Genomic DNA, 70,529 nt, shown 5'->3' with positions numbered 1-70,529 from the left:
TACCCACGAGGGTACAAATCAAGTCAAGGAGTCCAAAGTGAACATTCTAGTTCACAAATATGAGTTGTTTAAGATGGAACCCAATGAAACCATCACATGCATGTTTACACGCTTTACGGATATAATTAATGGTTTAAAAAGCTTGGGTAAATCCTACACTAACCCGGAACTTGTGAGTAAAATTCTCAGGTCTTTGCCAAAAGCATGGGAAGCAAAGGTCACGGCGATCGTAGAAGCCAAAGACCTCAACACCTTGGGGCTAGAGCAACTCTTGGGCTCATTGATGACGCATGAGCTCACGATGAAGCAACATGAAGAAGAGTTGCCGAAGAAAAAGACAATCGCACTCAAGGCTACCTCAAGTGTGTGTGAAGAAGAGAGCAGTGGGAGTGAAGAAGAAAGCCAAGATGAGGACTTGGGGTTGATAGTTAGGAAGTTTAAGAAATTCATGAGAAGGAAGAAACCCTTCCCAAGAAAGAAATTTGGAGGTAGAAATGATTGGGAAAAAGAAAAGGAAAAAGAAAGAGATCCAATCATATGCTATGATTGCAAGAGACCGGGACACATTCGTTCCGAATGCCCTCAACAAAACAAGTATTTTGGAAAGAAGAAGAAGAAGGCATTGAAGGCAACATGGGATGATAGTGACACATCATCCTCCGAGGAAGAGAAGGAAGAGACCGCCAATTTATGCTTCATGGCGTTCGAGGACGACGAGGTATGTCAAAACCCAACCATAAATTTTACTTTAGAAGAATTGTATGAAGCTTTTCAAGAACTTATGGGTGATTGTAGTATGTTAGGAGCAAAAAATAAAGAATTAAAAGCCTCCAATCAAAAACTAAAGGAAGACATTGAAAACCTATTAATTGAAAAGGAGAGCGTTAAAAATATTAATACTACTAACCTAGAAATTAAGAATTCAAAACTTAGTATTGAAAATGAAAAGGGAAAAACAGTAATTAAGGAATTAAATCTAAAATTAAAATCCCTATTCGATATTAATACCTCACTTGTACAAAATGTTGAATCTCTTAAAAAAGATAAGGAAGAACTAGTCAAAGAAAATTTGAATCTTAAGAATGAGGTACATAAGTACAAACCAATTGTTGAAAAATTCACACAAAGTTCTGAAAAATTAAATCTCATTCTTTCAAATCAAAGAGCCGTTTTAATAAAGCCGGATTAGGTTATAAAACTAATAAACAACAAAAGTATCTAAAGAATTTCTTTGTAAAAGCGAAAGATGTAAAAACTGAAAAATCTACATGCTTTCATTGTGGAAAGACTGGACATAAAGTCTACTCTTGTATTCAAAGAAAAATCCAAACTAACAAGAGTACATTTGTGAAAGCCAAAAACATAACTAAAGTATGGGTGCCTAAGGGAACCAACCACACTAACCACGAAGGACCCAAGAAAACTTGGGTACCTAAGAGCTTCACATGATCATTTTGCAGGTATGCCTTGCAGCCGAAAATAAAAAGAGAATGTGGTATCTTGATAGCGGTTGCTCAAGGCATATGACCGGTGACAAGAGTCTCTTCGTCACCTTGGAATCAAAAGAAGGAGGAGTAGTCACATTTGGAGACAATGCTAAAGGCCGAATCATTGGTGTCGGTAAAATCTCCATATCATCCTCCTCATTTATTGATAATGTATTGTTAGTTAATGGACTGAAACATAATTTATTAAGTATAAGTCAATTTTGTGACAAGGGCTTTAAAGTATCATTTGAATCGTCACTATGCATAATTAGTAGTCCAATTGATAATGAGATCATACTCACAGGACATAGGCATGGAAATGTTTACATGGTAGATCTTGATGATCTCACCATGAAGGATGGCCAATGTCTTGTAGCCATGAATCCTAAAGTCAATGAGACTAGTTGGTTATGGCATCGTAGGTTAGGGCATGCTAGCATGGATTTAATTTCTAAATTGATTACAAAGGATCTAGTCAAAGGACTACCGAAAATAGACTTTAAAAAGAATAAAATTTGTGCGGCATGTCAATTAGGAAAACAAACAAGAAGTTCTTTTAAGTCTAAGAACATAGTCTCAACGTCAAAACCCTTAGAACTAATTCACATGGATTTGTTTTGGACCCACTAGAACTGCTAGTCTAGGGGGTAAGAAATTTGGTCTGGTCATTGTTGATGATTTTTCACGTTTTACATGGGTTTCATTCCTTGCACACAAAGATGAGTCCTTTCCCGCTTTTATCAAGTTTCATAATAAAGTTTCAAATGAACTCAATCTTAAGCTAAAAGCAATTAGGAGTGATCATGTACCGAGTTTGAAAATCAACACTTTGAAAAGTTTTGTGACGAAAATGGTATCAATCACAATTTCTCGGCACCTAGGACACCCCAACAAAATGGGGGTGGTAGAAAGGAAGAATCGCACCACTCGCAGATATGGCTCGTACCATGTTGTGCGAATCGGATCTACCAAAGTATTTTTGGGCTGAAGCAATAAGTACCTCATGTTATATCTTAAATCGTGCTTTAGTTAGATCTATCTTAAAGAAAACACCATATGAATTGATAAAAGGCAAAAAACCAAATATAAGTTATTTTCATGTTTTTGGTTGTCGATGTTTTATTTTGAACAATGGAAAGGACAATCTCAGTAAATTTAGTGCCAAATCAGATGAGGGGATCTTCTTAGGTTATTCCTCATCTAGTAGAGCATACAGGGTCTTCAACAAGAGAACTCTCGTTGTTGAAGAATCCATTCATGTTGTTTTTGATGAAACTAATGGAGATTCTTCTAGAAAAGAAGAAGATGTTGATGCAGGTATACTTGAAGACCGAATCAAGGAATTCTCCATACAAGACAAACAACATGAGGATGAGGTTAAGGAAGATACAAATCAGCAAGATGAAGAAGATCAACCTCCATCAAAACAATCAAGATCTTCCTAAAGAATGGAGGTATGCACATGGTCATCCAAAGGATCTAATCCTTGGTGATCCTTCACAAGGTATAAGAACTAGATCTTCTCTAAGAAACACTAGTAATTATCTTGCTTTCGTTTCACAAATAGAGCCTAAATCACTAGAAGAAGCTGAAAAAGATGATAATTGGATGAACGCTATGCAAGAGGAATTAAACCAATTTGAAAGAAATGAAGTTTGGACTCTAATGAAAAGACCCCCAAATGTTTCAATTATAGGCACCAAGTGGGTGTATAGAAATAAACTAGATGAAGATGGAATAGTAATAAGAAACAAAGCTAGGCTAGTGGCCAAAGGATATAATCAGGAGGAAGGAATAGATTTTGATGAAACTTTTGCTCCTGTTGCTAGATTAGAAGCTATTAGATTACTTTTGGCATATGCATGCTTCATGGACTTTAAACTCTATCAAATGGATGTAAAAAGTGCATTTCTAAATGGTTATATAATGGAGGAAGTTATGTAGGACAACCTCCAGGTTTTGAAAATCACTTACATCCAGATTATGTGTATAAATTGCATAAAGCATTGTATGGACTTAAGCAAGCTCCTAGGGCATGGTATGAAAGATTAAGTAATTTCCTAATTGAAAACAAATTTAAGAGAGGAAATGTAGACAAAACCCTCATTTATTAAAAGAAAAGGAAATGACTTATTGCTTGTACAAATTTATGTGGATGATATAATTTTTGGTGCTACTAATGATAGTCTTTGTCAAGAGTTTGCCAAGCTTATGCAGGGAGAATTTGAAAATGAGCATGATAGGTGAGCTCAACTTCTTCCTTGGGCTGCAAATTAAAACAATCAGAGGAAGGCATATTCATCAGTCAGTCCAAGTATATCAAAGAAATGTTGGAGAAATTCAAGATGAAGGATGCAAAAGAAAATCAGCCACACCCATGGGCTCAAGTTGCAAGCTTGATAAGGATGAAAAGGTAAAAGTATAGACTGCAAATTGTACAGAGGTATGATAGGCTCTTTACTTTACCTTACTGCTAGTAGACCAGATATATTATTCAGTGTTTGTATGTGTGCTAGATACCAAGCATGTCCTAAGGAATCACACTTGCAAGCTGTTAAAAGAATATTTAGATATCTAGTAGGGACATCTAATGTAGGCTTATGGTACTCTAAACAGTCTGACATAAACTTAATTGCTTATTCCGATGCTGATTTTGCCGGGTGCAAACTCGACAGAAAAAGCACAAGTGGGACATGTCAATTCTTGGGTGCCAATTTGGTTTCTTGGTTTAGCAAGAAACAAAATTCAGTTGCCTTGTCCACAGCTGAAGCTGAGTACATTGCAGCTGGAAGCTGTTGTGCCCAAGTTCTTTGGATTAAGCAACAGCTTGAAGACTTCGGTATTAAAATGGACAATATACCAATTAAGTGTGACAATACAAGTGCAATCAACTTAACAAAAAATCCTGTTCAACACTCTAAGTCAAAGCATATAGAGATTAGGCATCATTTTATTAGGGGATCATGTGATGAAAAATGATGTGATGATTGAATATGTATGTACTGAAAATCAATTAGCTGATATCTTTACAAAGCCCCTTTGTAAAGATAGATTCAATTTCTTAAGGAATGCGTTGAGCTTGTATGATCCTAGCAAATGAAGTGAACTTGTATTGCTTTAACTTTGCTACTCGAACTAGTAACCCACCTCAAGGCAAACATATGTGAAAACATGAATTCATCTAAACTAAATGACGAACTGTTTGACTTTCCGGAGGATGGTTATCCTCCCTTGGACTCTTTATAGAGATATTTCAGAGCCTATAACATGGGTATTCGAAATTTGGTCAAACATTCCTCATTTCAATCTTAATAATCTAAAAGTCATTATCAAATCATTATAGGATGTATTATTAAGGGGGAGGATCACAAACAAATTCACTCTGTGTCTATCAAAAGAAATCACGATTGATTAGGGTGATTAAACAAAAATCTGGAACTGCAGTCTGAAATTTTTTGTGCCGGAGACGTCTCTGGCAAGTCGCAGAGACGTCCCCCAGGGGGAGACGTCTCGCCTTAGTGGCGGAGACGTCTCGGGGACCGAATGAGGGCTTTTTAAATAGGTCGAAATCGCTCGAGCCGACTCGAGCTTTCTCCCTCATTCCCGACCAAAACGGAAAGCCCTAGCCTCCACTTGCTCTCCACTTCAAAACCTAGCTTCCATTTGCCCTAAATCGCAAACCCTAGCATCCATGGCACCAAAGAAAGCTAGGACAACCCGTGGGAGGCGACCTAGAGTAGCGGGCGACGGCGAGGAACGGCGGGAAGAACCCTCCGCGCCTTCTCCTCCGGTTGCTCCGCCGACCACGACGATTTCCTGTGCAAATCGCACAGTCACGACTGGCAGGCACATCGATTTTTCCTTTCTAGATCATGAGGGGTTCTCTATTGGAGAGAGACTCCGAGCCCAAGGGTGGGAGCACCTTTGCACCCTCAAAATCTCGACCTACCCCGGCCTTGTTAGAGAAATGTTTAGTGATATGGCCTTAGGGGACTTAGGGTACACTGCATATGTCCGAGGGACATTGGTAGAAATTAATGAGGATGTCCTATCCACTGTCCTACAAAATTCCTAAGGACGGTGAGGCACCGACCTCACATCCCCAAAGGGAAATAACCCTAAACTTGATTCTAGAAAGAGAGGACTGCGGCCCTCTTGATGTTGTCTACTCCCAGGACCTAAATGCAGAAATGAGACTTCTTTTAAGCATTGTCAATCGGGTCCTATTCTCCAAAACCGGTCGCTTCGATTTTGTTTCGGAGCGTGATTTAGTCATAATGCACCATATCCTACTAGGGATCCCCCTAAACCTCCCTAGACTCATGCTAAATTACATTGCCCAATGTCATAGGTATTCTAGGTTTAGTATACCCTATGGCATGATCTTTACCTTAATATTTAAACACTTCAAGGTTCCCATTCCACCAAATGAACCTGCAAAGGCCCTAAGAAACACCGATTATTACAATGAGGGCTCAATGAGAAGAATGGAATTTCACAAGATAGATGGGTCGTGGGTCAAGGTTCCAAAAAGAAAAGCACAAACCATAGAGCCTGAAATCCCACATCATGAGCCTGACCATCACTCTCCTCCACCTAGCCACATGGACATCCCTGATATTCCCTCCAGCTCAGCTGGACCTTCCACATCCATGCCACAACCTCCTCCAGTCAGTGGGACCTCCTTCCTATCAGAGGAGCAGATGCACACTTTAGCATCTGTTATTTGTCAGCAGATGAGGGAGGAGATGAGATCCATGATGACTGCAGAGCTGGGCCCCCATCAGACAAGAGCTGAAGGAAATTAGAGCTCAAATTGAAGCCACAGAGCCAGCAAATAGTTGGGGTAGGTGCCACCCAAACATTCAGATCGATAGAGCTCAAAGACAGCTTGAAGGCCATTTCCGAGAGTCTCAAAGAGTTGACAAAGCCAGATGGCAATGTGGGCACCCTAGTTGCCCAACTTAGAGGCAGAATTGAGATGGCAACCTTAGAGTTTGAAGCACTTGTGGCAGGTTTCCACAAGTCACAGGGAGATCACTTTAAGACTCTCATGGATTCTATCAATGGCTTCAATAGATGCAGCCTGTAAGGCTTATGCACAAAGTACAATGCCCATGAGCAACGACGCCGATGATGGATATCCTATAGGATCTTCTTTTTGTAAATCCTAGGCCATTGTGAAACACTTTTGTACTAGAAATCAATACTTGTTATGACTCTTCCTTTTGTACTTGAAATCAATACTCTTATGTACTAACTTCAAAGACTTACAATGACATATGAATGAATACAATTTCTTTTTAAAATCTTGTGTACATTGGCCAATTCTGTGTATGTGTTTGATTGTGTGATACAAAGAAACAGGGGGAGCACATCTTGTGATAACTATGTTAAACTAAACGATGAGTATGAAATGAATTCCACAAACAAAGGGGGAGTAATATGAATGACTGAACTCATTGGACAGGGGGAGCACACCTTGAGTATCATTTGTCCCCTTCATTGTTGATGACAAAAAAGGGGGGAGTAGAATATTGTAAGGGGGAATAGAATATTGAAATATGAATATTGAAAGATATGGATATTGAAAGGGGGGTATAGAATGAATATTGAATATGGTTATTGAAGAATATTAATTTTAAGATAATTGCCCTTCTAGAAAAGAAAGGGGGAGTCAAAAAGAATCTAGTTTTTAAATTATCTTCAGCATCAATATATCATTCTAACTTGATTCAAATTCAGTTCATATGATAAAATCATTTAAGAACTATAAAGATCAATCCTATGCACAAGGAAATTTAAGTGATGCACATCGTATCTAGTTCAAATCAAAACATTATACTTGTATATCTGATCAATACTGTGTATATGTTTAAATTTCAAATTTTGCATATACTCAGTGTTTTGTCATCATCAAAAAGGGGGAGATTGTTGACCCCCTAATGGATTTTGATGAATACAAAACACTAGAGTAAAATTCCATTATATCTTAACAATTCGATTGAGGAATTCATGTGTTTTACTTAGAAAATTGTTAAGAAAATGTCTAGGCAAGTTTCCACAATTTTTATGAATTTATTGAAGAATATTTTGAGCTAAAGAAAAAGTTCAGGGACAGCCGAGACGTCTCCTGATAGTTTCAGAGACGTCTCTGGCACAAACAGAAAGAACTGGCACACTTGGAGTCGTCCCCGGCACCTGCCGAGTCGTCCCCGCGTTAGCGGAGTCGACTCTCTCAGAAGCGGAGTCGACTCTCTCAGTGGCGGCAGAAAGACGTTTCTCAAGGGATATGCGCGAGACGTCCCGCTGTACGCGGAGTCGTCCCCGCAAGCAAAAAGGAGACTCCCCCCGAGACGTCCCCAAGATGGCGGAGACGGCTCTCTCAGGGTTTTCCAGAGAATGGTTTTTTGCGGTGATAAGGAAGCGGAGTCGACTCTGAGATAGCGGAGTCGTCCCCCCAAAGAAGCGGAGTCGTCCCCACTCAAAAGCACAGACAAGGCGAGACGTCCCCGTAAAGTGCCGAGTCGACCCCAGATAAAGTAAAAAAGTAAAATCCTGTAGGTGAGACGTCTCTCGCTGTAGCGGAGACGTCCCCGGAGCGCCTGGGACGTGACTGACAGCTTTTCAGGTTTGATTTTGAATTTCAAATCCTTCTCTTTTTGTCTCTAACGGCTATATTTGCTTTTTGGGCTATAAAAGGGACCTCTTAAGTGGTTCTCAACAACTCTTCACCAACCCAAAGCAAAATCATTCAAGAGAGAAGTTTGAAAGAAAAGCTCAAGGGAGTGAGTGCATCCAAGGAAGGAAATCAAGTACTTTCAAGTCTCCCAAGTGATTTCAAGCTCAACCCACTCTCGGCGCGCTCGGGAATCAAAGCTCACACTCAACCCTACGCGGTCTACCTTGGAAGAATCAACATCTCCCACGCTTCCAACGGCAAAAAGATTCTTCCGGGTTTCATTGTTCATAAGTGCTATATTTGCTTTCTAGAGCTTTTATATTCTTTTGTACACTCTTTTATCGTGGTGCTTGTTCAAGTCAAGGGACTTGGAACAAGGGAAAGGCGTCCCAAGCCTAAGAGAAATTGGGGGGTTTAGGGTTTGTTGTGAGCCCGGTGTAAAACAACGAGTTGGGTAGTGAACTCGCAAAACTACCGTACTGTAATCTTGGATTATAGTGGAAATACCCAAAGGCGCTTTGGGGAGTGGATGTAGGAGCAGTGAAGGCTCCGAACCACTATAAAACCGTGTGCTTGTGGTTGTCTTCTCTTATCCCTTTATCCTTGCTTTAGTTTATATATTTGTGTGTTTTAATCTTAAATTAGTCAAAAAGTTTTTTAAAACACCCAATTCACCCCCCTCTTGGGTGACCATCTTTGGGCAACAAGGTTGCCTCGGGTCTCGAGGGCGAGATCAAGAAGGCGGAGGAGCGGGCCGAGAAGCAGTCCCGGAAGGCTGCCGACTACCGGGAGAGGTGGGAGAAGGCCCAGCGGTCAGCCGACAATGCCCGCAACCGAACCCGGTCGCTTGAAGCCAAGCTGGGCGAATTGGAGTCGGCCTTGGAGAAGTTCCGTGCGAGCGACCAGGAGCTTCATTCGCGCCTGGAGGAGGCTGAGGCTGCTCGCATTGCTGCCGAGGCGAAGCACAAGGAGGCTCAGGCTGATCTGCTGAGGGTCTCCTCCGAGGCGGATGACCGGATTGTGGCGAAGGTCTTGGAGGCGAAGGCTCAGATTATGGAGCGGGCAGAGGCGACGCTGGCCGAGAAGAGTGTGGAGATCGGGCGTCAGGCGGTACAGGCTTATCGTCAGTCCGCCGAGTTCACCCGTGATATGTCGGAGGCGGTACAGGCCTATCGTCAGTCCGACGAGTTCGTCCGTGACATGTCGGACGCGGGGTCCGACTCCTTTGTCTTAGGCTTCGAGGAAGGCCTGGCAAGGGTGTCGGCTAAGTACCCCGAAATTGACCTGAGTGGATCTCCCTTCTCGACTCCCCTCCGGCGCCATTGCCTGCGGCTTCTCCAACCGTCTCCCTACCCCCTACGGACGTGCCCGACGTTCTCGACCCGGGGGTTCCTCCAAGCTGACCTTCTGTATTTTTGTTCTTTTCTTTGTGTGTTGGCGTTTTGCCAAGTTGTATGGGTCTCGGCCCTGAAACAATGAAAGTTAATGCAAATAGAGTTTCTTCATTTCACTTTCGTCCTTCTTCTTTTTAACTCTTGGTAGCGTCCCGCTAACTCCCGACTCTTGAAATTCTTCTGGCGCTAGGCCCAGGTATCCGAGGGTTAGGCCTCAGAAAATTCTTCCGGCGCTAAGCCAGGCATCCGAGGGTTAGGCCTCAGGAAATTCTTCCGGCGCTAAGCCAGGCATCTGAGGGTTAGGCCTCAGGAAATTCTTCCGGCGCGAAGCCAGGCATCCGAGGGTTAGGCCTCAGGAAATTCTTCCGGCGCCAAGCCAGGCATCCGAGGGTTAGGCCTCAGGAAATTCTTCCGGCGCCAAGCCAGGCATCCGAGGGTTAGGCCTCAGGAAATTCTTCCGGCGCTAAGCCAGGCATCCGAGGGTCAGGCCCCAGGAAATTCTTCCGGCGCTAAGCCAGGCATCCGGGATCACGTCTCCCCTCCTTGAAGTTCGGCCTCCCGATTTGAGCTCCGCACCAGGTGCTTGATCCGGGACCGCGCCTCCATATGCTCTTCCCCCTTGTATTCCTTCTCTCTCCTAACACTGGGGAGGACCGGAATATCCCTTGGAGGTGGCGTTCCCCTGGAGGCAGCGGGAGCTTCGTCTGCGGCGGCTCCTCGTCTTTTTCGTGAGGCGTGGATGGCGCCTCTGGATAGGAGCAATGTAGACTTCTCCTTCGTCTACTTCTTCTTCATCCGCGCCGGCTCTTCGTCTTCTTCGTGAGACGCCGATGGCGCCTCCGGTTGGAAGCATCCACTTCCGGCGGGATTGCAGCCGCTTCGGATGGAGGTTTCGGGATCCCAGATCTTCAGCTCCTCGGAGTCTCCGCCTCTTCTTTACTTTCTTTACACCCTAATTCCCCTCTGGGAATTCCTTGTAATCACACGAGCACGCCGTTGTAACCAGAAATTATTGAAATGCAAAGTATTATACATTTTTGAACTGTCTTTCTGGCATCGTCGTTCTACTGGTAATACATCCGCAGGTTAGCGGAATTCCAGCTCCTTGGAATTTCTCGACCATCTAGGGCCTCCAACTGGTAGGAGCCAGGTCGGTTTACCCAGCGAACCTTAATACGGGCCTTCCCAATTTGGCGCTAGCTTCCCACCTTCCGCAGGTTGAGATGCTTTAGCTCGCCTTAGCACCAGATCTCCGATTCTGAAAAGCTTCGGTCGGACCTTGGAGTTGTAATATCGGGCCACCTCCGCTGATAACATCGCCATCCGAACCTGCGCCATTTTCCTCGCTTCTTCCAAGAGATCCAGGTTCCCTCGGAGTTGCTCCGAATTGGCCTCGGGTCGGTGCGCGGCCACCCAAGGTGAGGGGAGTCCGAGCTCCACGGGGACAACGGCTTCCGTGTCATAGATTAGGCTGAAAGGCGTCTCCCGGTAGGGGTCCGATGCCGTGGTCCGATACGCCCAAAGGACATTCTCGAGTTCTTCGACCCAAGCTTGCCCCGTCCGACCGATTCGCGCTTTGATTTCTTGGAGGATTGTCCGATTTGTGACCTCGGCCTCGCCGTTGGTTTGGGGATGCGACACAGATGTGAACCGATGCTCGATCCCGAACTCCTCGCAGAAGTCACGGAAATGCTTGTTGTCGAACTGTCGGCCATTATCCGAGATGAGGACCCGAGGTACCCCAAATCGGACAATGATGTTCTTCTTCACGAACTTCCGAACTTGCACCTCCGTGATAGTGGCCAGCGGCTCTGCCTCCACCCACTTGGTGAAGTAGTCGATTGCAACAATCAAAAATTTCCGCTGAGCTGAAGCGACGGGGAATGGTCCGAGGATATCCATTCCCCACTGGGCGAAGGGCCAGGGTGCAGTGATTGGTGCCAAGGGGACAGAAGGGACTCTCTGGACGTTGGCGTGGCGCTGGCAGGCGTCGCATTTCCGTACATGATCCTTTGAGTCCTCCAACAAGGTAGGCCAATAATAGCCTTGCCTCATGATCTTGTGCGCCAAGGACCTAGCCCCCAAGTGTGATCCGCAAACGCCATCGTGGACTTCGCCGAGGACGTAGGCCGCTTCCGAGGGGCGGAGGCACTTTAAGAGGGGGGCGGTGAACGAGGTCCGATACAGCCTCCCTTCATTGAGTACGTAGTGGGCGGACTTCATAACAAGTCGCCGAGCTTGATCTTCGTCTTCAGGGAGGATCCCTTCGGCGAGGTAGGCGACAAGCGGGTCCATCCAAGACGGCTCCGGATCAATCGCCATCACCGCTCCAGCCTCGCCGATGCTCGGGGCATCCAGGGTCTCCAGGTAGATCGCCCTCGACAAGTTGTGCGCGTCTGCGCTCACTAAGCGGGACAACCTGTCGGCCCTGGCATTTTTCACTTCTTGGGACCTGCTGGATGTCGACACTGCCGAGGTCGGGAATGAGTGCTTGCACCTTCCGGACGTAATTCTGCATGGTCGGGTTCCGGGCTTCGAACTCCCCACGGACCTGCCCGACCACCAGCTGGGAGTCGGTGAAGACCTTCAGGCGCCGGATGCCGAGCTCCTTGGTGAGTTTGAGTCCCGTGACTAGGGCCTCATACTCCGCCTCGTTGTTGGTCACTGGAAATCCGAACCTCAAGGCATACTCGGCTATCACTCCATCAGGGCTGGTGAGGACCAGCCCGGCCCCTCCACCTTCGGGGTTCGACGACCCATCGATGTGAAGCGTCCAAATCGGGAGGTCGAGGCTGGGTATTTCCGGCGACCTAGGTTCCGCCTCCTGCACCGTGCACTCAGCGAGGAAATCCGCGAGCGCCTGGGCCTTGATGGCGGGTCGGGGCTGGTAGCGGATGTCGAACTCACCAAGTTCTACTGCCCACTTCACCAGCCGTCCCGCATTCTCAGGATTGCTGAGGATCTGCCGCAGCGGTTGATCGGTCAAGAGGGTGACAGAATGGGCCTAGAAATAGGGGCGAAGCCTCCTGGTCGCGGTCAGCAGCGCGAAGGCGATCTTTTCAGCCTTCGTATACCGCGTCTCGGCATCCCGTAGGACCCGGCTGATGTAGTACACAGGCTTCTGGAGCTTTGCCTCTTCCCGAACCAGTACCGCACTGACTGCGGTTGGGGAGACCGCCAGATAGAGGTAGAGCATCTCCCCTTCTCGCGGCTTGGACAGCAGGGGAGGAGACGCCAAGTATTCCTTGAGCTGGTCGAATGCTGCTTGACATTCGGCCGTCCAGAGGAAGTCTTTCGGGCGTTTCAACACCTTGAAGAAAGGTTGGCAGCGTTCGGCCGATTTTGCCACAAATCGTCCGAGCGCGGCGACCCTCCCAGCGAGCTCCTGAACCTCCTTCACTTTGGTCGGAGGGGACATATCTTGGATGGCCTTGATTTTGTCCGGGTTGGCTTCGATCCCCCGCTGGTTGACAATGAAACCGAGGAACCTCCCGGCCGAAGCGCCAAAGGCGCACTTCGCTGGGTTCAGCTTCATGCAAAACTTCCGCAAGGTGGCGAAAGTCTCCTCCAGATCCGCGATGTGCTGGTCTGCATGGCGGCTCTTCACCAGCATATCGTCCACGTACACCTCCATGTTCCGGCTGATTTGCTCTTTGAAGATTTTGTTGACGAGGCGCTGGTAAGTGGCGCCAGCATTCTTCAGACCGAAGGGCATTACCTTGTAACAGTACAGCCCCCGGTCTGTTATAAAGGCAGTTTTCTCCTCGTCCTGTGGAGCCATCATTATCTGGTTGTAGCCGGAGAAGGTGTCCATGAAAGACAGCAGCTGATATCCGGAAGTCGCGTCGACCAGTTGGTCTATCCGCGGAAGCGGAAAGCTATCCTTGGGGCATGCCTTGTTCAGGTCGGTGTAGTCGACGCACATCCTCCACTTTCCGCTCGCCTTCCGGACAAGTACGACATTTGCCAGCCATTCGGGGTAGCTGACCTCCCTTATGAATCCTGCCTCCAAGAGCTTGTCTACCTCCTGGTCGACCACTCGGATCTGATCCGGGGCACAGTGTCTCTTCTTCTGCTTTACTGGTCGGTGGGTTGGGTCGACGTTGAGGGCGTGAGAAATGACCTCCGGGTCGATCCCAGGTACATCGGCCGCCGACTAGGCAAATACATCGGTGTTGGCTCGGAGGAATTCCACCAACCGAGCCCAAGCTCCCGGGTCGAGATTGGTGCCGACCCGGACCGTCCGGTCCGGGCGACCTTCCTCGAGGGGAACTTCGATCACACCTTCGGCCGGCTCCCCGTGCCGCAAGGCCACCTCGTCTCTGGCGTCGAGGGACTCGACGCTTAAGGCTTCTACGGGCTTCTTCCCTTTGAGAGTTGCTAGGAAATATTGCCTTGCGGTCGGTTGGTCACCTCGGACCTCTCCAATCCCGGCCGCCGTGGGGAACCGCATGAGCAAGTGGTACGTTGAGATCACCGCGCGAAGGGCGTTCAGTCCGGGTCGTCCGAGGATAGCGTTGTAGGCCGAGGGAACACGGACGACCAAGAACCCGAGCCGCACCGTGGCTTCTGCGGGTGCAACGCCCGCAGTCACAGGCAGCTCAACGACACCTTCGGCCGAGACAGCGTCTCCAGTGAATCCTATGAGGGGGGTGGATGTTTTGTGCAACAATTGTCTGGACAAGCTCATCTTTTGGAAGGCCTCGTAAAACAAAATATCAGCTGAGCTTCCACTATCCACAAGAACACGCCTTACATCATAGTTTGCCATAGTGAGGGAGATCACCATGGCGTCGTCGTGGGGGGTCTGAACCTCCTTTACATCTTCATCACAAAAAGTGATTACATTACCGACCCTCTGCCTCTTTGCGACGGCTGCCCCTGATGCTTCAGTCGAGCCCCCTGCGTTCCTCTCGGGCCGGGGGCAGCCCCCAGTGATAGTATGGATCACGCCCGCGACGGGTCGATTCTGCTCCCGAGGCTCCGGAGGGGCCGGGTCGGCCGGACGCGAGTCTGCGGGGGGACGTCGGTCGTTCACATATCGACCGAGACGCCCTCGGCGGATGAGAGCCTCGATCTCGTCCCGAAGCTGGAAGCAGTCTTCGGTGTCGTGGCCGTGATCCCGGTGGTACTCACAGTACGCCCGAGAGGGCCTCCTCCCAGGAATCTTCTTCATCTGTCTCGGGACCGGGAGGTCCTCCCGCCCCTTGATTTCCATGAGGATCTGGGTCCGGGGAGTCAGGAGAGGAGTGTACCGGTTGAAACGTCGGGGCGGAGAACGAGGGCGTAGGGCGCCGTGGTTCCTCGCCGGCGACAGGCTTCTGCGCCGACGTTGAGGCGTCGGGCTCCTCCTCTGGCGTGCCTCTTTTCGCCTTTTCTTCCCGAGCTTTGGAGGGATCTCGGCGGCCTCCTTGCTCCGGTGGGCGGCCGCCTCTTCGGCGTCCGCATACTGGTTCGCCCGGGACAACAGCTCCGGGAAGCTCCGCGGCAGGCGTTTGTCCAGGGAGAAGGTGAGTCTGCCCTTTCGGAAGCCACGCTTCAGGGCTGAAAGAGCCACCTCCTGGCTCAGGTTCTGGACTTCCAGCGTAGCCTTGTTGAAGCGGGTAAGATAATCCCGCAAGCTTTCTCCCTCGTTTTGCCGGATATCGAAGAGGGAGTCGGAGACCAGTCGCCGTCGGCTACTGACGGCGAAATGGGTGATGAAGAGGCGAGTAAACTGGTCGAAGGACTGGATTGAGTTAGCCTCCAAGCCGGCGAACCACGCCCTTGCCGGGCCACGGAGGGTCGCCGGGAAGGCCTTGCAGAGGAGAGGATCTGATGCTCCGTGGAGGAGCATAAGAGTCCTGAAACTCTCGACGTGATCTCGCGGGTCCGCCGCCCCGTCATAGGGCTCGATCGCCGGCATTTTAAACCCCGGCGGATTCGGGGTCCGCAGGATCCTCGAGGCAAGCGCCGGCTGGGAGGAGATCTCCAAGTCGGCGAAGGGATCTTTGGAGTGGCCCTTCAGGACCTGGAGTTGTCGGTGGAGATCGTCCACCCGCCGGTCCAGGGAGCGCGACCGATGAGTGGGAGACAAGGAGCACCGAGAGGGGGACCGACTGGAGCGCGGGTTCCTTGAGGACTGGGGGGTCTGGGAACGCGCCCGGGCCCGCCTCTCGTACCCCGCGCAGCTCCGATGGGAAGGTCCCGGCAGAATGGACCGTGCTCGAGAATCTTCTTCGCGCCGGCGCTCCTCCCCATGGGAGAGGAAGGAGCGCGGGTTGAGGAGGACAGGTGAGCGCTCAGGGAGCAGCGGCTCCTGGGCCCGCTGCGGCGCCCGAGACATCACACCCTGCAGGTTCTGCACTGCCTCCGCGAGGGTGCGAACCTGCTGGGCTAACTGGTCGAACTGAGCGGCTTCGACCATCTGAATGGGGGGTGGAACGGTGGAGTGTTGCTGAGAATGTGTTGGAGACGCAGCGGCCTCCCGGCCGGAGGCGCGAGAGGCCCCGCGACCGGAGGCATTGGAAGCTCCATGACCACCTCGCCGTGCCATTACGATCGCTCTGAGATTCGGGCCCTTCCTCTAGCGCCAACTGTTGCTAGTGGTCCTAACCGAGAACGATTGGCACAGCGGTGTGAACGGGGTTCCGTCTGAGTCGCCTTGGTTGGTATTGATTACGCTCCACTTTCCACCAGAAAACCTGCAAGCAAGCCTCGCACCACCACTGGGGTAGTGGGGGCCCTCCGACGATCAAGTCAGAGGAGATTGGAGGAGAAGGAGAGATAATTGTAGCCAGTAGGAGAATGCACTGGAAGTTCTTGCTTACCTCCCCCCTTCTCCCCCCGCAGCATATATACCAGGCTGGGGGGTCCTTCTGGGGGGTTGGTCATCGTGTGGCACGATGGAGTTGCCACTGACATGGCCGTTACAGGGCGTCGTGGGGCAGCGCTGGGTACGGCCGTGACAGGGCGTAGTGGAGCTCCGCTTTGTACGGCTGTTACAGGAGATCGTGGAGCAGCGCCGGATACGACCGTTGCAGGGAGTAGTGGAGCAGAGGGTCGTGGCGTGCTTCAGGGAAACAGCCTGTCGTTGTCGAGAGATTGCCGACTCGGGGTCGGATTGCTGGATCAAGGGGCAGCCGACTCGGGATCGGGCTGCGAAGCCGAAGATATCCGACTCGGGGTCGGGTTACTGGATCAAGGGGCAGCCGACTCGGGGTCGGGCTGCGAAGCCGAAGATATCCGACTCGGGGTCGGGTTACTGGATCAAGAGGCGGCTGTAGTCTTCTTGGGCGCGCGTGTCGGTCACGTGGGGCATGGTGGCTGAGTTCCCCCGTAACACGACCAACTGGCGAAAATATCATCTTCCTTGTGCTACCGGATGGGAAAATTCATATGAAGCTCGGATTCAACAGTTCAAAGAGAGCATCTCACCTAATGTTATAATTAGCGAGACAGTAGAGTTAGATTGATTGTTTATATATGTACAATTTTTGAAAGTTGTAAATTTTTTTGGGCTCTTAGAGTCATGTACTGTGAAACTCCATCATCAATATAAATCAAAAAATATCTGTCTTCGCATTGTTAGATTGATTGTTATGTGCACTGTTATATTTGTGTAAAATAGAACGGGCCAGGCTTTACAAAGATTACACGTAAATGTACCAAAAATATATATTTTTCATTAATATCAACAGTTTCAAATTACACAAAAAAAAAGTCGAAGCTACACAATCAAAATAAAGGCTCCATCATCAATCCCTATGACGCCGTCGTCGACGCGTGTACTGCTGTACGTCCGAATGAGAGGGTGCTGGATCCGAATGAGAGGGTGCTGTACTCGGGCCAGGCTCATCACCCAGAAGTAACTGATGCATTTGACAAATAGCATGAAATAGGTGCCCGGCACCTAGTGACGTAGCCTCTGAGGGACCCATCCGTACAATGTCGGTACTGATACCGAGTGCATCTGCAATACGCCGCCGGTGCATGTCAGCATCATCATGACCTCCCCTAGCTCCAGAATGAGTACTCGAGCGCAGATGAGGAGGCTGAACTGCAACGTGCGTGATACGGAGATACCACTCCATGTATCCCGGTACGCTGTCTGATGGCCGGGTAACTGGGTGGCTCCTGCTCGCCTGGCTCAGCACGTGGTCCTCCCACCGCTCCCAAAGCTGATCCATATAGGAGTAATGTATCCGGTACGAGCCTGCTGTGGAACCTCTGTTGGCTCGCGTAGGGGCTAGTGGCGCTCGAGGGATGGTCTGAATACGACCAAACTGTCTAAGAACCCTTTCTGGATGATAGGGTTCTACGATATCAAGGCACTTGATGGAGCCACTAAAAAATGCGATATCAACATATGGGCGATCTCCCCGAAGCCGATGATGGGGATCCCAAGATCAAGAATGACATCGATGAAGGTAACAAGATCATCATATTTGGATGCACCATGTTAATGCTATATGATAATGATTCTAAATTATCCCTACTTCTCAAATTACTATCTAATCTAGTAATGAAAAACTTGTCCTTGATGTTGGGTATCCAATTCACCCTAAGGACGTGATCTAGGCTAAAATTTGGGAAAAAAAATAATCCTTAGTCTAGCAACAGAAAAAAAAAAAAAAAAAATTGGATTCGGCCCCATGGGGACCAAGATACATTGGGTCGGCCCCATGGGGCCGAACCAATGTATTTTGGTCGGCCCCATGGGGCCGAACCAATGTATTTTGGTCGGCCCCATGGGGCCGACCCAATTGCAGCGGGTCGGCCCCATGGGGCCGAACCGAAGGCACTGGTTCAAAGAACCAGTGCCGAACGATTTGGGGAGGCGGGGGGGGGGAGCTACCTCGAGGTGGTCGTGGAGGCGCCGGCGAGGTGCTCGTTGCTCGGGAGATGGCCGGGGAGGTGGTTCCGGGAGAAGCCGGCGAGGTGGTCGGAGATCGGGAGAATGCCGGCGACGAGAGGAAGAAGGGAGAACGGGGGGGTTTTGGGCGTTGGCGAGGTGCTTTGGGCGGAACAGTTCAAAGGAAGACGGAGGGGGTTTGGCCGCCGGCGAGGTGCTTGAGGTGAGGTTTTTTGGGCGGAAGGGAGAAGCCGGCGGGTGTTTTGGAGGGGAAGAGCGGGGTGGGGGGGGTTTGGGGGGTGTAGAGAGCAATTTAGGTGAGGGGGTGGGGAGGGTGGGGGGTAATTTAGGAATTTTTAATTTTTTAGGGGTGTCCTTAGCAAATGGGGGGGTGTAGAGAGTATTTAATTTTTTTTTAATTTTTGGGGGGTGTCCTGAGCAATAGGGGGGGTGTATATAGAACCATCCTTATTTTCTTGATCCCAAAGTTTCGATGTGGTATGGCCTCTCTCCGGGGCTAACAGGTCGTAACGAAGCATTCTCTCGCAGAGCGGTCGAACCAGAGAGCGGAGGAGGAGTGGGAAAAAATGTCCTCCAAGACTATCGAACACGACGTCGCAGCCAATCGTGACATCCTGCGCTTCGGATTGAACGGCATCAAGGGCGACATCGTCGGATATCACCCACTCGAATCCCTTCGCGAATCCGTAAACCTCTCCCTCTCCAATCTTTTCGATCCATTTTCTACCTCCATGGCTCGACTTCTCCCCGATACACTCTCTGCTCCCAGTTTTATGTCCAAAGGTTATAGTTCTGAATACTTGAAGTTTGAAATCGAACCCTAATCTTCGTCCTATTTGTTTTTTTTTAAAAAAAAAATTGTTGTTCAGGCGACTAGATTTTGGGGGGAGAAGAAGCGGACTGGATTAGCTCTAACATACGGATCTGCTTTTAATTTGAGAAAGGATCTTGATGCGCAAATCCTTTCGAGGTATGGAAACCCTCATCATGGTGATTCTTGTTCTCAGTTCCTATATAAGATGGAAGTTTTCTATTTTTGGCGAATCCTAAACCCATTATTTAATTGTTAGTAGCGGCCGCGGTTCATGTCTTTCTGTCTCAATTGAGACATTGTTTTGGGATTTAGTTATTTGAAAACTATTATCATGTGGACTGAAACATCTCGGCCAGCGCATGGCTGGAATGTTTTCTGAATGGATTGTAAACTGTTAATTAAGTGTGATAATTAGTGGTTATAAATAAGTTGCTATTGATGATTGAAACTTGGTCAACAAATGCTTGGGGCTTGGATTATCATAAGATCTATGATCTCTGGTGTCTTTTTCTCTTTTTTTTTTGGGTGCAACAACGGCTCATACATAACGGGTGTGGATGCGGCCAATAAAGTTAGAAAACAAAAGACTATATTAGAGGCTCTGGCATTGGCCCACTGTCCATCCAAACAAACCCACCAGAGTGATGGGCTGCAAAGGAGGCAATTCAGTCTGTGGCTCCGTTTGCCTCCCTGTAGACGTGTGAAGCCTGGTAAGAGTGGCACTCCCCTAGCAATCGGCGAGTCTCATGGATCAGTGGTCGGTCCTCGGATTTGCATCCCCGACCTCGGATCCACTCAACTACCGTGACCGAATCTCTCGCAAGAATGATACGGTCCGCACCCAGCGCCCGCCTCGCATAGCTACCCTTCCAGGCTGCTCTAAGCTCAGCACATGCCATTGACGAGTTAAAAGTCCGCCGACCCTCCGCCGCAACCGGTCTAGCGTCGTGGTCTCGGATGGTGAAACCCGCACCGCCGCATCTTCCGTCATTAGCCACACTGCCATCGAAGTTCACCTTCAGAAAACTAGGGATGGGAGCTCTCAGGAGACAAAGACAGTCTTGGATGCTATAGAAGCAGAATAGGGGCCCCAGATGTTCTTAACCAGCCCCGTAGGCGATACCTCTGCCGTGTCGGGGATCTTCGCAGCATGCAAAAGCGCTTTAGCCGCTGTCACCCTCGAATGAGGGCTGCCATCCTCGAAAACTCGTGCATTCCTATCTAGCCAGCACTTGTAGGCTAAATAGGCAGCTCGAGTCCCCCTCTCCTCTGACTCAGCGCCCCTTACCAAGGCCTTCAGAAACCGCAAAAGAACCTCAGTGGACGACCACCTCTGCCACTGGTCTGTCTGTGTCGAAGCAAAGTGCCACACCTGAGTGGCCCATGGGCAACCGATGAGGGTATGGTAAATGGACTCCTCAACCTCCGGGCATGACACAGACTGTCGGAAGCCTCACACCCCGCCTCTCCAGCACGGCTCTAGTGGGTAGGCACCCTCAGGCCACCTTCCAAAGAAACAAAGCAACCTGTGGGTGAATGCGCATCCTTCAGATCCATCTACTCATCGAGTCGTAGGTCCGGGGACTAGCCCCAAGAGATCACAGGCCCTCACCACTGGCGATCCGGTCATACTCCACACCCTCCTATCTGCTGTCGCCCTCTTCGTGATTGGCAAGGCAAGAACCTGCTCAGCCAGTAGCTCCCCGAACACGCGCCTAACGAGGCCCTCATCCCACCTCCGCTCCCCTCTGACAAATAGCTCGCATACTCTGCGACCCTCCATTCACCCGTGGTCAATCATAGTGGGCCAGCTCTGTAGTGAAGCCTCAAAAAGCCATCTGTCCTCTAGGATTCTGACTGTCCGGCCATCCCCAATCTCCCACTTGATCTTCGGTAGCATCCTCGGTGTGCGCACACATACCTCCCTCCAAATGAAAAATGCTCCTCGTCCAGCGTGCATAGCGAGTTGGGATTGTGGGTCCTCGTACTTCGCTCTGAGCAAAGCGCCCCATAGATTTCTCCGGCTCCAGGAGAAATCTAGCAGCTAATCTGGTCATGAATATCTCTCTGCACTCAATCAATGAGTGTACTCCCAATCTGCCCCGACTGGTCGGCTGACAAATGGTTTTTTATGCCACCAGATGAACACCCCCTGTGTCCCCCCGCCGCCCTCAGATGAAACTCCTAAACAGTCTCTCCAGACCTCAAAGTGTTGCAAGAGGAACCAGGGTGTTAGATAGCAAATGAATGGGAATCGAGCTCAAGACTGACAGTACTAATGTGACTTTGCCCATCATCGATAATGCACCCGCCTACCAGCTCTCCAGTCTGCATCTGATGCTCTGCTCCATGCTCGTGCACTCCCCCCTATGCAGGCGCCGTCTCGTGATTGGGACCCCAAGGTACCTGAGGGTCCCCTCCTGCTCGCCGATTCTCAATATGCTCATGACAGACACCTTCACTCTCGGATCGACCTTCGGGCTGAAATAGATGGCTGCCCTAATGCTTCATAGTGCGCCCCCCAAAATTTTACTAATGGCCAGAGCAAAATGTCTCGTCACACGGGCCAGTAACAAACAATCATCTGCAAATAATAGATGGGATATCGGGGTCGTCCTCGACACCGGGCTATAGGCCTCCAATCCCTGTGCCATCGTGGTCTGCCGTAGAGAGCGGGATAGAGTGTCTGCACATATGATAAACAAAAGAGGTGAGAGTGGGCAGCCCTGTCGTAATCCCACCGATGACTCGAAGAAACGTGACGGAGAGCTATTGATCAATAATGCAAAAGATGGTGTCATGATGCATCCCGGAATCCACCCGATCCACTGTGGATGAAAGCCAAACCCCTCCAGGCACCGCACCACGAAGTCCCACCGCATCCTATCGTAAGCTCTTTCCATATCAAGTTTGACCTCCATTAGGCTCCTGCGCCTAGGCGCCATCTGGAGGTCAGTCATGAACTCGTGGGCAATGAGGACATTATCAAAGATGGAACGACCCCGATAAACGTCCCATGCTTAGGACTGATGAGTCTGGGTAGAATGCCTCTCATCCTTTGGACTAAGACCTTCGCCACAACTTTGTACATGGAAGTGCACAAGCTGATCGGCCTGTAGTGCCCTGGCTCCACTGGATCCTGTCTCTTTGGAATCAGAGTGATGAAAGTCCGTCTCCACTCCTCTGGCATCGTCGCGATATCAAAAAAACGTCGGACTACCTCTGTCACCTCATGTCTGACGATATGGCAGTCTTCGGAAGAAAATCGGAAGAAAACCATCCGGGCCCAGGGCTTTATCCTCACCTAGGGACTTGAGGGCTGCCTAAACCTCTACGTCTGACACCGGGCTGACTAGAACTGCATTCTCATCCTCTGATATCTGCCTCTTCGGATCTGGTCCACAAACACTACCATCCATGCCCCCTACCTCAGTCCACCTGGCTCGGAAGAACATCTCTAATGTCCGCCTGACTACCTTCTGGTCCTCTAACAACTGTCCACTACCATCCCTGATCCTACTCACCCTGTTCCGCTGCTTCCGAATAATAGTCGACTGGTGGAAAAATCTTGTATTCCGGTTGCCTTCCTTAATCCACTGGACCCTTGATTTTTGCCTCCAGAACACCTCCTGCTGTCTGAGTAAGGAATGATGTGTAGCCAGTAACCTCCTAAACTGCCCCTGCTCTGCCTCTGACAATCCTCCCCCACTGTCCTCTAATGCTTGTAGTCCTGTGATAGCTGCCTCGGTGTCCTCCACGCTCCTGAAAATATTCCCCACCTTCTCTTTGTTCCACCTGATCAGTCGCCGTCTGGTCAACTCCAGCTTTCTGATTACCTTGAACATCACATCCCCTCTAACTGGCACTCGCCATGCCTCCCTCACCACATCCCAAGATCGCGGATAGGATAACCACACATTCTCAAATCGAAACGGACTATGAATGGGAAAAGCATGTGAGGTACTCACCAGGATAGGGTAGTGGTCTAATGCTATCCTGGGCAAGTGGCGCACCTCGTAGTCCGAAAATCTCTGGATCCAGCTAGTCGAAGCAAAGGCATGATCAATCCGCTCCCAAACACGCGCCCGACCTAGCCTGTTGTTGCACCAAGTAAATCTCGGGCCGGAGAAACCGAGGTCATCTAGACCATTGGACATAATGAAATCCTGGAACTCCCTGACCTCGATCTTGTTGGTGAAGCTCTTCCCCCTCTCTTCTCCTCCGGACCGTCGATGCAATGGAAGTTGCCTGCCATCATCACCGAAAACTCCAATTGGATGAGATTGGTGGCCTCCTCCCATAAAGCCCTTCTCTCTCGATAGTCTGTACTCGCATATGCCCCCAGTAGGACCCGAGGGGGGCCACTCTTCTTTGAGATCACCATAGTCACCTGCTAGGTGCATTTGTGGAATGCATCGATACTACAACCTCCTAATCTCCACAAGACAATGATCCCCCCCCCCCCCGACAATCCTTGGGACTCCACTGCATACACTCCCCATGACCTCGGGATAGCACGCCTGGCTCGCTGCAAGCCAACTCCCGATAAGCGGGTCTCGAACAAAACACAGATCTCAGGATCGTGCAGGCTCACCAACCTCCGAAAGGCCGACCGGAAGGATGGTTTTCCAGCGCCCGATAGTTCCATAGCAGGATCATCATTGGAGGATTGGGGGTTCGGCATGATGGGCCTCGCTCTTCATGCCTGGCAACCCATTCACCTTCTCGGTAGACCCGGCCTCCCCCTGTTCAGGCTTCTCCAACAATTCCTTGAGAGCGTGGACTACTGCCTCGTGTGTCGGCCCACTAGAAGGCCCAGCAACAGAAGAGCCCAGCCCACACCCCTAGATGCCCCCCTAGGCTCGGCTTCGGGATCCCTTGCCCAAGTCTCTCGTGCCGCAAAAGAGGTGGAAGCTGCTTTCTCCGAGAGGCGTGGCCGAGGGCTGGCCTTCTCCTTTCAGGTCGCCGCCTCTCCTAGGCCGGCTGCCCCCCTCGGTGAAGCCCCTCCTCTCCCGATCGTGACTGCCCTGCCGTGTGGCGCCTTCCCCCGCCATATGTTGGGGTTCGCTGAGCAGCTGTTCCTGCAGGTGCCATCTCCTCCGTTGTCAGTGGCTCCGACGCCTGCCTGGAAGCACTCCCCGACCACCGGCAACAGGCTCCGGCTTCTAAATTGTCGCCGGTCGCCGGTCGGGGTTATAGTGTTCGCAGCAGGGCCCGAGGGCATCGCCGGGCCCCAGGCTGTTTCGAGGGCCCCCAGCCCATTAGCACCGCACCTCCTTGTTGGGCTCCTGGCCCGTTTCAAAGGGCCAGACCTTCCTCCTGCGCCACTGAACCTTGGGCCCGCCTTGGCATCATGGGCTTGGGTCCGGCCCAGTTCCCCCCGCTCCTTTGCTTGGCCCGGTTAGGCGCTTGGGCCCGGGTCCGCGGCCCGATCTAAAATGTGGTTCGGGCCCAGGCCTTCCCCTTGGGCTAGGGCTCGAGTACCGCCTGATCGAGAGCAACCCAGTGTCGATTCAGTCTGAGCCGCCACCGTCTTCTCCACACCCGACGCCTGATGGCCGGGGCCATTGCCCTTCCCCGGCGAGATGCACCAGGCTATCTTTTTGGGCTTCTGCCATCCCTCAGAGCTTGGCGAGGACTCGGTCGCACTCGGCTCCCCTTTGCCTGGGCTCGGCTTCGGGTCAGATGCAGTTGGTCCCCGGGTCGACTTAGTGGGAGGCCCTGTCGTCTTCTTCGTTCATGCTTCCGCCCTTGCGCCGCCGCCCCGTTGCATCCGCATCTGGGTTGTCACCATCCACGGACCGAACATCGTCGGCCCCTGCCCCATTGGGTCATGTGCCGCCTGTTCCACCGAAGCATCCCCCGAGCCCCACCCCCCAACCAGATTCGTCCTCTTCTTCGGCGCGTGGAGTTGGCATTCGGGCGCATCATGGCCGATACAGGCACAGTGAAAACAGAGGCTTGGCAGGTCCTCATAGGCAAAGGCCTACCAAAATTTCTTCTGCCTACCTTGAACGAAGGAATCGAGTACACAGGGGCTTACCTGCGTCGACTTCCACCCGCACCCGAGCGTACCCAATCCGTCGCCGCTCGTTGGAGATGCCGTCAAGCTACACTGGCCGCCTTGTCGCCGCCACAATCTCGAAAATGGCAGCCCTATTCCAGTATTCCAGAGGGAGACCTGGTAGCCGGACCCAGATCACTGTCCGGCTTACAGTCTGGGTCCCCGGGATGAAGTCGGCCTGCCACACTTCCATTGCAAGAAGCTGGCCGGCCACCACCCACAGACCCATCGCCATCACCTTCGCCCGCTCTTCTCCGGACCCAAAACGAACGGACATGAACCCCTCTGCCATTGGGAGGACCTCCATCGGAAGCTGCAGTTTTGCCCAGCCTCTAAGCTCGCGTGCCACCAGGTCTGCCGGAACACGCCTCCCCAAACTCTTCGCAATCACCGCCTTCTCCTCCCATTCCGTCCTCGTCATCTCCAAATGCTCCGTCGGCACCCTCGCCACCCGTGGGAAGTGGCGTTCGAGTGCCGCCATCTCCTCGGAGATCCGTTGAGGAGGGATCTTCGGCCTTCACGCCGCCCCTTGTGCCACCGCAGACCACAGGGGGGTGGTCTCGGTCAACCCCGAAGTCCGGCCATCCTGTTGGCCCCGGCTCCCTTTACCTGGCACACTACTACTGGGGGCTGCCATGGGCATCCACCTGGTGCTTGATGAAATCCCCGCTCCGCTCCGCTCCTCAGCTTCACTCCGCTCCTCAGTGTATTGTTATGAATGACTTTTTTTCACCTCTTTTCTTCTCTTGAATTTTGCACCTCACTAGCAGGCTGTAATAGGCGGGACATTTCTTATTAAGTTATGATCCTTCTTCAGTGATCCTTTGTTGTTACAGAATGAAGGGCCTGGTGTGGCAGAATATATGTCTTGTTTGGTTGGGGCGGATGTGTTGGAGAGAATGGAGAGGGATGTGGGTGTTTCAGATATCTGAATATTAAAGAAGCTTTCTCTACCCAGTGGTTATTGGGATTGATGGACTATGAGGGAGTTGACAGTCTTCCAACTACTGTGCTAGCTTATACAAGACCTAATGTATTTGTTAAATAAAGGACTGGTCGTGCACTTTTCAGTGCTTGATAGGTGATTAAAGCAGGGAGGAATGCTCTGATGTTGTGCTTGACTATTGCATTTTATCAAGATTAAAATGTGGTTGGATTTTGTAGAGCTAGAATGAGATGCTGTATTTGTAACACGTAGAAAAATGGTCCACCTCTCAAAAAAAAGGAAATAGAGGGGACATTGGAAACAAAATGAAGGGTATTAAAAATATTGGCTTCCTTGTTCATGTGATAAGTAGGAAGACCAACGATAATAAAAAAATCCTGTGATGAGAAGAGAGAAGGAAAACAAGAACAGGGGGTTCATGAATGTTATTTTCTTGCTTGCAGATCTCAATGAATATCATGGTTTTAGAACCCTTACCAAGAGGCATCCTTAAATCTAGAACGTCAGTTGAAAAGACAACTTAGCATTTGAATTATATCTAGGAGGTTCTGGGCATTTTGTTGTTCCGTTCTTGTTGAAATTTTGATACCCTTGCCTGTAATATTGGTTACAATGCAATGGTTTTGAAAATATGATATATCTTGTGATTTTTTCATTGGGACCACCTATGGACATGAAACTGTAAACTCCTCTGGAAGTTGGCTGTCTTTATGCAGAAGAAAAAGATGCTCTCTGACAATTAAAGGATATGTTTTGGACAATGGCCACATTTAACCTTTATAGGCTTGACATATGCTGTTGGTGTAATCGTTCCTTTTTAATCTTGGTGCTAATGACATCTAGGTAAAATTAATCTAGGAACTTCCTTTGCCGTGCCAAGATTTTGAAAGCACTGTTTCAACTTGACCATAGTGTACCATGAGAACACTGCATGCCATTCCATGTCAACCTGTATTGGCTCTCAGTTATAATCTAGTTCAGCAAACCACCAGTAGATGCAGGGAGTGTATGCATCATATACTGTATTGACTTTGCATCATGTACCATATGGACCTTTTTGACATCAGGGTATTATTCAGTTTGGCAAACTGCGAGTAGTTAAAAGAGGGATACTGCATATCATCTCATGCTATTCTAGCATGTGAGTGTACGGGGCATACCATGAGATTTGAAACCTTCATCAAAAGACAGTGGTACAGTTACAATATTATGAGAAACTTGACTCTCTTGGCCATTTGCTGCTACTAGTACAGCTCATATTTTTATATCTCTTGCTTATGTTTTGTCCTTCAACTTGGAACTCCAGCACCTGGCTTCTTATCAATAACAAGATATGGTACTTATTTCGACAATGACTTTTCTATTTTTTAATGGTGCATATCCATGTACTTCCACTGCATTCCATAAGCTTTGTTAATGCTATTCTGCTTTTCTACATAGAATAACCAAACAACCCTTCTTTTTGGACAAATTGCTTTATATGAATTGTATGACTGGTGTTCACTTTTGTTTTTTGGGATTTCCTGCCTAGTAGCTTCCAAAAACACTAAGGCTATGGTGAAAATGCTTGCTCTTTATTTTAGTGTAATTTCCCACCCCCGCTTCTTATGCCTTAAGGAGAGGCTCTTTGCTTGCCCAACTTCTTTTCTTTGGATAATGTTGCCAATTGAACTTGATTAATAATAATGATACCCATGTCTTTGACTTTTTCATCGATGTTTTTGTCATTTTAAGTGCTCTAGGTTCAAGAAACTAGGCCATGAATGAAGGTGAGCAATTGAGTTTTTGCAGTTATATGCATCAATGAAGTAGACCAACAGTCACCCGTGCATCGCTTCTGGGAACTTGTTTGGGTAGTTCTTGTGCTTGAGTTTCCTTAGGCTGTTTATTTGTCAAGAACTTAACTTTATCTTAATAGGTTTGGGGTTTTAAACTCTTTTGGATCCACGTGTCAATAAAGCAAAATCCTCTGCATCATTGTAGCTATCACAACAATGGGTCATAGATGGGTTATATATAGCAATCAAATTCTTGCTTTTCAGCATTCATGGGACATACAGTATTTAACTTTTATATTTCCTTATAATTTGGATTATCAAAAAAAGAAAATGAAGTCTTTCGAAGGTCATGGTATATGTCAAAGTCCTTTTTGCATAGTCATATCATTTGCTATTGCTTAAAAAGTAGTGTGATTGAGAAAGTGAAGTTTTAGTCCTTTGGGAAGCTATATTAACAATATATTACATAAGTTAGATTAAGGAACTTCCATCAGTAATTAGCACTATGTTTTAGAATAGTACCTCAGCTTTTACAGGAGGGGTCGATAGTGCTTTGGTACTGTAATATGATATTTAGTCATAATAAATAAACTTAACAACAGAATGTGATTATAACAATTTCTAAGCTGGTTGGCGATAGGAAGTGCCAAGGCTTTTGTACGTGTAGTCCCTGGAAACATTCATTCTTCTGGCTTTGTTAAGACATCATGCAGATGAAGTAGCAGCGTAAGTATTGACTGGCATTTGTAGTTTAACAGTGGCTCGGTATCTCCAATTCTTGGCAGCCTGTGGCATATAGCATTCATAAGAGTGATCATCAGTAGTCAGAACAAACTTCCTGAGAATCAAGAGTGCAAGTTGTTTTGACAAGTTTTCAACAGTGTTGTCATGTGTATGTGTGATGAAATAACTGATGAAATAATAATGTATCATAATCTTCCCCCATAGGAAGGATTCGACATTCATTGCTTAGGAAGTACAAAATATGCAACTATCAGTTAGAGCTGGAAAATTGTGAGTTATCTACTATTCAGTGATGAGAGTCTTGTCGAGATGATACGGGTCTTCTTCATTTGCAGGGAAGGAAAAATTAGGCATGATAAGTGCTTAGATTCAGAGGACTGTTTTCATTCTTTCTTCTGTTCCTTAATTCCTTGTTGTCTTTGAATAGAAGTCGGCACAATAATTTTTTGTCTTCAGGATTTTGTTCACAGTATTATTCTCATTTTTCAATTTGACTTTACCCTTTTAATTAATGGGAATGGATAATAGTTTCTCGTACTGTCTTGAAATTTTCAGTTTGCCCTTCCATTTTGCTGTAATATCTTAGTTTTTGTTCTAGTTGTTTGATTAGCTTAATCATTGATTAACCAAAATTACATACAAAATGGGGAAGGAAAAAGAAAAACCAAAATGTACTATGTTTGCTGATGATGATATTCGGAATGGTCAGTGTTGTGATTTTCCATGCTTTTTCATTGAAATTCATGCAATGAGAGTTCTATAATCTGTGTGCCAGCATAGCCTAGTTTCCTATTCTATGAACATTATTGCTGATACATCCAATTCTTTTCTAAGCCTAGCTGCCATTCAATTTCATGACAATAATTTGCAAATTTTTCTCTTAAATATTTAATAAAATGGAAAAATCACATATCGATGGTGCGGATATAAATATATGAAGATATAAATAATTCTGTCTTCTGGAAAGCCCCTTGGAGCATCTCTTAATTTTGTTAGTATCGATATAGCTAAAGATTGAGTTTTGTGCCATGAAGCAAAGTTTGTTTTCTTGTAGTCAATAAACTATTTTTACCAAAGTATGCTAATATATTTCATCAACAGCCAGGTGAAGTGCATAGATATTATTCCTTTCTATACCTGCAGATCCCATTTTGGAGTACATGAAAGCAATTTCGTCTCACCAATATATTACTTATAACCTTGTCATATCATGAAATCCCCCCCCCCCTCCCCACTCACCCCACCACATGCACACCCCAAAAAGAAGAAATCAAATCTAGAACCATAGTTATATCACTTTATGTTCTACAGTATAACCTATGTTGTTTGCAGATTCCAGAGGCCTCCTGGGTTGCTGCCATCATCCATGCTTGGATTTGAGGCTCTCACTGGTGCCTTGGATGATTTTGGGTTCGAAGATTACTTGAATGGTATTCAATTGCTTTTAATTTTGTCTTCCCTCATCCGGGTGTTCATTATTTATTGCATGAAAATTGCATGTCTACGAGCATGCTATATTTTTTAAAACAATCCAATGTTAAGACTGCTAGTTTTTGAATATAAGTCCTGCTATTCTTTTATCATTATTTTGTCATCAAATTCATCCTGAAAATGCAGCCAGCTGTTTAGCATCCCTGATATTAGTCATCAAGCTACATGGTGCATGACAAGTATGCATGAGAGGTGCATTCATCATTGCCGCATCTACATTTATGCCTATGAGAAAAAGTTTGTGGGTTTTGAGATCATGAATGATATGATGCAATATTATTGCGATCGATGGCGTATAGGCATTTTCATGCATGATAGAGAACTTAGCATGGTTAAAAAACAAGGTACTCTGTGATAAGTAGGTTATATGCAATTGTGACTATTCAGATTTGGTGACTGGTATAACCTAAATCCATAGTGGTTATTATTATACTTCACTGGATCATGACTCAACAACTGCATGTTCTAGTGCCAACTTCCTGTGAAGCCTAAAGCCAGCATTTGTTTCTTTGTTGATACAATATTTTCTTCTTACCATTTTGTGATGGTAATCATTTATTACTGTTCCTGACCATCTTGCAGTGCCAGAAGACTCGGAAATCTTCCAACCTCCAGACATGCACCATGGGATGGAAGTCCACCTTGGCATTTCCAAGGGGCCTGTTTGCCCAAGCCGCAAATAAGTGCATGATATGTTGTTTTGAGAGAGCTATACCATACCATTACTACTGATTCGGAAATAGAAATTGTTTCTTTCGTTATTTTGGATCAGTATTTGTTATTTAGGAATTATACTTTGGTTGCATGTTTAGTTGCACTCGTTTATGAAACAGGTGAAAACAGATGAAAATTTAAGATGTTTTCGTTACGGTGCTAGCATATATTGCTGGTTGCTTGGATTCTCCTTTCATAGACTGCTCCACGAAATCAAGGGAAGACGGGATCGGTAGCTTGGTAAGTACACAGGTTGAGGTAACATAAATGTGAATGACCATGATCTTCCACACCTTCAAACCAGCCGTTTAGGCAGGAAAAGTGGGAAATATGATGATTAATTGATTTGCTGATGTTAAATATGGCATGGATTAGAAAAATATTGCCTTCAAAGGAGTCCTTTTAAGCAGATTCAGCTGTGAATTATGGAACATGGTTCTTTCAAACGAGTCAGTTTAGGACACATCAGATGGATGTGATCCCATCAACAGATGAGATGTTTGAAAAATTATGCAACCTGGGGACTTTTATTCTTGCTCCTATCTCAGAAGGAGAGGGGGCGGAACCTCTGGTTACCTTTGAATCTGAAGGGCGGAATCACATGTTGGTTTCTGGCATCCAATTAAAATATGGTAACTTGAAGCCCCGCCATGAAATCAGAAATTTCTCACAGCCTATCGCTTTTATACTCTAATTAATCTTTGAGGCTCATCATCCCCAAGTTTACTAGGAGAACGTTCGATTATTTGAGACACCAAACCAAACTGAAAGTGTGACACTTGAATAGATCACTTTGTTATTCCACAATATGATGAAAACATCTAATCATGAATTGCTGATGCTACAAGCAAAAGTAGTTTTTTGGAATGTTCAGATTTTTGATCCTTATAAAGACATTTATACTGTTGTTGTCCAGGAACAAAGCATCTGATGACTTGCTTATTTTTTAGCTACCAAATCTGAGCTTGCTTGAAAGCTGGAATCTCGCACAATTAGAATATCTATACATTCTAACCATTCAAACTACATTTTTTTCAAAAAAAATTCTGATCTCTGTTTTTATGGTATTGTTATTTGTTCCCCTGTAAACAGACACATAAGCTCAACTTCGACAACAAAGTTTACTTTCAGAGCTCTCTGGTTCCTCTTCCATATAAGGCAATCAATACTCCACCTACGAATCAAGATATATCCACCAGTGCCTCTTTTTCTTAAAATAGAAAAATTCTGAAAAGTTTCGAGTATATAAAACTAAGGAACGTCTGTTCTTCTTATCGCTGCTATCAACTCTAAAAATATTATTCATTACGACCTTAATAAACCTGATACTGTTCCTCCAACGTCCATTTGAGTGTCATCCTGAATTATAGACATAAAAGGTATCATATGCGCTTAACCTTGGCAGCATCCAAGTAGGATTATGCATGATATATGTGAAAAAAAAAAAACATTGAAATATGTGGGAAAAAGCACCTCCTTGCCCAATTATGTTACAACTGGACTCATCCTTTTCTGTGTAGTCCATGAGAGCAATTAGATGAAAGTGGAACCTTCATCTCCAGATTAGCACTAGTTCAAGAACTGCTCTGTCATAAGTCTACAACAAAATCCTTTTCACTTTGGCAACATCAGAGTCAACTGTCTATAGCACCAATAGCAGCGAACAAGCTCATTAAGATTTTGTGGTACCTAACAAAGTACCAACAACATAGAGCACAAACAGAATTCTGATTATGATGCTTTATCAAACAGTTGATTGCAATTGGTGCTTCCTTCTTGAAAACCAAGAAAAATAGCATTATTCTTACCAAAATGTTTCACCTAAATGTATCATCTCCCCTGCATGCAATTCCTGTTATTCTGCAGTTTTATTTTATTCTTTGTACAGCATGACGAATTCCACCCAAATGAAATGCAGAGTTCTGACGGTCTGCTAGTTTCACCTCATATGGTCTATTACATATTTACATGGGCTTCTGTTGGTATGAGAATACATTGGCTGTTTGTTTAAACTGATCAATATTCATTCTCAAGCTCTTCAACATAACCAGCAGCTTCAGATGACATGTAATCTTCATCCCTGAAGCGGGATAAGAATTGTGCTAGCCTGTATACATCACCGTATGTGGAAATAGGGCCAAGCGACAGACGAATCACTTCACAATTGTAAGTGGATGCATAAGAACTCGCACTCTCCACCTGCTTGTCTGATTTCTGGTCCAAAATATTATACACAGTGAGATCCCCAAGAGTGCCAACACCCAAAAAAATGTTAGTCTTCACTGCTAGTTGCTGAACAAGCCTGGCTGGAAAAATATTTCCGGTGGAATCGAGGATATTGAATGCCAAAATAGAGCCTCTATACTTCAGATCCAGAGATCCGTATAACTGGGCAGCATAACAAAGAATATCAGCCTTCGTTATAGCATGAAAAAATATATCAAAGAAAGAAACAACTAAAGCAAAAAGTTATAAGGATGGAACGACAGCTGAAAATATCATGAAATTTAGATGAACTGCAAGTCTTGCAAACAAGTTGTTTGTCCATTTAGTGGATATTTGCTAATTTAATGTTCTAAGAAAAAATTAAATAGAGATCTAATAATCCAAAGTTTATTTGGGGATTGACCCTTGCACTTATAATAGTTTCCGTTTCAGTTTTCATTTTCTTTGTGAGATACCCTTGTCTTATCGTTTTCGTACAGAATGACACTAGGAAAATGCAACATATTCCCGCTATCAAGACTTAAGGATCTTTTTGGAAGTTTTAGTTTGTTGGAATCCAATATTGCAACATTCCTATAGAATATATTTTATCTTTTTGTCTAGGTAGGTATCCATTTTTATACTCATAAAAAAATATAAATATTTATTACAGGAAAGGGCCACAAGCCATTTTGACTGTATATACATGGTTATTTTTGTGATATATTGCATATTTTTGTATCTGATCTGGTCTTCTTCCCCAAGTTTCATGAATCAGATCCTATATCAGCATGTAAAGACCATGATATTGCTTCAGAGACTTATTGACTGTGTTAGCTCATTAGTCCCAAGTCCACCATAGGAGACCATTGTGTCAGAAGCTATATGAAATACCAGTCTTTAACATTTTGGCCAAATCAGATAGCTTCCACTAGCCACCTCCAATATCGCTTAAAGATAAGGGTCTAAACAATCAAGAGAGGATTCTAGGCCTTTTACTTAAACATTGATTCACTGCTAGAATTTGGTAAACTGACTAAGGCAAATTTCAAAATGTGAATTGTGCCTGCAAACAAAGTTCTTAGTGGATTTACCTTTTTTAAGCATCTTCTCTACTAAACCAGCAGGGACAGTGCCAAATAGCTTTCTGCATAATTCCCAACCAACTCCTGGACTTTGACAAAATAGAGTAACAGGTTTGTAGCTAGTTGCCTATAATTGAGCCTAGCTTTCCTGAGTTTCCTGGATTTTCATCAAATCAGGTTCATTTCCTTTTTTTTAATCCATCCTCCATTCTTTGTTAGTTAAATTCTATTTCTTGCCACCCTCTTCTTTTTTTCGCTTCCTATATCAACTCCTAGTGTTTATGGAAGGTGAAGCAGCATAGCCTCTGACAACATCAGGTCATGCTTGCATCTTTAACTTAGCAGACCACCATAGTGGTACTTGATTAGAAAGGACTCTCTAGCTAGGTTTTCTGCTATTTATGTTTCATTTTTAAGCATAAATGCATAATGTCTCAATAGCTTATTCTTTCTTTGGAAGGTCGGTTTACAGGTTTGTGCAAGCCCCCCTTAAGGTTTACAGGTTTGTGTCCCTCCACCTCTCACACTATTAGATCCTAAGCTTTGTCAACTCTGGTTTCATCCACCTTTCCTTGAAAGGTTTATACTTTATTTTTTCTTTTTTTGCTTTAATTTTTCTTTTGGAATAAAGTTACTTACCTATCATTAAAAAAGGTAAAAAGACTTCTGTAGCTACAAAGATATCTGTTATGCATTTTCCATGAGCTGTTTAAGTAGGGATCATGAAACTTATCTGCGCAGGAATATAGGGATGTTCTTGAAAGGCCAGTTTTATCTCACACCCTACCTATGGAAGCTGACAACCTGAGAAATGAGAATTTTCTGAATCTGAATGCAGTGGTCATTGTAAAAACAGAGACCTGGACACTTTTGCTTTCCTTCTGAAAGCATCATCTCTTACTGACTAATGGTTGACTCTAAATTCTCAGTATTGAATAAATAATAATCTATTTAACAAAAAACCCTACTCTAGATTTGCACGGAGTTTGGTAAACTAAATCAGAGGAGATCTGAAAAGGTTTCAGTATCAATTATCAGACAAGAATGCCTTAACTTAGAGTTCTACATATTATTACAGAAATTTTATTTCTGAAGCTGTTTATGATACTATAACTGTTTTTAGATCTCTAAAGCTAACATCTGTCTGAATTTGTAGAGCTGACAAGCGTATCTTCGTCGAAAAGAAAAAGAATTAAGGCCATTTACATTGAATGTAATTCAAATCAATTTTAACAATTCGAAGCAAATCATAAATGCTTGCTTACAGGAGAACTATTTAATGAAATATATATTGGTACTGATGCACTATGAGAGAACAAAAGTAAGATCAACCAACCTGCAACAGAGGCTTCTCTTCCAACTTGTGCTTCAATGACTTCAGAGTCTTGACCAGCCAAGTGATCAAGCTTTCTACCCGCTTCTGAATAGCTACAATGCCAATTCTCTCTAAATGTTCAAAGCCAAAACTCAAAGCTGCAAATATGTGGGTATTCAAATTTTCCCCTTCTGTTACGACATGAACATTCTTTCCATTATCAGGCAGTTTGGCTAATTTTAACTGAGCTGATCCCTTCTCGATACATATAGAATGAGAACTCCTTCGAACTAGCAGAAAAGCAACACCAGAAGGATATCCAAGCACGTGGTGCAGCGAACCGATGACAAACTCAGGTTGATATAAAGAAAGATCAATTCCAACCATGGGAAGGCAACTGGAAACATCTAAAAGGACTTCCCATCCATTTTGTTGTGCTCCCACAATCCAGCTCAAAGGATGGCATACACCAGATAAGAACGACTGAGCAGGGTATATCAAGAGCCCACATCCGTGACCACTAGAATTTTGTTTTCTCAGCAACTTGTGCAAATCATTACCATGGGTGCACAGATCTTTGCTTTTAAGAGGTATTACTCCTGTTCTCACTTTGGACCGTGCTGCCACATGAATAAAATGCCGGATAGACTTATGATGGTCAGGGCTAGCAAGAACATGAGTGCCTTTCTTTAAGTTGTACATCTCACCAAACAGGTGATAACAAGATGGAAGCCCAGGAGTAAAAATTGTGGAATACTCATTCTGGCTTGTGTTCAGAAGATTCAAAATGTGTTCACTTGCAATATCTACATAATTATTATGCAGTGCACTTTGTTTTTCAGTGGCATAGTTTGAACCTAGGAAGGCATCGGTCTCTTCAAGTAGGAATTGCATATGCTGCTGCACCTGAGAAATAGGACAAGTAATTATCATGCCCAAGCAAAAATTTGAAAAAAAATGAGAGAGGGCAATATATTCTCTATGTAGCCTTGGATTCACCAAACAGGACAAACTACAAAGGCATGCAATAGGCCAAGAAAGTTCAGCACATATGCATCATTGGCATATGCTTGGAATTGAAGATCCTTAAAATTTTGCAGCATAACTGCAACTGCTCAGATCCTAGACACCAGATCAGTAAGAATAATTAACTACATAACAAGGAAATGCAATTTTCTTTTTTAAAGACCAAGAAGCCAGTCTTCAGATATGATTTTTTTTCTTATTCTTTTTCAGGATTTGACAGAATATGTCGAGGAATAAATGAGCATCGACACAAGAAGCTCCGTTGAACTTTCAAAAAATGGCTTAAATACATCTCTCATAAACAATTATGAGAAATAAGTAATAGTTGCAGAAAGATAACAAAAATAATGGCATCAAAACACAATAAAAGAAATGACGAGCGCGACAGCCATGCCATGCTTTGGATGTAAAGTTGTAAACATTCTGCCAGCAAAGGACAAGTACCTGATATCGTGAGTACAACGGGCAAGAAGCATAATCCAGGTAGACAATTCTTTGCAGTTCAAGCTTAGGGTATTGATCCTTACGTATATTGTCCACAGACAGGTGCAGAAAGTAACCTTCATAGTCTTCCAAGAACTGCTCTTCAGCATCCTCGTAGGGAAGCAACACAGAAGGGCCAGCATCAGTTTCCTCAGATAAGACCGAAGTGGTTTGGCTTTCTTTACCATCATATGTGGCATATTTTTGGAATGAGCTCAAGCTTGAGCTCCCATCTGAAATATGCGTTTCCACAGGTGAGGCATCAGAATTTGGCAACACTGGTTTCCCATAGGATGCTTCAGAATCTGTTTCATCAGCTAGTATTGGTTTCGATAAACCATAAGGTATATCTAACTTCGAAGTCACATGCTTTCCCTTCTGCAACAAGTGGATGGAATCTTTCTTTATCATCAAAAAAAAGTTTTGTAGTTATGATGCAAGATCGAAAAAAAATGAAGATCGAAACGCTTTAAACATCTAAATAACTGCATCTAATGAACCATATATCAGTTTTGTGTAATTGTGTGTATATATACATGCCAAAGACTAAGAATTACATGTGAATATCACAAATAATGGATCGTATATATCTATTAAAAAAGAGAACATCATCAATTAAACTATAATGGCTTCAAACACCACCATGTGCTGGCTTTAATTCAAGATAATATAGTATCCCCCTATGGATCATCTCCTGCGAGAGCACAGGACATAATCTAGTAATAAAATACCTAATAGACCGCACGTGGCTTGCGTGCCCGGAGACCGCAAAAATTCACCGGTACGGGTCCGGAAAAGAGATCACCTTTTCGTTGCTTAAATTAGAGAGGAACAAATGAATGGATACCTGATTGGAGGTTCTCTTGCTCCGGAAAGTCGCGAGCTTGGAGATCATGGCCGCTGCCCGTTCGATTCTCAGAGCCGTGGATGCGTGAGAAAGAGAGCGCGAGATGGAGGACCGGGCGGTAGGAAAGGTCGCAGGTTTTGGCGGTGGGTCCTGCTCCTTCGCCATGGCGTCTACGACTACGTCAAAGCAGATAAGGGGGGCTGGAGATGAGACGCGGCTTTGGACGACTTCTTCGTCTGCGGTCAACTGCTCACAGGAGCTCAGAACAGGAGGGATTGTCAGAAGAGAGAGCTCTGGCTTGCGGCCATGACAGGTACATTTTTTTTTAAGATAAGAAGGTGAGAATCCTAGCGTCGTTTCTCGCGTTTGTCACGCCAATGCTTCGAATTTTTTAACCTGGTTGTCGAGAAGAAACTTCCTTGCGACCAGGCATAGATCCTGGGCCTTATACGAGGTAGCACTGATTATGTTCTTCATTCGGTCCATCCATGGTCTCTCGACGGCGTCACATGTTAGTATAATTTTAAAAATTATATAACAATATGCGTCGCCCATAATATTTTTATTTATTAATATGAACGTATATCAGTTTATATTTTTTTTTATATAGGGTCTATCTACAAGTATATATAATTATGAGATATACCAAATGTAACGATGTGATAGGATAGAGAAATAAAAGCATTTTTAACTTTTTTTTTCCTTATATTTCTCTTCTTCTTCAAATTTTTAATATGGTATCAGAGCAACCGATCATCTAATCTATCCCCACCATCTTTTTTATCATTGTTATGATCGTCATTGCCATGTCTAGAAGCTTTGAAGACCTCCATTATCTATCTATCGATTTCTGTTCTTGGATGAACCAACTTTCGAAGATTTTCTATTTTTCCGTGGATTTGCGGATCCTCTATTTCTCCACAAATTTTCTATTTTCTAGTGAATCAACATTCGAAGATCTCGTATTTCTTGGTAGATGTGCATATTCTTTATTTCTGATAGAATAATACCCAAAGATTTTTTATTTTCTATAGATCTGCAGCTCCTGTCCACCATGTTTTCCTTAGCTTCATATCTTCAGTCGTCTCTCCTCACCGTCACTCAGCCCTTTTCTCTCCATCTTCGGTTTTATTTGCTACCTTCGGCTCCTTCACCATCCAGTTCGAGGTCTCTTGCTCTTCTTTCATGGTGCCTCCGTTTATGAGAATCGTCGACCTTCGGTTGCTTTTTCTCTAAATTCTGTCCTCGTTGGAACTGTCCTCTTCTATGTGTTTTCTTGCCGCCACATCGACAAGCATGACAATCTGTTATGTCAGTCAGACACATCGACAGACACCAGTCTATCACATCAGCTTCTAAGCTACTACTTCAACTCTTGATCTAGTTCATCAGTTTCTGGGGTACAATCGTGATCTAGTTTCTAAATTCAAGTTGGCACTTACAATACCATCTTGAGTTTGAGGAGGGATGTTAGCATAATTTTAGAGATCACGTAACATCACCATAATATTTTTTTGTTAGCATGATTTTATATCAATCTATATTATTTTTTATTATGGTATCTTGTTGGAGTAATTTTATAGATCACATGGCAATTTGTACCACCCATAATATTATTTTTTGTTATCATCATCATATATCAACTTATATTATTTTTCTTATATGGAGTCTATCTACGGATATATATAATTGTGAGATATAGCGAATGTGGTAATGTGAGTAAATAGAGAAATATTTGTTTCTCTCTTTTTCTCTTGTTTTTCGTTCGATTCAGCCATGGTCTCTTGACGGTGAGATGAGTTCCTTCACACGTGCGAATTGGAAAGGGCTATAGGCTGGGACCATGATCGACGGCTTTCATGAGATACATAAGGCCTCGTCATTTGTGTGCTCGTAAGTTGAAGTGGACTGTAGCGGGTAGTTTCATGGTTGATTCGGCGGTCCTCTTGGCAGGGATAAACCGCATCCTCCGAAACGCTGGGGCCAAACACTTTGGTTAGTTTCTCTCGTCAAGGGCATATTTCTTCTTAATAATGCAAAATACATCCCCATCCTCTAACTAAGTACTCTCTGCTCTAAAGTCTCCACTTTTTTTTTTTTTTATTGAAACAGATGTATCATACATAGCGAGTACGGATACATCCAAAAAAAATTAAAAGATAACAAGTTTCAGAATGCACCAGATAGTCTCCTCTCTCCCAGCCATAGGGTCTTCCCAGAGTGGTTAGCCATATAAGAAGCTACCCAATCTGCTGTTCTGTTGGCTTCTCGATACACATGCTGGGCCTACAGGGCCATCCCATCTCTCACCATCTCCTAAATATCCTTAAGAAGTGGATGGTAATCACCCACCTCTTCCACACTCTGTTAGATCCAACCAATGACAGTAGCCGAGTCGTCCTTAAGCACTAAGGTATTGGCCTGCAACATGCGCCAGGCATACCTTAGGCCGGTATAGACATTCCTAAACTCCGCCCTCAGGACAAAGGTATCAAAAATTTGACAACCACCAGCCGCAATCATTGTAAAGTCTGGATTCTTAATGATGAAGCCCGCTCTTCCTTTGCTACCACCATCCACTATATATTTGTCAAAATTAATCTTGAGAAAGCTTGAAGATGGGGGCAGCTTATTTTTAACGATATCTTCTACCTTTTGCTCCAACTCAGGGACCATTGTGGCCTGGATCCTCCTTGACCGTAGTGTCAGCCAATAAGAAACCCACAGATTAATAAAAGTTGTGACGCACAATGGAGCTCCCCCTCCAATGCTAATTGTTGTAGAGTCATAGTTTAAAAATTTAAACTATTGGAAAAAGAATCTATCCAAATATAGTATTTTTTTTTATTAATTAATGTGGAACCATAGCACAGAGAAGTCCTCGACTTCGTGCTCCACCTTGTAACTAGTTTAAACCAAGTCCCAACCAGCGTTTCTCGAGCTTTCTCAAAAGCTACAAGGTTCAGCTTGATATAACCTCCAATGTCCCGCAGAATCATTTGTGTTTTGGTATCTCTTGCATGGTGCGCATCACTTGATCATGGTTTGTAATATGACTTTTTTTATATATTTTTTTTAAAAAAAATACTTCTTCTTACCATGCAACTTAGCTAAAATTCTATATCTTTTATTAGATTTTTTTATCAATAACAAAATATTTTCTTAGCATAAAAAATGAGGATTCTAGCAACACTAAAACTTGCACATGTAAATATAAGAGCACGATGATGATATTTTAGTTGATCAGATCATCAATCTTGGAAAAAAAAAATTATCTTAGTCAAACTAGTCATGCTAAAGTTGGATAATTCTGGTTCAAGGGTCAGTCTAGGCCTTAACTTGGTTACCAGAAGTCAACATGCTGGGGTATGCTGGCCAAGTGTATACTAGGCCAAGCTATCATCATTGCATTTAAAGTTTGAGATATGTTAATTGCATTTCAAGTTTGAGATATGTTAATAAAGCCACCTAGCACCAAAACCTACTATCTACTGTCTCTAGGTACGCTATTTTGTCGAGCCAAGTCAGACCTGGCTATTGGGCTAAGAATTCATCTTTGCCTGCATGAGGTTAGCCTAAACTCTGCTAGGCAACAACCTTTCATTTTAGTTTCTGATTTAGATGAGGATGCCGGCATAGAAATTGGCTAAATCCATCAATTATAGCTATGATTGTTATATCAAAGGATGTATATTTGGAATGATTGCAAGCGGTAATTTTGTGTGGTTCCGTGTGGCCTCTTTTTAAAAATAATTGAAAATAACAGAGTTGTATTAATTGTCGTGGTCTCGATCATTATTTTTAAGCTATTATTGGTATTGCCTCCCCTTGCTTGATGTTGAGATAAATAGCATTTATAATTTATACATTAATATACATATCACAGATCTTTAAAAAATATATTTGTATCAGAAAGAGGTAATTCTGTTGTTTTCAGAAATTATAAACTATTTTTTATTTCACAAGCAATTTGAGTTAGCAAACGAACTTGCAAGAGGTAATTCTACCAACCAAAAAAAAGAAGTAATAATTTAAATATTATAATGCAAATTACTCAAAATTTTTGTATGTGATTCATTGATGTCTCTTGGATCCTACTTTACAAGATCAATGCTCTTTACTCTTAGGGCTCATTTGGTTCGTGGAAAAAGAAAGAAAAAAGTATGGTCAACGGAAAAGTAATGAGATGCCTTTTGTTTGATTGGAATTTTCAAAGGAGAAAGATGAGAAAGTTGTATTTTCATGGGAATATGATTCTCATATTTCATGGAAAAGTCTTTTTCATGAGAAACATGAAAAAGTTATTTTTTCATTAGCCGGAAATCACTTATTTTTTATTTTTCTTTCCAAAAAGGCCATTCAGCATTAAAGAGACATTGAAAACCTAATTTTTATTAAGTGTATAATAAGAATTATACATAACTTTTTCAGAAAAGTGGATGGTCAACCAAACATAAGCATTCTAGAAATCTGTCACTTTCCCATGGTCAACCAAATATGCCCAAAGTACTTTTTCAAGGATTCTTTTTCTAGAAGTCTCCTTTTCAAGAATCATATTCTTAGAAAGGAAAATGCTTCCCGTGAGCCAAACAAGCCCTTGGTTTCTCACCATGCTGGAATCATGCCACCCATTATTTTCCACCATTATTTTCCCCAAGAACTCTCTCTCTCAATATTTTATGCATATCATAATAAAATATATCTTTAATATTTAAAAGAATAAAAAATATATGCTGATTAATAGTTACAATGTGGATCACAGCCATCCAACCCGCCTCATGTGTAGGTATGTACCGCAAGCATTAGCTAAAGTATCGAATAACATATAAGTTGTAATGTTCAAACAATAGGATTGAAATCAGATCGAATACGGATCAGATATCAGTATATTTATATCTATATTTATTTTATTTGATAAATATAGATACAAATGCAGGTGTTAGCAGGTTGTAAAATTCTATGTCCATATTTATTTTAAGTGAATATAGATATAATATATATTGAAAGTATGAATATAAATATGAATATAAGTCGGATAATTAAATTTTATGACTATAAAATCAAAAAACTTATGAATTGAAAGATAAATAAAGTTAATAACATATTAATTTGATCATTTATTTTTTAAAAAATATCAGTGCTATATAAAATTAAATATAATTATAAATATAATTAAATATTTCAATATAAGTGGGATAGTTATCCATTTATATTTATATTTTTATTTTAATAAATATGAATGCAGACGTAGATATTTTAAATTTTTATTTATATCTGAAAAATATGGGGACGTGAAAACTAATTTAGATGGATATGCGCTCGTCCTGTTCTTGGCTTACGAAGTATTAATCCATCAGTAAATTCTTTCTTTCTGTGTGTTTTGTGCGACGGGCAGGAAGCAGAAGAAAACAAGCGCCCTGGTTTCTCTCCTCGTTGCGCACAGGAGACAAGCCTGCGGTGGCGAGTCGCGCGTGAAGGTAGGGCGAGGGAATACGGGCGATGCCGCGATCGCCCCGCCGGTCCGTCGCCGTCGCCTTTGCCTTTATATGGGGAAAGAGGCCTTCGTGGGTGGCGTCCGTCGCTGGTTCCACCGCCGCATCGCCAGCGCCTCATCCGTGAGCCAAGAACAGGACGAAGAGGAGGAGGAGGAGAAGAAACGGGATCAGAGTTATCGAGGACTCTGGCATTTCTAGTCTTGGATTCCTCAGGTTCCCCAGGTGGCCGCCATGGATCCCCACAAGAAGGTCCGCTCCCTTCTTTTCTTCCCTTTACGATGATAAAGCTCGAATCTTTTGATCTCTTTAGTCCAATCCATCTTCTTTACGTCACAAGTCTCGTTGCTTGCTAATTTGACGCCGTCCACATTGTAATCCTTGTTTAATACCAAGTTAGGGTTTCCTCACTAATTAATTGATGTCAAACGAGTTTTCTATTCAACGTTCCGTTTTTGTCTTCTACTCTTCTTGTACTTTGATCATCTTGTATCAATAGTCGATTAGAAAATTCCTTCTTTTTTCCGGATCCTCTTTTCAAAGATGGAATTTTTGCCTTTTTCTCCTTCATTTCCTTAGCTCCATGCCCTTGGGATCATGAATCTTCTTTCCTCATTTCAAGAAGTCTTCTTTACAAAGTTTTATTATGGGGTATTCTCCTTTGGATCACTATTCATTAGAATGCCATGGAAATAATCAAAAAAGATTTCTTTGTTTGCAGATCCAATTTCGAACTTCTTTCCGAAACAGATTGAATTTTATTCTCCCGCGTCATTTTGTGAGTTCCATGCTGCCTCCTTTTCAAAGAAGTCCGTGTTATAGAAATACTCTTTCGGCTTCTTCTATTTCCGATCACCCTTCTTTAGGATTCCATAGAAATCAATAGTTTTTTTTTTTTGCTTAAAAGTTTGATTGCCAAGTTTTTTTGTTTTTGTGTTTTGAAAGATTGTATTTTTTTTCCCTTTTTCCTCCTGCTTATTTTGTTAGTTCCATGCTTGAAATTGCTCTGGCATTTTAGTCTCATTTTTTCAATTATCTCTTTTTTCTCCATTTACTTTTTTAACAAATAATCAGTTGACTTTCTGGATATTTAGATCCTTCATGTAATCTGCGCATATTCACTTTTTTCGGTTAGTATGGATTTCAGCCTTTTAAATTATTAATTTACTCAGAATATGCTTGAGACTGAATTCTTCACGGAGTACGGTGAAGCGAGCCGATATCAGATGCAAGAGGTCGTCGGCAAGGGAAGCTATGGGGTAGTCGGGGCTGCGATAGACACCCATACTGGAGAGAGGGTGGCGATCAAGAAGATCAATGATGTGTTTGAGCATGTTTCTGATGCCACTCGCATTCTCAGGGAAATCAAATTGCTTAGGCTGCTTCGCCACCCTGATATTGTAGAAATTAAGCATATAATGCTTCCCCCATCTAGGAGGGAATTTAAAGACATTTATGTTGTTTTTGAGCTGATGGAATCAGACCTTCATCAAGTTATAAAGGCAAATGATGATCTCACACCTGAACACCACCAGTTCTTCTTATACCAGCTACTTCGAGCTATGAAGTATATTCATTCAGGTGAATGTTGCTTCTTTATTTGTTTTTGTTCTCACCCCATTTTGTTTTCGTAACTCTAAATGTTTGCCTTCATTTGCCTTTTGTTTCCTTTCCAGCTAATGTATTTCATCGGGATTTAAAGCCAAAAAATATCCTTGCCAATGCGGATTGCAAATTAAAAGTTTGTGACTTTGGCCTTGCCCGTGTATCATTTAATGATGCCCCGTCAGCTATTTTCTGGACTGTATGTGATTATCTCATGGTGCAATAATTCTTTTTTTCTTTTTTCCTTTTCTTTTAATATAGATGGTGGGTGGTGGTAGTCAATATGGGTCTCTTCTTTTGTTATATATTTCAGCATTTGTTTACCATAAACTTGTATATGTGATAATAATGTTTTTATTACTCAAATACTTTGTTGACAGTATTTCACTATTTTCATTAGGATTATGTGGCAACAAGATGGTATCGTGCTCCTGAATTATGTGGCTCCTTTTTCTCCAAGGTGAGATGGTTTGCAGCTTTTTCTTTGTGGTTAATGGGCTTGACAGCTCTGTCCCCCATCCCCACCACACCCACCCAATTTTTTTCTTGGGATTTAGGCTTTCTTGAGGAGGACATACGCTTACAAGTTGCATATAAATTTAGCATGAGTTACCGTTATGATTTATTATGTATTATTGCATATTACTTCTGTGTAATCCAAATTTAGTTTTTTTTTTTCCTCCTTTTTTTTGACAAGAGGCAAGCCTCACACCCTACTATACCATAAAGACCCACAGTGCGCAGGGAAGGATATAAACTCTCCCAGCACTGTGGCCTATTGATGTAATGCAAGTGGCAGGTTATCCACATGTATACCTGTATGAACTACTATCCAGTTATAGGTCTGGCATCCGTTTATTCTAGTGTCATTTCATCTGCTATACATGACAGGAACTGTAAATGACAGTAGAAGGTTTTGATGAAGCTTCTTTCAACAACTCTGGCTTTATGTTTTCCAAATCTCTCGCACCTTTTATAACTGAAAGTCCCTTTTCTGTGGTGGCCAACAAATTCTCAGTTTTACAGGTAATCATGGAGCTTATTTTCGGTTCCATCAAGCTTATCATACCTTGAGAGCTTTGTAGCTTATGTGCATTCATTTGTTATGTAATGTTAGCATTTAGTGCTTCAAGGAGACGTCTAGCAATCTTATAAAAACTATATCCTCAAATACTCCTGTAGTTAGCTGCTCCGATAAGCATTCATGGAGCTCCTTCATGAAGCATATCAACAATCTCATCCAGGTCCTCTCATAGACTTATAATTCTATCATCATTCAGGAACTCAACTTATAAATACTCTGTAATTTGTGACCAAGCAAAATCAAGAAAACATGTGCTCTTGACATCCTAAATTTGAATGGTTTCATTTGCACTGTAGTGTGAACGTTTGAATGGTTTTCATTGTGAAGCTGTTGTTTTATGTAGCATTAGGAAGTGTCTGGTCATTACTGGTCTAGTGTTTGCAAGGGCCCTTAATCCACAATATGTATTTATTGACATGTTTTGAGCATTTGTTAAATTTAGGTTGCATCACTTGTATATTTAGATTGGATTTTGGACTGCACTTATCTGTGATTTGACAAGTTTGTTGTACATCGGCAATGTTATACCAATTTTATCAATAAATTTGGTATAAAGTAACTAGATACTTGTATACTTTTGTGTATCATGAAATACACTCCATATGGAATTCTAACCATGAACTATATTTTTTTTTTCTTTTTCAGTACACCCCTGCGATTGATGTTTGGAGCATAGGCTGCATATTTGCAGAAATGCTTACAGGGAAACCATTGTTTCCTGGCAAGAATGTGGTGCATCAGTTAGATCTCATGACTGATCTGCTTGGAACTCCTTCACCTGAATCCATTGCTAGGGTTTGTTCACTTTTCCTTTTTGTTTATAGTCAGCATATGCCAAAAAAAAGGAAATATCTAAGGAACCTCAAGCATATTTTTATTGACGGTTATTTTTTTATTATCTATTTGCTATACATGTTAATATTCCCACTTGTGGTCATTTATTTGATTAAATTCTTATTATGGATGAAGAATAGTAATTTCTTACCTTTTCAGTTAAATTCTTTCATGTGATATTTAAAATTGTTTCTTTTGTTCTGCAGATTCGAAATGAAAAGGCTAGAAGATATTTAAGTAATATGCGCAAAAAACCACCAGTTCCTTTCTCACAAAAGTTTCCTGGTGTGGATCCTTTGGCTCTTCGTTTGCTTGAGCACCTACTTGCATTTGATCCTAAAGATCGACCAACCGCTGAAGAGATAGGATTCAGTAACCTTGATGGCTTGTTATCCATTTAAAATTGAAGTGTGATTAAAGTCTTGGAGTGCAAATTTTATATTCCAACTCTGTTTTTCTTATGTTGCAGGCACTAGCGGATCCATACTTTAATAATCTGTCAAATGTTGAGCGCGAACCTTCAACACAGCCTATATCAAAACTTGAATTTGAGTTTGAAAGGAGGAAATTGTCAAAAGATGATGTAAGAGAGCTAATTTATCGAGAGGTACTGCTTGCAACTTGTTAACACTGGTTGCTGTATAATTATCACTCTTTTTAGCTACCTGTTTCATGTATGATGGATTATTTCTTAAAAGCAAACAGATATTGGAGTATCATCCTCAGATGCTGCAGGAGTATCTACGTGGTGCAGATCAGACTAACTTTATGTACCCAAGGTGAGACAGTTATTTGTACATATCAGGAAAACTATTACTCTACAAAATAATTCCATCATGAAAAAATGATCAACAAGGGTTTTTATTGCTAACAAATGTTTTGTTTCATTGCGTAAAGTAAATATTGGATGCCTATGATTATGCATTTATCAGATCTCAACTTGATTTTGAAGATGTAAGAATGATAAAAGAAAACGAGCAACCTGAGAGCAAAGTTGCCTCTTAAAGAAGATGCCTTTCTTGTGGAGACAAATAAACATGTGGAAGTTTATGTTCTTCCTCTTTGCAAAGTCATTCTGTCCCTTTTCCGGGTTGAGCGCAAAATAATTAAAGTATTGTTCTGAGATGAATTCTTATGGGTTAATAATGAAGAGAAATGAAAATATCATTCTCTTAAATAGAAGAGGGTTTCTTCTGAAAGATGAGAGAGACACAAGTAATAGTGATCTTGATTTCCGAAATTTACCTTTATTGGGTATTTAGTAAGGCATCAATGACTATGAAGATCTGTTATTGTAGAAGACTATGAGAGATCCTCATGTCTTGGAGTTAAATAAGAGGTAAGATGGAGCCTAATTATTTTGTCATTGTCTGGTCACGAGCATCTAGCTTGATTTGAGCTCCTAAGTTTCATTACAACTTATGATGTATTGATGTCAATGTTCTGGCTAACACAAGACTCTTAGGAATGTTATCCTATGTAGAATTGTGGTGGTTTCTATAATTTGTTCTTTCATGTTGGCTGGAATTTAAAGCACAGGGCATTTTGAGGTTCAGTAGCATGTGCTCACTGTCTGTCTGTCTGTTTGTCTGTCTCTCTGTTTGCCTGACTCTACTTGACTTAGAGCATGTAGTTCATTTTAAGGTAATGATTTCTGCCAGTGTGGATTCAATTTGCTGCTTGATGTATCCTCTGGCTTACTCTGAAGATGCTGAGACGATTTCTCATTTTCTCATTTTTGACAGCGACAATATCCATCTTCCAAGCCTTATTCTCAAGTTCGTTCATATCTCTTGGTTGCTACTGTTTTCTTTGATTATCTAGTAGAAGATTGATTCTCTCATCTCTTTCTATCTTAGGTGGAGATATGCTACTTTGGCTTTTTTAATTCCTCACTATTTTTTCACTAAAGTTTTCAGGATTTAAAGTAGCAAGAACTTGGCCATCATGTTCATTTGGAGAAGAATCATTTATTATAGGATTGCTTTTCTTCTTACCGTCAGATAAAAAATCCATTCATGTGTAATAAGAAACTTATATGAGAGGGTAGAAATCATTTTATAAAAGCTTTTGTCTTCTTACCTTAGATGGGTTTCAGCACTCAAGTTATATCACAGAAGTCTTTTTAAGTAAAGATTATCAATGCCATAGTTTCTTTTGTGCCTCCTTACATGATTTAATAAGACCTTATGGAAACATTTTTGTTATCTTGCATAGTAATTGTTCAGTTTGGCTCCTTGGCTTTGTATGTGCCTTGGGGATAAATGCAATTTCCTATATCAAACCTTACTTTCCTTCCTTTTTGCCTTTATCAATATTTGGTTGTGATATGTCATATAATCTTCTTATGGGTCTAATGTTATGGAAGATCACACAACAGTCTAGTTTTTTGTGTTTTTTGGGTGTTAACATGATTTTGACACATTGAGACTGGTCCAAATTTGTAATTTCAATGTTATATCCCTTCTTCAGGGGCATTATTTCAATGTTTTCCTCTTTCTCTTCTCCAATATGCATTAATAGTCTTTGGATACCATCTTTGCTCGAAAAATTATGTTTTTTAGTGCATGTATGAAACAGATCATGTTGATGCTTCGAGTTTGTGATCCCTTCATCGTCTTAGAGCATCTGTGAAGCTGATTTTTCACTTCAAGGAATCCTACATTTCTGTTATTAATATTTTTCAATTTAACAGTTTTGAGACCATTATATGATCCGAAATTTACTTTCTGGTTTTTCTTTTTCATTATGTGTGAAGTCTACCTTGATCTTATGCCATGTTGTTACATTCTCATGATCTATCATAAGAGATGAATAATAGCCATGAAGTTCTTTAAAGGTCTATGGTGGCTGGCTGGAAAGATCCATGTCTCATAGATGAACAACATATTGTCGATATTAGTGATTTCTTGTTGTCATCCATATATGTGCTTATCTGTTGCCCCGTGACAAGCATTAGTAGTGTGGTTGCATTATTTGATTCAAAAGTTATATCAGTCCTTTTTGTTAATAAAACATGATTACCACCTGTAATGGTCAACTAATGCATGTTTCTTAAGGCCAAGCTACATCGCCTTTGTTCATAGTGATGCCTAATTTATGACTTAAGTGTACAATAGCACAAAACAACAAAGAATTCAATTAATAAGTTATTAAAAAACCTCAAAAAAGAAGTATGATGGAAAGACTGATGATGTGTTCACTAAAAGAAAATCGGGAATTTGAGCTGATCTCTTAGATCTTCTCTATTTAGCAAGGTTATTAGATTATTCCTGCGTATTATCCTTGCATGTTTTAAGGAATTGAATTTCTATGCACTCTCACCAGTGACACTGGAAACATAGGTAATAGAGGAGTTTTTTTTATTTTTTGTTTGTATATTGCAAAGTTCCCATATTGTCTTTCAACTTGGGGTGTGAAAATGTGCAACCTTATTGATGATACATACCATGCCAACAAATCAATGGCACTGTACAAAGGTGCCTACCTCTACACTATTCCTGCCAGCCTGTAAATTACATGTATCAAAACAACAGAGTGGACATACCAATACATGGCAATTTAAATCTATACTCTACTTTACCATTTGAAGTCTATGCCCATTGCTAACTGGTGTGAATAGCTTTTAGTCATATGTTGGACAGTCTGGAACTCTTCTCCTTTGATTGTTGATTTCCCTTTTAAAAAATTTGAGGTCCTAATCTACACCTTGGACATTGTACAGCAAAAAATCATAGTTTAAAATGGAACAAAGTTGCAAACATTAGAATGAAAGAAACTTGGAATACATAAGCTTCCCATCATAGCTGATGTTGGCATATGCCAGAAACAATGTCTTTAGTGGTTACATATAGTTACATACAATAGTTAATAAGGAATTTTGAGTTATTTGTGCTGTTTATGTGTATACATCATGTCTTACTTGCAAAAATAAGATGAACATGTTAAAACAACAATTTGCACAGAACTGTAGGAATTTTCCTGACTAAGGAATGCCAACAGCCAAAATTATTTTGTCGAGGGCAAGTTTCTTCCTTGTTTACCATGAAATTGTTTTGACTTGATTGTTCAATTTTATGCTATGTCCGCATGTTGAGCTTAACATATTTAGTTGGATGACCATTTAATCCATTTAACAGTGGTGTTGATCGTTTTAAGCGACAATTTACTCATCTTGAAGAACACTTTGGTAAGGGTGAAAGAAGCACTCCGCTTGGGCGGCAACATGCATCCTTGCCCAGGTATGTTCGACAAAAAAAGGGAACAATCTAGAATCCTATATTTTCTGTCAGGAAATATAGGCCAGCAGTGTAACATTTTCTCTTAATCTATTCCATGAAGTAGTGAATTTTAACTTGTCAGTAGTTGCAAATTTATTTCATTTAAGTGTGCCTTGTAATCTGCTCATTTTGTAGGGAGAGGGTGGGCGCAAATAAAGATGAGATCCCTGATCAAAATAATGACTTTGAAAAGCAAAGTGCAGATTCCGTTGCTCGTGGTACACTTGAAAGCCTCCCAAAGTCACAGCAGAGTGAGAGATTAGATCATGCATCAGTTACAGATGGCACAAACAGGCCAAATTACAATGCTCGTAGCTTGTTGAAGAGTGCTAGCATCAGCGCTTCCAAGTGTGTAGTTGTCAAAGGAAGGAAGGATTCAGAAGTAAGTACACGTCCTTATATCTTCCTTTTGTCTTGTTCTTAATCCTTGTTGCATTAAGTGGAAAAAAAATGATGTTGTATGTTTAGGTGGAAGTGATATGCTTGTTCCCACTGATGGCTAATTCACAGTCAAGGTTGTTTAGAAGTCTTTCTCTGGGCTATCTACCCTTCCAGATAGATGAAGACAAAACAACCTTGGACTAATGGCAGCTTTTTGTGTGTGTGTGTGGTTCTGTGTTCCATGATGAATTAATATGAGTCTTCATTTCTGACACAATTAATGGACTTCAGCAAACTTTTCCCAGCCAAATTCTAAGAGAGAGAAAAAAGCAAAAGGATGAGCAATTCATAAAAATTCTTCTGTTATGCAAGCGACGCTCAACTGCTTCATGCTTTCTACCCTGTTCGGTGATCTTGACAATTTAACTATGTTATTCTATTATTTTCTAACTTCCTAATGAGCAGTATCAGAAATTTCATGTCCATATTGGCAGAATTATTTCGAACTGCTCGATTCGGCGTGTATTGAGCCGTACCGACGGTGGACTAGGTCGGTTCCGGCAACTAAAACAAAAAACTGACGGCGAAGGAGGAGAAGAAGGAAAGAGAAGAAAAGAGAGAGAGAGTGGAGGAGGTAGGGAGAGAGAGAGAAGAAAGAAGAGAGCGAGGTGGAGGCTGGCTGGTGGAGGGCGGAGAGCAAGGGCGGAGGAGGGGCTCCATCGGTCTCCGCCACCCTCCTTCTCTCCCCCTTCTCTCTCTCTGTCTCTTTTCCTCTCTTCTATTCTCCCTCTCTCCAGCTCCTTTATTGTGTCGGCACATAATGACATGGGCACATACCAACCTATGCCGCTGGGCAATCGGTCTGGGCTCCGATTCTGTCACAGCAGTTCTTGGTCCTGTCAAAGTAATACTATGCAATAGCAGTTGACGTGTCTGTTTTTGTTAGTACAATCGATGGCCTTAGAAAGTCAAAATTTGGCCCGTTTGACTTAAGAAATTGCTATGGAGAGCATGAAAGCAGAATTACCTGTGCTTCAGAGTTAATTGCTAACAAAGAATTTCTATGGATAAAGGGAAACAAGTCGTGGCTAGTTTTTTACTTTTTTAACTTATAAAATCATGAGTAATGTGGACTTTGGTCAACTGTTTCAGGAGGAACCGATTTCTGAGAACACAGAAGAGAAGGCCGATGGCTTGTCCCAAAAGGTAGCCGAATTGTATGCCTAACAACCGGAAAGTTATGAGAATACATAGGTGGAAGATTAGTCAAGATTAGGATGTAAGCCCTGAACTCCAAGTTTCAGGTCAGATCATCTAAGATTGTTACTAAACATGGCATCTTCACTTTTGTTGCTAATGGGGGTGAATTAGTTGTTAATTATGATCTGGGGTTGCCTCAGTTCGATCCCATATGTTGTTTTCTCAGTAATGCTATATGTTCGCATTGTTGCTGGAAGATTAATATCACTTGTCGTGAGCGCATGCTGCTGGTATTTGTATTTTTGATGGGAAAAAAGGTTTCTTTTATTCAGTATAGGTTAATTTTATTATTCTTACTTTTTTTTCATTGAAGATTTTTAATTTGTTAATTAATCTCATTTATGTGTATATTTTCTGTTCTGATAGTCTACAAAGAAGAAACATCCTTGGCTGAATCGCTGATTGCACTAGTGTATGTATGGTTCTCAGCCTCCATCAGGTTACTGATGTACTGGAGCTCATGATTGTGGACAGGACCCAGTCCTGCCCAGTTCAGGTTTTAAAGCAACAATGCCCGAGACTCATGCTGAGTTTTATTTCCATTGCATTAGTTCACCAACTTCCAGCTGAGGAATATCAAGAAAAGCCTGCAATAGTATTAATCTTCTGCTTGGCTTGAAACATTGGATGGCCCTATCAAATTTTACTATTTCCAATGTAATCTTTAAAACATCATTCCATTTAAACAGAAGGGGAATGTTAAACAACGTTTCTGGTATAAAGGTGGATAAATGCATGTCGGTCTAGGCCTCTCTATCGAAACTCTACAGGAAATTCCCTCTTTATTTGATTAGATCTGCTGTTGTCCGGTAGCCAGGCTGTTTCCTTTATTAATATAAAAGATGGATAAGCATTCTTAAATACCTCCGTAACGGACGTTATTTAAAAAAAAAAGGGCTTTTGGAGGGCGGCTTCAAAGGTATAATGCTGACAATGAAACTTTTTAATACTTTATTGTTTAGAAACTAATTAATCTAAACTAGTAAAATAATTATAAAATAATTTTCGAGTCATATAAATGGGTGTAGATGGTGTTTGGTACGAGATGCAGGCGACTATCTTAAATTTTTGAATACCATTCAAGAATTTATGACGTTCTGCCACCCCCATTACCTCGTTAGCGTGGGTAACAGTAGAATTTGTCAATTTATGTGCTGTCCCAAAAGAGTGTGTGTTTGTGTGTGCGTGTGTGGGGTGGGGTTGGGGGGATGGGAGGTAAAAAAATAAAAACCCAATTTGGAACACCCGAAGCACGTCTCGGAGACTAGAACCCCGTTTAAAATCCTCTCATCAGGGGGGATGGCGGTGGATTTTGGTACGACCAAAAGCGTGCCGTATTTAATGGTGCCAAGCCACAATCTCAGGTGTATCTTTCCCTGGTTCTGTCTCCTTGCTTCTCGGCACACGTGACACGAACAGCTTTTCTCCATCACCATCTCCCTTCCCAGAAATAGAGGACGCGACAAAGTCGATTCCTAGTGAGTGCCCCAGCATCCTCCCTGTTCCACCCTTGCAATTTAGATCTTGTCTTCTTGTGATCAACTATTTACTCTGTTTAAGTTTTGTTCAATATGCCATTTCTCTGCATCTTTCCTTAGAGGTCTCATTTTTCGTCAGTTCATTGCAATTGAGATGATCAATGTCTTGAACAATCTTTATATATGTGAAATCTGCCTGTGATTTTTACCGAATTTATCAATTAAAAATTATTGCCCAAGTGAGTCTTTTCATAGAGTTTTTATCTTATAATTTGAACACTATATTAGGATGTCTTGCTTAGATAGCGTGACTCTTTAACCGTATCTCTCGTTCTAATATTCAAATGGGCTTTAACAACAACACTATTTTGAGCTCACATGAGTTTTCTTTACTCTTAATTCATTCAATCATAACAAATTCTAGCGGTCAGTAATCGCATGATTATTCAATGTTATTAGTGTTTTATTTGTAGGCTTTTTATATTTTTTTCCTCTCATTGAGAAGTTCATCGCTTGATTCTAGTTTTTTTAGTTGGACCATCATGTACATTCTGGTCAGGTACTTTGAAATTTTATATCTCGAATAATCTTGTTGTATTTGAAAATTGCCCATGATTTTTATTGAATTTACCAATTAAAAGTTAATGTTGAAGTGAGTTTGTGATAGAGTTTACTCTTATAATTTGAGCGGTATATTAAGATCTCTTGCTAAGATAGCACATCTCTTTAATCATGTCCCTTGTTCTAATTTTGAAATAGGCGTTAACAATAACACTATATTGGGGTGTCATGAGTTTTTCCTTACTTTTAATTTACTCAACCATGAAAAATTCTAGTGATCGGTAATTGTGTTTTCCATTATTAGTATTTTTTTTGTAGTTTTTCCTTCATTGAGCAATTTATCACTTGATAATAGTTTTTGTAGTGCGAGATTTTTTTTGGAGCATCTCGAACAGTGTATGCTTGAGTAGTTGAGTGATATATGGTCTAATGTGTGCTTCACATTAGTTAATACTTTTATTTTCTATCTTTTGTCCTAAAATTATCTCTTTTTTATTATCTCTCCTTATATTATCTTAGTATGAGCACACATAACACATCATACTATATATTATTTTAAATGAAAAATTACATCGATACCCTTCAAATTTGAATGAGAAATATTTTGATCCTAAATTTTTAAATCTCTCAATTAGTCACCATAATTTTTTTTCATCATGGTGCGGCATAGTCATCCATCCCTCCCTTTTAGGAACTGTGATCATGTACAAAAATCAAGCCTCCTATTTCTTTAATGCCCTTCCCTCTTGGATTAGCAGTGAAGTTAGTTTTTTAGTGGTTAGGAATAGAGATTATATGGAACTCATACCAAAAATAAGAAATTACTATACCAAGAATAAATTAGTAGCCTATATATCCAGAATAATCACAACATCTAATTTCTATATTTTTTTTGTTTCCTATCGATGATAAAAGAAAAAATAGATTAAAACTAGAAAAAAAAAGGAGAAGGGGGTTGATGCTTATGTCCTCTCCGGTGAGGCTATGTTCTCTTGAAAAGCAAGGTTGTGTCTTCTCGAGGGGCTTGATGCTTAATTCACAAGAGATAGAGAGAGAGAGGTGCATTAGGATGGCAACCTTCTCCCCTCTCTACTCCTCTCTCTTCTTCTTTCTCTCTCTTTTCTACTCTCTCTTGTATTGAGTGGACTACAGCTGTCCATTGAAGTTGCAAGCTTGCTGACCCCTTCCCATCTCTCCTTCAAATCCTCGCCATCCATCATTCTTAACAAAAATCACAACCAAATTAGCTCCCTTCTATCAATAACTCTAACGAAAGATAGAGGATATTTTAGTTATTTTATTATATTTTGTTAATTATGTTAAGGTACAAATAGATGACTGGATCATATTGCTATAAAAAAATAAGTTATGCAGTCTAATTAAAAAAATAAACAAAATTTTGTTATCAAAATAATTCTCGTCTAAATTCAAAGGAATATGTCTCTTTAATTATTTTTATTTTAAATTACTTTTGTGCTATGTTCATGGCAAGTGCTTTAATTAGTTCAAACAAGAATAATTTTTTGTAATTTCTCTCTATCGCAATTCAATACAAATCACCTTTAGTTTGATTTCTTACACTATCACAAAATTGTTATTCTTGAATCCTCTCATTTGTGTGAGTAGCACCATTGCATCAGTGTATCACAGCCTAATAAAAAAAAAAGATTTAAAAAAGGAGACGAGAACAATCATTAACCATGGTTGGGATATCAATTTTCCCTACAGATTCCCTGGAAACGATAATGCTCCGTTTTTGCCCCCCAAAACCCTAGAGTCCTCGTAACTCCGGTCCGTGATAGTCCAGGCGTCGTGTCCCTTAACGGCGTCAGTCGTGTTGTCAATCTGTTTGTCCCATCGTAAATGCCGGCGTCCCTTGGCATCCTGGCGGATCCTCGCTCCCGGCCGGCGCATGTGGGCCTCCTACAGTCCCTCTTGTGGGGGAGAGAGCAGTAGGCTCTTCTCTCTGAGACGCTGCTATCTGTTTCCCTTCCTCTAGGATTCAAAAGCAGCGATCTCAAACCCTTAACCCCCTTCTTTCTCTCTCCCCTCTTTCCCCGATCCCTTTTTGTCATGGCTCTCGTCCAGCCATCGCCGCCGCAGATGGAGGTAGCGGCGCGACCGAATCCCGGTGAGCACCTCCAAACGTTCTCCACTTCGATCTGGTGGTTCGATTCTTGTTTTTCTCCTTCCTATCGGCTGTTTTTGATCTCTTCTTCTTTGCTCCGTTTCTTTGTTTACAGAGCTCACTCGTTTTTTTTCCTGCTTTCTTCAACTTGTAATTGTGTGGTTATTTCCTGTATTATCTGGATTTCTGCTTGTATATTTATTCCCCCTAGAAGTTTCTGTTCGTACGTTGTTCAATGCGCTCAAGATATCTGGCATTTGAAAAATATGTGATACATGTGTGGTTCTTGTGATTTTGATGAAGTGTTGTTGATGAGAAGTTATCGTGGAAGTGAGCACTGCTGTTTATCGAGTTTAACGCTGCACGATTTGATGACGAACTGAGTGTGAGCGTTCTTTTTTCTTTTGTTCGATGAGGTGGTAGTCGCGTGGTTGTGACCTCTATTATTTGTTTTTTCTTGAGTATGGATGACAATTTTTTAAATAAAGGCATTTTGTGCTTCCCGGTAGTAGTAGAGCTATGTGATCTTTTCACAAGATTGTTTGAAGATTGCCTGGACGTTGTCAAGTGGAACTTTGTCTTAATGAATTCTTGATTGCCTATGAATTTTAAGTTGCTTTACTTCTTCTCTCCTTTTCTCCTGAAAATGTGTCTCTATCATCAGGTTTTCTTCCTTATTCTTTTCTCCTTGTATATCTGCTGTTGCAGTTGTGACATAATGTATATTGTATATTTAAATTGGATACTTTGATTTGAGTCTCAGTTGTGCGATTTGGTGCACCCCTTGCCGGTTTGCCAAGGGCAAGGCCACTTTCTTGGGGGGCAGCAGGGTGGACACCCCTACTCCGGGCTTGGACTCGGAGGTTTTTGAGCTCTCTCTTTTTCAAGTACGAGGCTTTTTCCGGCCCTAATTTTCAAAGTGAAAGAAAGGCACTTCGTTAAGTCATGTTCATTGCAGGTTTCCACTGCATGCATGTTTGCATGAATAGACACACATGCACACCATTGTCCTTTAATTGGTTTATGTGGGGATATCTTCTCGTACTTTATACTTTTATATGCTTGTATCATATACCATATTGAATGCTGTTCTGAGTTTCTTCAGTTCATTTCTTGCCATAGTAATAAAGTTGTTGTCAGCAGACCCCTTTTATTCCGTGTGATTATCATAAACCATTTACTAACAGGACTTCCGTGGCTCTCATTACATTAGCATACCATCTAATGTATATCTTTTCTTTCTTTCATGAGCTTGTCCAAAAAAACTCTTTTTATTCTGCCCTGTCAAATTTGATGACTCCCTCTAGATCAAAATGATCAGTTGAACTTCAGTTAAAGTAAATCAATAATTCTTGATTTCCTTGACTTCAAGTTTCCGTGCATTTTAATCCATTAGAAAGTCATTGTGCCCAAATGTGCCATCATGACCGACATCTATCAACTGAATTTGGCACTTTGAGCAAGTAGTTTTCAGAGTTACTTCTTTGTACCTCATGTTCAGATATAATTCTTTTTGAAATTTAAACAATGTAACGTGTTGGATTGTATTTTCCTGCATTAAATATTCCTAATGCAAATTCTCATGATAATAGATGGTGCCCTGGCATGGCATCTAGGGTCTTGTGCTGGTTTTATTCATGAAAGCACAGTTAGCATTAGCTCATGTACTGGATAAGTGAATGAATACATCATCCGAAATAGAATTTCTCTTGCAGCTGCTGGGTATATGAACACGCCTAATAGAACTACTTATTTGATGGGATAAATTATTTTATCTGGGCATCATAAAAGAAAAAAAAGATTGATAGCTTTGCTATTATATATGAATACTTATTTGATAGTTCATCCATGATCATAAATTCTACATCAGCCTTTGGTGAACAAATTTCCAAGATGCTACTTGTACTGCTATTTTATGAACTAAGGTACAATCAATTCAATTAAGAGCATAAATGTCATAGCATATATCTGATTAGATACTTAGGAATGGTTTAATTTAAAAATTTGTTGATAAAATAACACTGATAGAATCTTTGTTTAAGAAGCTTATAGTTTCCAGAACAAAATATTAACATGCAATAAGCTTTTGATCATTTTATTCAGACTAGTTAATTGTGCTGGACCTCTTTAGATGTATGATATTTGAAGAAAGACTTCTTAAAGAATTTGACAAAGATCAACACCCAATTTTTGATATCTTGATCCTCCACTCAAAGTGCTTTTTTGTAGGAACGGTTGATATGACTCTTTCATGTATTATCGTTTGGGATTTGATCTAGGTTTGAATGTGAAGGGTTTTGAAGCAGCCTGCAGAACAATACTCTAATTTGAATAACTTATTTTTAACTATGAGGTGCTGAATAGTATCATTAAAATATTGGTTCAGCATACTTCAATACTAATTTGATGCAATCTCTTAGATTAGTGCCTTAATATTTTGGATCATGGGTTTTATTAGTAGGTCTTGTAACCAAAGTTCACCATCTCGGTACCGAATCCTTTATCGGTACTATCCTATTACAATGTCGGTATGCTGTACGATATGAGACAGTGACGTATATTGAGTGTTGGTCTGTACAAATTTGCATACCAGTTCGGTACTAATACGGTACAGTACATCCGATACGGTACGGTACATCCGATACGGTACGGTATCGACCGGCACGACGAACCTTGCTTGTAACTAATATCACTAGCTACTCCATAATGGTATGTCATTTGACTCATGTTATACCATGGTGAAAAGAGTTTTGCTGCCTAAGGGTGAAGTTGTATAAGGGCAAAGAATGAGATCAAAGGAAGTATGCAGTTGTATTACTGGTCTCTACTAAAACTTTGAAAATTAAATTGTCTGTGGGTCACCTATTGTTATTAGTTCTATGACTATATAAATTAAGCTAATTAGTTAACTAAGAAATTTTTAGAAGTGTACTATGAGAAAGTTACAAGAGTCCTGTGGGATGTTTAATTTAGTTTAGCAGAAGTTGTATATGTCATGAAAAATTTGATTCTAAATGGCAAATCTAACCAGTCTACACTGACTAGCTTAACCACCTCTTGTTAAGTGCTTTGCTGATAGAGTATGTGGGGGATCACTTGGCTTTTGTTATACTAATATCGAGTATTGTGTACTACTTTTACCCTCTTGTTGTTTAGGGCATTGTATTACATGATTATCAGCATGTAGTTAGTTACTGATTTAAGTTAATAACTGGGACCATTTCTACATGATAGCAGGATAGTAACTTTTGCTCCTATTTTTATTAGCAAAATTAATGCTGCAGAAGATTATTGGTTTATTTTCTCAGCTTTCTCATTTTGCAATTCTTGCATGAAAGAAGTTATAATGTTAATTTGTGGGTTTGTCTGGTTAATTTTCTAAATAACTTGCAAATAGTTTTTAAATCTACTTTAAAGTTTTAGATTGTAATTGGTTTTCTCAAATAATGCCAAGCAGACACGGCCTAATTGAGATGGATTTTTCTAAGGGTTGATCATGGATGGTTGTTGCTGAAGGTAAAATGCTGGAATAGTATATATTTGAGCAGGGCATGATTTGGCTGATATACTTATGGTTTTCTTGGTTATTGTTTTTCTTCGTATGATCAGATTATTTTTTTGGTTCTTTTTGTTTTGAGTGATGAAATTTGAATATGATTCTTTATAAATGAAAAAGAAATACATGCTGCACTAATTTTAATTCCATTTAAATGTTATGGATTTTCTTTGTTATATAGAAAGTCAAGTGATCTCAATTAACTGAATGGATATTTCTTTTTTAGATTAATTCAATTTTGCTCTTCATGTATTGGCAGAGCAATTCATGCATAAAAACCGCTTACAAGAATATGCTCAAAGGTCATCCATACCTTTGCCAATATATCAAACTATTAATGAAGGGCATCCGCATGCACCACAATTCAGATCTACTGTTTTGATAGATGGAGTGACATTCATATCATCTCGGACATTTCTTCATCGAAAAGAAGCAGAGCAAGACGTGGCAAAACTTGCTCTTGAAGGCATATCTAGGAAGATAAAGGATGAAGGAATTTCCCTAATTCATGCAGTATGTTGCATCTATCTAATCATTGTTTTACTTAAATTTGTCATTGCAACATTTTTACACTTCCAATTGCTGTGTGGTGTCTGTATGTCCATACTTCAAAAATTGATACCACTGGTCTTGCAATTTGAGTTATTTGTTTCTTAATTTGTTTTGGTACTTGTACAGAAAACAAGAGAGCTAATACAAAAAGAACTGCTACGATATTATATTTAGACATCTAAGCCTACTTTTTATTCGTTAATTATATTGTCGTCCGCTAAGAAGATTAAGTAATTTTTTGTTCCTTCTCTGTTATTGTTTTGCTAAGTCGTGCATTTGTTTGTGAATTCAGTATGTTGCTCATAAAGCAAAACAAGGGTTAGGCAGGGATATATGTTCCATGTAGGTAAATTTAAGATTACCCAACAGAAAGCATGAAAATTATGGAATAAAAATCATAACCACAATGCTTTATAGGACATTTGCAGATCAGTTGATCATCGAAAAAAAATGATGCAATGGATGTCATATCCTAAAATATCTTATCGAGAGATTTAAGGCTGCCTTTTATTCTTTAATTATACAGTCATACACTAAGAAGATTAAGAAATTTGTTGTTCCTTCTTTGTAATTGTTTTGCTAAGTCATGCATTTGTTTGCAAATTCAGTATGTTGCTCATAAAACAAAATAGGCTTTAGGTGAATTTAAGATTACCCAACAAAAAGCATTATGATCATTGAATATAAATCATAACCACAAAGCTTTATAGGATATTTTCAGGTCAGTTGATCATTTGAAAAAATGATGCAGTAGATGTCATATGATTTGTTTATCAGTCTCAAGTGTTGTCTAAAGTTTCGGATCAATTGTTCATATAACAAAGGGCAATGAATGCTATATCATTTGTTTGCGTTTGAAATATATTACTAAGTAATTGGGCTCCATGACTTTCACTTCATGTTACTTGTTGGGTGCAACCATTACATAATAATTTGTGCACATGTATGCATTCACAAGTTCACTTGTGGAAGTGAGATGAGCTATGATATCTTATCTTCAGCTCTGCGACTTAAAAATGAGACTATGAGATATAACTTCTTATAATTTCTCAGTAAAGCAATATAACTTCTTATCATTTGGAAGGGCGAGATAAGCCACTTATCATTTGGAAGGGCGAGATAAGCCACTCTACCTACTTTGTTTTCATACTAAAAACTAATTGATATAGCTCTGGAACTGCTTGAATTAGCCCCTAATACCGTAAACTTTTACTTTGGAGCTTCATAGTCTTTTGTTCAGTTATAACTGAATGCAATTATTTCTACTTTTGCTAATGTGAAGTTCGCCACTATTTTGAGGTATCGTTCTCTACTGAAATCAGTATCGCCATTAATCATGACGAATGTTTTACCTATAATATTTTTTGAGCATCACAATATACCACCTAACTATGCTTCAGCCAAAAACTAAAATATGTTAACCAGCTGACAAATTAGATATTTTAATAATTTAAAATTTATAGTTCTATGTAAACTTACTAGTTTGTGTATAAAAATTCAAATCATGTTCTCGAAGAAATAGTTGATAATGATGGTACTGATAATGACTTTGCTTATGTGTTATTCATGACATCATGTTTGTGTTTCTTTTTTTTTATAGCATAAACTTTGCCTTTTGAAAGATTATGTATATCAAAATATCTGACTTTTTTTTACCACTTTGCAGGATACTACATTCTGCAAGTCTATCCTTTACGAGTATGCAGTGAAGATGAATATAGAGAAGCCTACGTACACAACATCTCAATTAGAAGGGGTGCTGCTTCCTTCTTTTATATCATCTTTGGTTTTTGATGGAAAAACTTATACAGGTGCTGCAGGAAGAAACAAGAAGGAAGCAGAACAGATTGCTGCACGTGCTGTTATTCAATCCATCTTAGGTTCTCTTTATTGTGCTTACTTGATTTGTACCTGGTTAATTTAGAGCATGCATTAAGAAGTCATAGAGTTACTTGTCGAAGAAGCTCTTTAATCATTCATAATGTTTTGCAGCTCACTCTGATACAAGGACTGTCATGTCTCAAATTGTAAAATCCAAGGGTAAATTGTATGCTGTAATACAAAAGAACAGTGACTCAGGTTTATCACTTCTGGGAAATGTAGCCTCAGGACAGCAGGCAAGGAATGACTCCAGTGGCAGTACTGTGAAAGGAAAAGAAATTCAGGCTGCCCCAGCAAATGATGACATAGTTGGTGTTACAAATCATAAGCAATTGGTCTTGGGCCAACTTCCTGCTGCTGCAGAGACACAACCACTTCTTGAAGCTAAGAAACCTAAAGAAGAATATCCATGCGAGCAAAGTTTTGGACCAATTGGAGGGGGCACATCACCGCCAGATCTTGCACAAGGTGGTCTACCTTCAGGATTAAAGAGTAGGGTGTTCGAGTCATCTGATGGATCTTATCATGCTGAACAAAACCAAGTAAATGATCTGGCTGGGCCATCTATTCAATCCTATGATGCTCAAGACGGGGTTCCTAGCAGCCAGAGCAAGCGCTCGAGGAAGAAGCAGAAGGGAGGACATCAACGCAAGAAAGCACGGACTGAACAGTATGGATTATATAATCTATTCTGGCATAAGTAACTTTATTTGTTTCTTTTATACTGTGATGCATGACTTATATTTTCCTGTCTTTGGTTGAGATTTAGTTCTTAACCAGTTTTGTTTAACCGGTAATCACACAGTCCAAACAAGATAATCTATTTATACTATTCATAAATTTATAACCATAAATGAGGAAAATAATCCACTCTTGGAAGAGATTTGTCTCCTTTGATCAGTTCCTTGTGGAAATAATTCAGCTCTTTATTTCATGTTGTATCAACACAAGTTTTGGAAGAGCAACTAGTTTGTCTAGTGAATGGGGATGATATATTATGATGCTTTAACAAGTCAGTTTTCATCACAGCAATTTAAGTAGACTATGGTACGTTGTGACTGATTCATGCTCCATTGCCAGTTAAAATTATTTTCTTACTCAAAGAGATGTAAACTGTTATGCCATCTGCTATTTTGCAAATAATGTTTCATTATTAACTTGAATTTCAGACCAAGGAAATTGAAAGAATGATAAAACAAGCAGTAAGGGACTAAAGTAAGAAACTTGGTGAATCAACCATACATCAAGAAGAAAGCAGCTTCATGCCAAGTAAACCTTTTCTTTTCATTTCTTTCTTTTTTTCGGAGGGGGTGGGGGCCGTGTATGTGCTGTGTTTAAGAAATGCTGAATTTCTTATTGAAAACTATAGAAAACATACAACCTCGATGAGTGCTTTCTTCACGATGGAAGAAAAGTTGGTTTGAGTCTTTATCAGACCTGTATAAGATGTTGTTACAGGAAAAAATTATTCCCTTTTTAGAGTCTGAACCTGATAGATAAATCTTAGTAAGTTTCTATCTATTATCTAAATTTCAGATAATCAATCCTTTTGATAACTAACATAAGACTCTTATTATATTTCTAGTCAAATGCCAAAACTTTTCCATCACTAGATAAGCCTTCCTAAGCTAAGAATAAAAAATGCTGCTTAAAGTCCAATATAAAACAGAAATAGAAAGACCATAATGCAGGACAGTTCCAATGTGATGGAGACATATATGGAGGTCTCTGATGTCAATCTTATGCAAGGAGGCTATCTAGGGAAAGATTCATATGTGAAGGAATGCCAAACTTTTTAAGGTGATTTGACGTCAATCTGTGCAGTTTTTAATAGTCATCAGAGTTTAAGCCTGAAGGCCGCATGATGATTTGCCTTAAGCTCATGACGGCTTAATTTAATTCAATGTTTCCTTAGTTGCCCCATTGCATAGGATGTCATTCTGGTGCTTCCATTTGGTGAAAGATTCTCATAAATGCAAGAACAGATGAATCTACATATCCTCTTTTCCCATGTATGAGTACATAAACCTTTGGGTAATTGATTGTTCTTGGCTTACCAGGTTCAACCATGATCTAGCTAGCCTTGTCCTTTTACATATAAGATTCAGCCCTTGGATTATAATGACGGCTGCATTCTTTTTTGTCCCACATGCTTTGTAAATCCATCATCCACAAGCCTAATCATAAACCTCATTTTTCTGTAGAAGTTTATAAAGCATTATTTTCAGCTGTCTTAATATTATAAAACTCAACTTCATTGAAAACATAATCAGACTTGATTTAATTATTGCATTTTTGACAATGACTTCATTATAAACTTTTGGTACTTTAGGATCTTCACAACTGGATTGTAATTGTTCAACTTGCCCACCATCCAGGAGCATCACTTTTTACCCAAGGTATTGAAAATAGCTAACTACTGTTTGTGGGATAAGACAAGGCTAAGACATCACAACATTGTGGGATTCCTTGCTATATAGCTTAAAATTCAACATGAATTCTCATGGTGCTTTATAGCTTGAGATTCATCTTTTCCCTTTCTGCGGCAAATTGTTGAATTGATTTAACTCATTTTCATTGTATGGCAGTAATTTCTCCAACACATTCCCTGAGGAAGCTTGCTTTACTGCCAAAAATGAGTCAAGACAACATACCAAAAAAAGTATTGGAGATTAAGTTTTAGATGCCTAGTTTTCAGATTTATGCATTTATTAGTTTCAGAATTATGTCCAGGTTTGGTTTTCTTGCCCACATGATTTAAGTCATATCTTCAACTGATGACTGAGCACTAATCATTTCTGTTAACTTAGCTTTATACCTTACTTGGCGACCTTCATCAAGTTTATCATTACTTCTATTTTCCAAGTTCATTTTGTGTTGACTCCATACTAGATGATGTTTGGAATGATATTTGATGTTTAATTTTTTGGAGTCAAAAAACAGATGTTACTTACGTTGCTTTTGTGCCTCGACTCGTTTTTTTTTTTGTGGAAAAATAAAATAGGCTCTCTTTATAATATAAAGGACATAAGACTCATTATGGGTGATACTTGTGACTGATTTTACAAGGACTTTTTCTCTGATTCAATCATTTGAAAAATATGCTTGAACAAGATCTCTTTTTTTTTGGTAAGACTTGATCAAAATCTTTCATTAATTGATAAAACAAATAGCTGTGTTTACCTCTTATTCAAGCAAGTGCAATGCATGCAACTTAGGAAACAAGAAAAAAGTTAATTTATCATGCACTGGATTTTATTACAATAAAAAGAAGTTCAACTTTTTACAAGGATAATTTGCTTACAAGAACCAAGTAATATTTTCATTGTGGGTGCTTGTTTGTAACAAATCACTTGACAGATATGTCAATGGTTGAAGAAGTATATTCATTTCTGTCTAAAGTTATATATAGCATTCTAATGCTCCTCTATTCAGGTCGGGAACTACTTATACCATTTTCCTGCAATGATTCATAGAGAACTAAACATTGAAGAATGCTAATGAAACTCTGTTTTAATTATCACAGCAAACAGTTAAAACCACCAACTTCATTAGGAGGATTTGAATCTTGTTGAGTATTGGTCAGCTCCACCAGAGTAGTGCTAGATCATCCCCATTCCTGTTGGCATTGAGAGATACTCTCCCTGTGATTGCTTCATCTTGGTTCAAGAACCTACAAAAATCCTCTTTTTTAATTGAACAAGATCGATTGAGAATATAAAGGAGCCATAACATTTATCCTTTTCCTGAAAATAGTAAAAGAATATGCACCACTGACATTATCAGATACACTACTGTAGTGTCTTATTTTCGGTTTGCCTCCTAAATGATAGATAAGTAATAGAAGCAATCTGTTCTGTGTTAGTTCAAGTAGTTAGTGTCTTCATGAAGAAGTATAATTGATGTTAGGGTTCTAATTGTTTTCTATAGAAGTTAACCTTAACTAATACTGTACATATTTCTAAAAAATGCTTTCTTCATTTCTAAGATCATAGTAAGTTTGAGCTTTCCACCAGGCCGTGGTTCTTTTTTGCTCTTATGATCAGAATATCTTTTTTCAGTTTGTTCCATCGTGTGTTGCGATTGTGGATTCAAAAGATTTGAATGACTAGTTGTAGAGATATATTTTTTAATTATTATTCTCAACTTGCATGTGTTTGATTTTCTACATTTGTTAGTAGTTACTGGTTGGAATTGTTCGTATTTCAAGTTAGTATCTCATTCAGATGCTCATGTGACTTACCCTTCAATCATTGGATACCCATTATAGGTCATAAATTGCTTTCAATTCAAAATTTTCTAGCAACATTGTTGTTAATTTGCTGTTGAAGCTAGCCAAGTCTCCTCTTTTAGTTGGTTTCAAAATTTGCCTTTTCTTCTTGTGCTTTACTGATCTTGATAAGCAGATTTAAGCTCAACATGGTTAGACTTTAATTAAGTAGGGAGTGACCGGTTAGTCATCATTGTAACAGGATCCCATGGGTTGATTATAATGTTGCAAGGTTGTCAAATCGCTTAGGTGAATGAACCCTTTAAAGGTCTAGGCAAAATGCCTGCAACACCAGGCAGGTTCTGGAGTAAAAGCCTTACAGGTTACAAAAATTGTATCATTCATCTGTAGAGTTGTATGCAGTTGATAAAAAGCATTTCAAAGATATCATATTGATACAGTAAAGGTTGTCTACTCCTTTACCATAATGCAATCTTGGATTGAATTACTCTTTATCTGTTCAATTAAATAAATTTTCCTTGTAGAGAATTAGTCAACAAATTTAATGCCTTAAGGGACCAATCGCAAGGCTTTCCCAAAGACAGGCAGCCCATATATGACCAGGCACCTGTATGGGCACCAACCCAGGCGCTGGGGCAGCTGCCTCACTTTAAGGCCTGGAAAGTGCGAGTGTCTAGGCATTTTGGTTCATCCAAGAGCCTTGGCCAGACAGCTTGGGTGCACAGGTGGCCCTGACCTTGCATTCCCCACTCCCCGCCAATTGGATAATCAGTCTGTTTCTGTTTGCCATCATTCATTAGGCTTGTCTATTCAAGATCTCTCGTGCTGGTTAGCCTGGGAAATGTGCCTTTTGATTTAATTTCTTAGACTTACTATCGTCATTTTACATTCACCAGTGGCAAATATTTGTTGCTCTTTCCAATAGTATTATTCAATTTGGCTTATGTTACATATGCTGGTGTGATCTGCTACATTAGTCGTGAATTGCTCTTTTCTTGCAATACTGCAGTAGCTGTTTATTTGTTATTGTATTTGGTCATCTCTAGCAGATGCTTTTAATATCTCCCTTCTTTGCCTTCTCCAATATCGTTTAGTCTACTCAAGTTAAAAGACCTTTAGACAGCAGAGGGACTGACAAGTTACTCATCATTGTAACAGGCCATCGTCAACTCCACCTGTGTAGCGCTGTGTGTGTTGCAAAGTGATGACGATGATTGCTGTTTCTTCTAAAGAAAACAAAAAGAGATTACAAGGAGTTCTGGTTTTTCACATATGGAGCAGAATATGGTCAGATGTATGCTAACAATACCACTTGGTGGGTGGCCCAGTGCAATACTTTCTGGTAGGCTTATGTAAATTTGGTACTTAACCCCTGTAGTATAACCTGATACTGGTTGAGATGTTTCAGTCTGCTGTTTAATTTGGTGACACCTATCAACTGCTTTCCTTGGTCTTTGGCTTGTTCTGTCATCATGCAGTAGAATGAAACTAGACTAGTGCAGTTGTTGATGTGACAAACAGATGACAATTTTGCATGGAATCTAGATGCAAGCGGGAAAGCCATTATGGATATTTTATGAGATTTGAAGGCAATGAGTATTTGCCTGCTGTTTTCTGACCGCTGAGATTTAGGAGGCTGGGACAATAAAGTAGTTTGAAAACAGAAAAAGTTCCATTGCGATATTAGGATCTTGTCCTTAGCCTTAGGTTCGTTGCCTTTTGCAATCATCTTAATGCTATTGATTTCCCGGCGAATCTGCACCAGTTGGCAACTGCACCAGTACAAATGGATTGTGTGGCCCATGCTGTGTTGCGCTGGATCCGACAAGTGATTACTTTTATATCCTTTCCTGCCAGTCTGTTTTGAATGTTATATGCTGTAGGGTGGAAGCATCTGCTCTTAACATTGTTTTAGGATAAAAAATCATCATATCTTATTTTCTTGGGGATGCAGTTTGCCTTTTCGGAAAGTGTTCATGACAAGCCATGCTTCCATCGTCGATGACCTCAGATGCTTGATGCTGGAAAGGAACTGGCGGTGTTAAAAGCTCAAGTCTCAAAGTAAATGGAATGCGCTGGAATACCTTTCAGGAAAACTAATGCGTGGAGCTGGCAGACTAATACTCTACTGCATTTGTCTCCATGATCTATCTAAACATCCATTATTGATATATTCTCAAACTAGATGTGATTTCCGCTTGATCTCAGCATTTTTTTAAAAACCCTAATTGAAGATGGTGGTCTATTGGTGCAGATAGTCCGAAAAAATAATGAGCTGCTTTTGTCGACATGACGGGGCCGCAGGTGGCCGCCCACGCAGAAGAATAGTCACAAGTTTGGTTTTTTTTTGTTTTTTCAATAAAAAAATCATTCTTAAGATTTTTAATTTGGGATTACGAGGAGTGATGGACACTATCCAATGTCATGCGCCGGGTGGTTTTCGTGAGGGGAGATGAGGGATGGGTTGGGGTTGACGAAGTGGTATTCGCAAAATGTATTGGAAAGAGGGAAGAAATTTTTAGAAAAGCGAACTATCAATCAATCCATCGGTTTGCGCACCAGGAGAGCCCACAGCAAATTATAATAATAGCAACACCACTGACATACATAGCGTTAATCCATAAACCATGCATAACCATAAATAATTGTTCGAGAAAAGCCCATAGATTATTAGGAGTTTCCCAGCGTCAATGAAGCAAACTGCTAAATCTGAACCAAAAGATGGCTACAACATTAGGAATGTGGATTCCAAGTATGTATTGCGTGGAGAGCGTAAATTACTGAATTGATAAGGACAAGATATGGGACAAGATCAGAAATCACAAATTTGATTACCTTTTTAAAGCTTTCAACTGATGAAACACTTTGTTGGGAAGATTTCTAAGCGCAATGGAAACACCAACGCAGATGGTTGCAAGAATAAATCTACTCTGAAACAAAATTAATTGCAGAATTTCAGCACAGGAATCGTGTTCGTATGTTGGATTGCTCTGTCGAGAGAAAAGAAAAGGTCGTGGTCTATGAATACCTGCCCAAGAAAAGCCACGATGCCATTCTATTTGGTCAATCCGCAATGTTTTATTTCTGAATTCTAAACATATTTCTAAACTTTCATGGACAGCAAAGCGTCGTCATAAAGAGAGTTCATAAATAGATTGCAAACAAGCATAAGTTGGCCGGGTGATCCTTCAGTCTTCTGGGTGTGCAGGCGGAGCTCCCTTTATCTGGAGAGAGATCTGCTCTCGGGCTCCCTTGGTGAGTTCGGAGATCAGGTGGG

At 41.7% G+C, this 70,529-nt stretch overlaps 4 protein-coding genes across 15 annotated transcripts; 3 read left to right on the top strand and 1 right to left on the bottom strand.

The window, feature by feature from the left end:
• Positions 1-18,874: 18,874 nt before the first annotated feature.
• LOC120110512 (cyclin-B1-2-like) lies at positions 18,875-31,122 on the top strand. Its single transcript, XM_039125649.1, has 4 exons — positions 18,875-19,103; positions 19,287-19,387; positions 30,096-30,193; positions 30,837-31,122. Exons 1-4 carry the CDS (start codon positions 18,984-18,986, stop codon positions 30,935-30,937), a joined length of 420 nt encoding a protein of 139 aa, XP_038981577.1. The 5' UTR covers positions 18,875-18,983; the 3' UTR covers positions 30,938-31,122.
• A 1,302-nt stretch (positions 31,123-32,424) lies between these two features.
• Positions 32,425-38,384, bottom strand: LOC103722273 (molybdenum cofactor sulfurase-like). Of its 3 annotated transcripts, none has more exons than XM_026810459.2 (4): positions 37,930-38,384; positions 37,044-37,484; positions 35,595-36,473; positions 32,425-33,356 (listed from the first exon to the last, which is right to left on the bottom strand). In XM_026810459.2, the coding sequence occupies exons 1-4, from the start codon at positions 38,092-38,094 to the stop codon at positions 32,985-32,987; spliced, it is 1,857 nt and encodes a 618-aa protein (XP_026666260.2). In that variant the 5' UTR covers positions 38,095-38,384; the 3' UTR covers positions 32,425-32,984. The 3 variants fall into 3 exon arrangements, with proteins under 3 accessions (XP_026666260.2, XP_026666259.2, XP_008810981.2); XM_026810458.2 differs by having other exon boundaries at positions 35,595-36,479; positions 37,930-38,378; XM_008812759.4 differs by having other exon boundaries at positions 35,595-36,479; positions 37,044-37,460; positions 37,930-38,375.
• Positions 38,385-43,269: 4,885 nt separating this feature from the next.
• LOC103722272 (mitogen-activated protein kinase 9-like) lies at positions 43,270-53,570 on the top strand. Of its 5 annotated transcripts, none has more exons than XR_003388561.2 (13): positions 43,270-43,673; positions 44,594-45,002; positions 45,098-45,225; positions 45,427-45,486; positions 46,756-46,905; positions 47,151-47,306; positions 47,414-47,551; positions 47,650-47,723; positions 51,084-51,185; positions 51,360-51,606; positions 51,693-52,155; positions 52,758-53,122; positions 53,232-53,570. XR_003388561.2 is itself a non-coding variant. In XM_008812758.4 (11 exons), exons 1-11 carry the CDS (start codon positions 43,656-43,658, stop codon positions 52,830-52,832), a joined length of 1,557 nt encoding a protein of 518 aa, XP_008810980.1. In that variant the 5' UTR covers positions 43,270-43,655; the 3' UTR covers positions 52,833-53,225. The 5 variants fall into 5 exon arrangements, 1 of the variants encoding a protein (XP_008810980.1); XR_003388559.2 differs by having other exon boundaries at positions 51,693-52,008; positions 52,100-52,155; positions 52,758-53,260; XR_003388560.2 differs by having other exon boundaries at positions 51,693-52,013; positions 52,100-52,155; positions 52,758-53,260.
• Positions 53,571-56,597: 3,027 nt separating this feature from the next.
• Positions 56,598-68,824, top strand: LOC103722271 (double-stranded RNA-binding protein 1-like). Of its 6 annotated transcripts, XR_003388557.2 has the most exons (7): positions 56,602-57,035; positions 60,848-61,101; positions 62,807-63,020; positions 63,133-63,691; positions 65,354-65,420; positions 65,610-65,683; positions 68,411-68,824. XR_003388557.2 is itself a non-coding variant. In XM_039125646.1 (6 exons), the coding sequence occupies exons 1-6, from the start codon at positions 56,978-56,980 to the stop codon at positions 68,455-68,457; spliced, it is 1,206 nt and encodes a 401-aa protein (XP_038981574.1). In that variant the 5' UTR covers positions 56,598-56,977; the 3' UTR covers positions 68,458-68,824. The 6 variants fall into 6 exon arrangements, 5 of the variants coding, with proteins under 5 accessions (XP_038981574.1, XP_026666261.1, XP_008810974.1 ...); XM_039125646.1 differs by lacking the exon at positions 65,354-65,420 and having other exon boundaries at positions 56,598-57,035; XM_026810460.2 differs by lacking the exon at positions 65,610-65,683.
• The last annotated feature ends 1,705 nt before the right edge of the window (positions 68,825-70,529 follow it).

This window comes from Phoenix dactylifera, chromosome 4, assembly GCF_009389715.1.
Source record: "Phoenix dactylifera cultivar Barhee BC4 chromosome 4, palm_55x_up_171113_PBpolish2nd_filt_p, whole genome shotgun sequence".
NCBI lineage: Eukaryota > Viridiplantae > Streptophyta > Magnoliopsida > Arecales > Arecaceae > Phoenix > Phoenix dactylifera.
The sequence above is the reverse complement of the archived record's forward strand: the minus strand, read 5'-3'. Positions and strand labels throughout refer to the sequence as shown.

Excerpts from the sequence above, each read along its gene's own strand:
- LOC103722271 (XM_039125646.1), top strand. The coding sequence starts at position 56,978 with ATGGCTCTCGTCCAGCCATCGCCGCCGCAGATGGAGGTAGCGGCGCGA. Across the intron at positions 57,036-60,847 it reads AGCGGCGCGACCGAATCCCG|AGCAATTCATGCATAAAAAC; the intron begins GTGAGCACCTCC and ends ATGTATTGGCAG. Across the intron at positions 61,102-62,806 it reads GAATTTCCCTAATTCATGCA|GATACTACATTCTGCAAGTC; the intron begins GTATGTTGCATC and ends ACCACTTTGCAG.
- LOC120110512 (XM_039125649.1), top strand. The coding sequence starts at position 18,984 with ATGTCCTCCAAGACTATCGAACACGACGTCGCAGCCAATCGTGACATC. Across the intron at positions 19,104-19,286 it reads TCGAATCCCTTCGCGAATCC|GCGACTAGATTTTGGGGGGA; the intron begins GTAAACCTCTCC and ends ATTGTTGTTCAG. Across the intron at positions 30,194-30,836 it reads GTTCGAAGATTACTTGAATG|TGCCAGAAGACTCGGAAATC; the intron begins GTATTCAATTGC and ends ACCATCTTGCAG.
- LOC103722272 (XM_008812758.4), top strand. Across the intron at positions 45,487-46,755 it reads GTGGCTCCTTTTTCTCCAAG|TACACCCCTGCGATTGATGT; the intron begins GTGAGATGGTTT and ends TTTCTTTTTCAG. Across the intron at positions 47,552-47,649 it reads GAGAGCTAATTTATCGAGAG|ATATTGGAGTATCATCCTCA; the intron begins GTACTGCTTGCA and ends AAAAGCAAACAG.
- LOC103722273 (XM_026810458.2), bottom strand. The coding sequence starts at position 38,094 with ATGGCGAAGGAGCAGGACCCACCGCCAAAACCTGCGACCTTTCCTACC. Across the intron at positions 37,485-37,929 it reads GCAAGAGAACCTCCAATCAG|AAAGATTCCATCCACTTGTT; the intron begins GTATCCATTCAT and ends TTGATGATAAAG. Across the intron at positions 36,480-37,043 it reads CGTTGTACTCACGATATCAG|GTGCAGCAGCATATGCAATT; the intron begins GTACTTGTCCTT and ends CCTATTTCTCAG.